General features: G+C 39.8%; 1 long non-coding RNA gene across 1 annotated transcript; it reads right to left on the bottom strand.

The window, feature by feature from the left end:
- Positions 1-15,302: 15,302 nt before the first annotated feature.
- On the bottom strand, positions 15,303-44,856 carry LOC131906024 (uncharacterized). Its single transcript, XR_009378099.1, has 3 exons — positions 44,685-44,856; positions 43,324-43,441; positions 15,303-15,403 (listed from the first exon to the last, which is right to left on the bottom strand). It is a non-coding gene; the product is annotated as an uncharacterized LOC131906024 (long non-coding RNA).
- Positions 44,857-72,089: the final 27,233 nt, after the last annotated feature.

The following is a 72,089-nucleotide window of genomic DNA, read 5'->3' as shown; positions in this document are numbered from 1 at the left end:
CAAAATATCTGACACAATCAAATTTAGGTGGGAAGAGTTTATTTCTGCTGCCAGTACAAGGGCACGGTCCATCATGATGGATGAAGCATAGCAGCAGGAGTTGGAGGCAGCCATTCACGTTGCATATATAGTCAGGAAACACAGTGGTACTTAGCTGGCTTTCTTCTTTTTATTCCACCTGCTGTGGTGCTGCCCTTTTTAGGGCATGTCTTCTTCCCTCAATTTACCCCATCTAGAAAATTCATCATAAACAGGAACAGAGGCTTGTCTCTCATGGTCTGGGGCGTTGACTGAACAAAAAAAAAGATTCAATATTGGTATTCTGATCTTCCCACTGCCTTCCTGGGTATGCAATTTGACAAGTCCCCTCATGCTCTTACCACTCCCCCTTCCCCACAAGGATACACACAATTATCAAGCAATAGTCCAAAATAAATGCTTCCTTCCCTAAGTTACTTTTCTCAGATATTTTGTCACATCAACTAGAAAATTAACACTACATGCCTTGCTTTCTTCTATACAACACACATACACACACCGTGTGTGTGTGTGTGTGTGTGTGTGTGTGTGTGTGTGTGTGTGTGATTTTAAAATATTATACAAACACTTGGGCTTTCTATGCCATGAGATGTTTTTTAATTGAGTCTGCCATCATTCAATACATCCTAAGAATAGTTTCCCCTCCCTCCACTCCTCCCAGCATCCCCTAGATCCACTCCTTCACCATTTCCCTTCAGAAAAGGGCAGGCCTCCAAGAGACAGCAACCAAAAGAAGACACAGTAAGACAAGGCAAAAGCCTTCACACCCAGGCTGGACACGGCAAGCCAACAAGAGGAAAAGAGTCTCAACTGGCTATTTTTAAAGATCTTGTACTCATCTGCTGTGGATATCGCTATATGTAAATAAACTCTGATTGGCCAATAGCCAGACAGGAAGTATAGGCGGGACTAACAGAGAAGAGAATTGAGGGAACAGGAAGGGAAGAGAGAGACTGCCTGGAGCCGCTGCCAGGAGAAGGAAGATGTAAGGTACCAGTAAGCCATGAGCCATGTGGCAAAGTAAAGATTAATAGAAATGGGCTAAATATAAGAGTAAGAGCTAGACAGTGACAGGCCTGAGCTAATGGCCAAGCAGTTTAAATAATGTAAGAGTTTGTGTGTTTATTTTATAAGTGGGCTCTGGGACTGGCGGGACTTGGTGGCAGGAGCTGGAGAGAAATTCTCCAGCTACAAATGGCGTCCAACGTGTTGGCAAGAGTTTCCACCTAAAACCTGAGTAAAAAGATTCTAAAACGGAGCTAAAAACAGCTCCTAGTTGTCTCTTTCAAGCTAGCGGCAGCCTGCGTGTTTGAGCTACTATGGCGGGTTCCTGGCGCACATGCTCAACCTGCCGTATGGCAGGAATGAGGCCTCTGCAAGTGGCACATTAAGCTGCGTGGTGGATTTAGCCTTTGCTAGTACAAAACAAAAACAGAGGTTTCTGGGCTGCATGCTGCTTGGATAAAAGCATTGACCCACGATAGCTCCCAGAGCTGGTAGTAAACACGCACCACCGCCATGTTGGGAAGCTGAAGTGGGCGGAGCCAACAGCCATAGCGCCAGCGCTGTTTCAGGCTTAAAAGGCTGCAGTTTAAAGCAATAGGCTCAAGATAATATAAAAAAATAAGCCACGTAAAGATGGCTACCACACAGAGAATCTGGATTATGTTCTCTTTGATATTCGTAACTGAAGAAAAACATTTGATTACAAAAGCTGTTGAGTTATGCCAAAATGTATATTTTAAAGGTACCTTGACTTCAAAATTTGGATGTAAGGATATGTTGCTTTGGAAAGGAGGCTCTGATTTTGTTTCCACAGAAAGCCAGAGGCTGTGGATTTGTTCAAGATTAAGATACATCAGGTTTGACCAGCCAAGACCCCCTGAAAGGTCTCCGATGACACCATGGCCCTGATGATCCAACATCCAGAATGGTTTCAAGGCAACTGGCTCAGACGATATACCCTCATGGACTATTCCATAATCCTAAAAATTTTCTTTGTATCCCCATAAGATACAGCGCCCCCCTCCAGCAGGAAGTAGTAAGAGAAGCTACGCCCAAATTCCCAAATATACCAAGCTGACTTTGGAGATGTATAAAGGTTAAAACCTTCTTTTTTAAGAAAAGAAAAGGGGAAGTGCTGTGGGATGGTCTGTATGTCAAATGTGTTGTTGATTGGTCAATAAATAAATCACTGATTGGTCAGTGGCCAGGCAGGAAGTATAGGCGGGACTAACAGAAAGGAGAATTGAGAGAACAGGAAGCTGGGTAGAGGAGACACTGCCAGCCGCCATCAGGACAAGGAAGATGTAAAGTACCGGTAAGCCACAAGCCACGTGGCAAGGTATAGATGAATAGAAATGGATTAATTTAAGCTGTAAGAACAGTTAGCAAGAAGCCTGCCACGGCCATACAGTTTGTAAGCAATATAAGTCTCTGTGTTTACTTGGTCGGGTCTGAGGCTGTGGGACTGGTGGGTGAGAGAGATTTGCCCTGACCGTGGGCCAGGCAGGAAAACTCTAGCTACACTCATCTTTTTATTACAAGATACCTTGCTTCCAGTATTTGGATAGGTGACTTTTTATCAGTCATCTTTTGATACTAGTGGCTGTAAAATAAGTTCTTTGAAGTAGAACTGCCAACTCACACTAGATAAACATTTTGATTCTGCAAGCTGTCACTCAGTTTTCAGCAACAACTCTCCCCCTTTTCATCCCTATGGGAACTTTAGGAGACTCTGTTCACACACTCATGATGGAATGTCGCTAGCCTGCTGTGTCCTTACTGAGTAACAAGACATAGTGAGGAGTCTATAGATTACATTTGCATTTTTTAAATGAATGAAGGTGACTTATAAAAATATGTTTAAATATCTCATTTTTAATATCTATGAAATCTCTTTTCACGTGTATTGACAATGTCTTCCACTGCCTTGTTAGCCTTGTGTTATCTTTTGACTCCACTCATTATTAATTTCCCGATATAGAGTATTATTATATTTATGTCAAATGAGGTTGGTAATTTTATTCTTCAACATTTTTAAAGACTCTATTTTTATGTTGAATTATGTGTATGTATGTGTGGGGGTGGGCCATGTGAATGCAGTGCCCGCGATGGCCACAGGGAGTTGTGGGATCCCCTGAAGCTGGAGTGACAAGTGGTTGTGAGCTATCTGACACTCAGGTCCTCTGGAAGAACAGTGTACACTCTTAACAGCTGAGCCATTTCTCCCGTCCATCCTTAAGATTTTAGTCTAGAACATGTTAGTGTCCTTTATATATTCCTTTTAACCTTATAGGAATTAACTGAATGACACAAGTATTATTCCTGGATATCCAGCTGTCCTCACTGACATATTGTGGCCCACTTTATCAGACACTAATGCTAGCTTACATGTATTTCTTAATCTAATTCTGGACCCTGTTTTCTGTTCTGTTGAGTTAAGACAGTTAAGTTTTGGCAGGGAGAGGAGGAGATTGGAAAAACCTAGCCAGATGGATTATCAGATGAAAGGGAGAATATTATTCACTAAAATGCTGAGAAATAAAATACGGTTAAATGAGGGTGAAAGAAGAGGAAAAGTCATCAAGATGGAGATTAAGATGGGTGGGGGTGGTCCACTTTAACAGCCCCCCACACACTATGGAGTTTTCAGTGAGATCATCTAAGCCCAAGCTCTCCTCTCCTTTTCCCTCTGTTCTTCTCTCTTCTTCCCCTATTCTCTTCTCCTCACTGCATCTTGAAGGTGTCACCAACTTCTTAAGTACGGCTACAGGCACTGTCTTAGCATTTTTCATTACTGTGATGAAATGCCATGACCAAAACAACTTGGGGAGAAAAGGTTTATTCTTTTCTATTGCTACTCTTGGCTTGCACTTTTCTATTGCTATTCATCACCAAAAGAAGTCAGGACAGGAACTCAAAGCCTGGAGGAAGAAGCTGATGCTGAGGCCATAGAAGGGTGCTGCTTGTTGGCTTCCTCCCCATGGCTTTCTCAGCCTGCTTTCTTAGGGAACCCAGCATCACCAGCTCAGGGGTGGCACCACCCACAGTGGGCTGGGACTCCGCCTTCAATTACTAATTAAGGAAATATTTTAGAAGCTTGCCTACAGCCCGATCTTTTGGAGGCATTTTCTTGACTGAGCTTCCCTCCTGTCAGAGGACTTCAGCCTGTGTCAAGTTGACATTAAACTAGCCAGAACAGCCACCAAAGTTGAATCTCTTGCTCTTTTGACAGGAGAGTTTCTAATTTCCCACATACTTCTTCTCTAGTCCCTTGTCTTTACCCACTTTGTGCTGTTATAAGAAGACACCTGATGATGGGTAATGTATGAGGAAAGAAGATTCATTTGGCTCATAATTGTGACAGCTAGAATGTCCAAATAGCATGTTAGTGGAGCCCGGCGGAAGTTATCCGTCTCTAAATAAGTTGAATGGCACCACATGGTTGGGGTATATTCTAGGCCAACAGTGAGCAATACATGTAATAGTCCTATGGAAGACAAGCATAAATGTTGGGACAGGAGGTTTGTGGGCCTTAACTGGTTCCTATAAAAACAAAAACTCATTTTATGAGAAAAGCATTAACTCAATCTCAATATCAAATTTCTAGCACATGAATATGTAGAAGAAAAACTATTTCCAAAACACAGCAGTCCTGTCTATGAAGACTCATGAAGGAGGGTCTTTAGGGCTGTCTACCAAACTCAGGGAATACACACATGTTGGCATGCCAGAAGCGCTGGCTGAATGCACACACTGGCAGGGTCTGTGGGATGGGTGAATGGAACGCTCTTGTCAGTAGCCACTTGCTTCATGAGCTGTGCCTGCTCAGGTAGTACAACATGACACCCCCTGAGTGTGTCATGTGATAGCCTTTTTCTCATACTTGCTTGCCCTTGAGCACGTTGTGCCTGAAGAATCTCGCTAACACTTCCTGAACACAAGGCTGTTCCTACTTGTTATCACCACTTCTAATGTCACTAGGAGCCGTGTGTGTGTAGTGTGTGTATGTGTGTGTGTGTGTGTGTGTTTTAAAGCAAACTCAAGAAAAATAAGACAAAAATTAAAAATACTTTGTTTATTCTAAAAGTCTTGAAAAACAAGGTTTTAAGTCTAACCTAGAGAAATGCAATGCATGCTTATGGTCCAGGTGGCCTTGGTTAAATAAAATTCCAGGCATGTGCAGACTCAGGGCTCAGCCAATCGGGCCAGAGCACATGAGAAATGTGACCGTGGCATTGGCTGTGAAGTCTTGTCTTTTACATTTGTCACAGCAGGAATAATCATTTTAAGCTTCTGTAATGTGACTCTGCCCTCAAGCACACAAAATCAATGATCTAGCTGTTGAGTGTCCAAACACTCATTTACATTTCCTCTTGACTGGGAATGCAATTTTAAATTGCCCAGCTTTCCTTCCTCAGAAATTGAATATATCAAGAATTTATTTTATTTTTAAATCACAAGTAATAGGGGCTCAATAAGAGACAGGATCACTACACTGTCTATGAAGTAGCAGTGCCTTCCTACTTCCAATATTTTATACTTCGAATGCAATGTAAGTGCTGGAGCTGAATTAGTAGGAAAGGCCATTTAGAATCTCATTTAAAAGAAGAAGACATTTTATTCCCTTTCTTTTTGCCATGAGACAAATAATCATAGAATAATTCACAAGCAATTCAGCAAGGAAAGACAACAAATAAGGACAAGATAAGAGCCTCAGAGACTCTTCTTCTATTTTTCTCATCTCTATATTCCATCCTCAACCCACACACTGCATTCACAGGCTTGTTTATTGAGGAGACTGGGGAAATGATAGAAAAATACCTTATCTGCCCAAACAAAGGAACTATAGAGAATAAATAAAGCGTTGAATTTCCAGAACAGTCAAGCGAGCTCTCTGGATGTTATTTATTTTGGCATCCCTGTAGCATTCCTCCTTCTGACTATAAATCTTTATATTACGTTACAGTTTTCTGTGTCTGGGGTATGTGTCCTGTCTCCTTAAGACATGAAAGAAATAAACAGCCCACCAGTCAAGAGCATGAATACCATTGTCCCACAGACAGGAAAGGAAAAGAATGATAAGGCACATGGGGACACAAAGTGAGCTCTTATCCACAGAAGGTCCAAAGAAAAGCAAGTGTTTTGAAAAACACTGAACAAAGATAGGTTTGTGATTAAAAAAAAAATTCTTGGTGTGTGTGTGTTTGTGTGTGTGTGTGTGTGTGTGTGTGTGTGTGTGTGTAAATGTATTTACATGTACATGCAAGTAGCTGCAGAGGCCAGAAGAGGTCAGTGGATCCCCTGGAGCTAGAGTTACAGGTGTTTGAGAGCCACCTGATAGGCGTACTGGGAGTCAAATTCTGGTCTTCTTTAAAGCATCAAGTGCTCAGATTTGTTGGAATTTTTGGGAAGAGACTCCTATTATTCCATGGATAATGGAGTTCTTTCAAAAGTAGACTCAGATAGAACCCGGAGCTCTGGGCTCCTGATATCACTCAGATCCAAGTGAGAGTCAGTACCAGAGCCTCAGAAAGTTAACATTTGTGGACTAAGGACTCTTCAACAGCCAGTGTCTTTTTATTAGTCTGCTGTGTCTTCCTCTCAGAGTTTTTGCTTTCCAAAGTCATCTGCCTCTAAATACTTTAGGAGCAGACCTTTCACACATATTTTATTATCATTTCTAGCCCTAGATCCCTCGGCCTTCGTTTAACTGTTTTCTGTTCTATACTTTTTCCATTTTCTAGATTCAGTTCTCTGAAGAGGGAAATACATTGTTTCCTGTGTCTCTCATGTCTTATCATAAACCAGACTAAAAGGAAGCTTGCTTTAGCTTTGGTCCAGTCCACTAGGAAAAAATGTAGAATAATTCAAAACAGGGTCTGTCTAGCAACTGGAGCTATGGTACATTCAAGAAGACAGCAAGCAAGCTGTATCTTTAAGAATATTACTGTCCCATCCACCTTACCCATACCTGATGCTCCTAAGAATTCCCTGCCTCCTGAATGCTGGAAATATAGTTATGCATTTTGTTCTATTCTATTGTTGCTGCAAGAAACAAATGAAAAGCACATCAACTTGGTGAGTCAGTGAAAACCATTTGATTCAAATTCCAAATTATACTATGATTGGAATAAGGTATTAATACATGGATACCCACCATCTTGATATACACTGGCTTCCAAAATGAGGGGTCATTATGCTTTCATTTACATGCAAATTAGTAAAACACATTAGTCTTTGATTGAGTCAAGATAAGTCCCCCTTGAGGCCTCAGCCTAGTGTTTCTACATGTATTTTCCTTTTTACATGTTTGACACTTATTCTCACCTTCAATGATTAATATGGTTTTGATCTAGATAAATAAGTGTGTTTAAATGTGTTCATAAGTACATTCTTAAATGCAAGCTCAAATTCTACCCAATTAATCTGTTTCTATAAAACATTTTTATCATCTTTCCTTTACTAAAACTGACAGAGAATCCTTCTATTCTTTCAATAGGTGTTTACAGAAATCTCATATTATTATTAACTATTTACATGAAGACTTTAGATGCCAAGAGTAAGTAGCCCACTAAACAACACTGGCACAGTTTCTCATTTATAAAGTATTGAAGAAGAGAAACAGTAAACATTTAATTTGGAATAGAACAATGTAAAAGCAAAACAATGTGGGTTTAATTCCTCAATATAAGAAACTGAAACCCAGTTCACTGCTAAAATATATAAAGCTCAATCTGGTTTATGGCCCTGAAGTCTTTGATCTCAGTGGTTTTGAAAAAATAAAGTTGGTAGTTTCTGCATTTGAATTGTGCTGTGTTCTTGGTCTGTGGTTATAACAGGAACACCATTGTCTATCTTGGTCTGTGTCTATAACAGGAATACCTTGATAGAAAGGCAGAAAATGGTCTCAGGAACTCTGAATGTACAAAATTACATGTTCTTACTCATAGACCATATCCAAGTCATCTCTGAATATTTTAGAGTTAATGATCTTGTACATATAATTCTAGTTTCTGGGTAAGGAATACTGGGGCTAGAAGAATAATAGCCCCAAATATGGCCACTTGACATGCCAAGGACTTTGAAATAAAAAGCAACCTCAGAAACAATGCTATCCTCTCTCTGAAGTCCAGGGAAGAGCTTTCCTTAAAGTTCTCCTTAACTTTCTAAGGGGTGCTCCTCTGGAAGAAATATGACTGTTGTGACTTTCTCTTCCCCAGTCCTGGACTCTGCATTAACTAGTGAAGGTTGCTCATGAGGACAGCACTAAAGGGCACCATGCTCAGGACACAGGAGCCAGATCAGTTCTCACCTGTTTTCTCAAGGACTACTATCTAAAGAGTTTTACTGCATAAAAAGACCACCCTTGATTGCAGCGCTGATTCTCCTCTGTCCAAACTACTGCCCTAGAAGGTCTTTGCTATTGCATTTCAAGAAACTCCACCAGAAGCCAATATCTTCTTCTGTTATGCTGAGGGACACTCAGATTCACTGTATTCAAGGACACAAGATCCACATACACTATGAGACCCAAATAAGAACCAGTGTGTTTAATCTTAAATAGCATTTTGAAAGGAAACAGATGAACTGAAATAAAGATAAATGAAAGTGAAAAGGGGTGATTAAATTTATATAAACAAAGAGACAAAGGAAGGTGCTTTGATTTGTTCTGTGTTTGCTATGAGGAGGGTTTCCAGATGAGGGCTGTGGAAAGTTGTAACATACCAAGATACCATTCATGAATGAAGCAAACACAATACCATTCATGGATGAAAGTACCAAGTGTGACTGATGAGCATAGACTATAGCTGGAAGATACTAATGTAGTGTTGAACTATAATATAAGGTCTTATTTTGTTTCTGCTGGGATCTTGGAAGAATTGGTCATCAGATTTTCACAAGATGCTGCTTGTGTTAAATTGAGGTATACCAGGACAGGCTTACTTGGCAAGAGAAATTTATTTTGAAATTGTTCTGGATATTAGAATTCCAAGATTAGAGTATGAGGGAACTGGGTTCTTCTGAGGACTGAGGTAAGAAAGCTCCTACCTGAAAGTCTTTCTTTGGTTTGCATGTGAACATCTCTGGGTCTTGTCATTCATTGTCTTGCCTTTTGTACTGCAGATGTGATTGTGCCTAATTCCCTTTTCCTGTATGGATGCCAATCATCTTGTAGTAAGAACCACTCATATAAACCTTAGGGGGTAGAATTTAAATATTTAGACAAAACCTTTCTCTTTCATGCATTCATATTCACTGCCATGCATGCATAAGTCTTGTCTTTCCTGAAACCATATGAGAATATGTCCCTCTGTGCTACCAGACCATGCATTATTGCATGCCCATTAGAATCAGACCCTAGTCTATCTTCTCACATCAACACCATAGCCTTCTTTGAATCTGAATAAATCGCCTATCTTGAAACAAGTATTCTTTCTCCAAGTTGAATCCACCTTTCAAAATCTTAAACAATATTCATGTTTACCTTGAACCCTTCTAGGCAGCTTCTTATAGAGGGAAAGATGATGGATGGTGGCCTTAAGATCTCAGACTCTTACCCTGGATTTGTCAGTCACTAGCACACTGGTTTTTGAAAAGATTGTCCACTCTGAGCCTAAATGTGGCAGCAACACAGAGCAAAGTAACACCCATCTCATGCAACTAATGCTAAAGATCAAAATTAAATCATTTAAGCTACCCACCAAACACAGTGTCAGATGATGTTTTCTGATTTCCCACACTGCTTCCTACACCTAAAGTTCTTAGGTATGTGGGTATACTCACATGTGAGTGCTAATCCTTAACATGTACTTTATAATGATCCGTGTGTAGTATACAGTGGTAGTCAATAAACATGACTGATGTTAGTAGTCATATTCACTTCTAAAGTCATACCCAACCAAGATTCTAGCACATGGAACACACAAAAAAATTCTATGGCAAATAGAGGAATTGGGGAAAAATAAAGGATATAGTATTTCATCTCTTTCCTGTTGTCTATCCCATCATATTCTCATTTTAACTGAGTGGTGAAAATATAAAATTCAATTAAGTATGTTTTAAAAAGACCTAGTTAATACTCTACATCTATCATTTATCTCTAGAAAAGTATACAACCAACCTATTTTATTACTTTCCTTGGCTGTATAGCAGTTTCTTCTGAGATTAAAATATTTCATATTGGAGGGAAACTTATTAAAACATATTTGCAGGGAGTTGAAACACAGGACGTTCTAGGAGGAGATGAAATATAGCAGGGAAGCTTCTTAAGACAGAAAGCAAACAACTCAAAATACCTTCAGAAGAATCCCTGAAACTGACTAGGTTCACAAGGCTCCTCCCTGCCAAAAAATAAAGAAACAGTGAAGACTGATGTAAAAGAGCTCCCAGACAAGCCTGCCTTCCTGAAATAAGCAAAGACTAGCCTAGAAGAAACAGAGACCAGCTGAACTGTCTGAAAGAGGCTCAAACCAACTGAGCCCCCTGGAAAGGACACTCTCAAACCTGGTGAGCTACCTGTATGCTGTACCGAGTGCTCCAGATTTCCAGCTTTCCTATGTTGTCACCCATGCTTGGGTTGGCTTTGATGATTCAGCTCTCCTTGACACATTTCTGCTCCTGTAAGCAACCCCTTATCCATAGTCCTATAGATACCCCCAATAAAACTCATTGGTAAGCCAATTGACTTTGGTGGCATCCATATTTTGATCCGTTGTAGGCTCCCTTTCTGGGATGAGTAGATGTGCTTTTGGTGTCTCCCAGGAAAGTCTTTTCATGCAATACCTTGATTGTTCTAAGTATAGAAAAATGGATAGATAACCAGATAATATTTCACCTTAATCACCAAGATTTCCTTGTTCTGTGCCTATTTCCTATGCCATCTATCACTCTACCAAAAAATAAGTCCATTCCATATACCCAGCTACCAGTTATCAACAAACCAATCATATAAATATACTATAATTATATATTAATTGTCAGGGATCTTTATAAACATTGTATAATTAGCTCATCAATAATACTTAAGGGCCTTTCTTTCCCCCAGCACACCTTATTTTGTGTTTTTTTTTTTTGATACACAGGATTTGGGCTGCCCGTGCCATGACCACATTAAGTCTACTAATGGTAGTCATAAGTCAGAGCAGGCAAAGGGATGAACTCAGTGCCCAGAAGCAATTAATAGAGCTCTTAAGTTTTTAGATGGATGACTACACCAGGAACAACATCTTAGTAAAATGGACTTGCAGGCATGTGATATAGGCTTTAGATTCAGCCAGAGGCTTAATTTCTTTTCAGTAGGGGCTGGAAGATGATCTTCAATTCAGCAATACCATATGCTAGAGGAAGAAGAACATATGGAAAGATTTTTAAGGGGAAAACATAACCATTGCTGCATTAAACTCGATATAGTTTGATTAAACTCAATAGAGTTAATTATTTCATTTAAGAGGTAACTTCTAGGCAAACTGACTATTTTGTTTTATTTCTCCTTGGCTAAGATTGAAATTAGACTCTTAGAAGAGCAGTCAAGTGTTTCTTTTAAAAAACAACCGAAACAAACAAAATAGAGGCAGCTTTGCAAAGTAGTTTAAATATTTTGGTCTGTAGTCAGCACAAGGGTCCAACTGTATCCCAATTACTAGGAGCTCTCCAACCTTAGACAGGTTACAAATGCCTTTAGTGCTCTGTTCTGCTATCTTTACACTAGGGACAAGATTTCCTATCCTATTCAATTGTCTTGTGTTCTGTTTGGTGATTTGGGATACCTGGATGATGCACGTATCCATTTAATAGCATAATTCCCAATACAGGAACCATTAAATGTTGGTCATACTGTTTCCAAATGATATTTTTCATAGCTTATCCAAGTTAGTCTTGATCATTCAGTATTAATGGGAGGCCAGGGACCAAAAACATTAAAAGCTCCAGTTGGAGGAGAAATGATTATTACAGACCCTTATAGAACCCTAAATCTTCAGGCTTGCCAGTTCAATTAGTAGTTCACAATTGTCCTTCACAATCTCATGTCCTTTTCTTTTATTATTAAGTTGAAATTTATAATAAGCAATCATTGAGCTTAATGGGTAAAGGACTTTTTCTCTTATTCTGTAGGTAAGCTGATGGGGCTTAGTTTTTATATCCCCAGAAATAAGAGTAAGTCAAGCTGTGAACAGGGCATCTACAGTAGTTGTCTTCAGTGTTTCCTCAAAAAATGACAAAAATAATGACAGTGTAGAGAGTTGGTCACCATGGTCAGAAGTGGTCCTACCAAGTATAAATCTTTTAATTACTGAATCAAAGACAGCTCCCAGCCAGACTCTCCAAGGCTTGAGGGCATCTCAGTGGAGCAAACTAGTGAGTTCATAGCAATGGATATTTACTATTCACCTGGGAAGTTTTGTGATGTTTCAGTGCAGCTGTGGTCCTTCTGCAGTATACAGGTAAGTACCAATCTGACAAGATTTCATGTATCTGTTTATGACCACCATATTTTGATTCACTGTCACCTCACTTTTCTCATCACATATTCAAAAGACAGATTAAAGTTGGTATGTTGGTATGAGATGGAACCCATCTTCAATACTGCTAGGGTTTCCAAGAACCTTAGAGAAGATAGGACAGGGACCTAAGATAAAACCAAATGCTACTGTTTTGCTAATGGAATTTAGCAATAAATTGACTCCTAATGGCATTCTGCTACACTCATAGATCTGTGCTTTGCTCAGCCATCATCAGAGAAGCTTCCTCCTGCAGAATGGGGAGGAAGAAGTGCACAGACCCACATCCAGATAATAGAGAGTGGGAGACAATGGAACATTAAGCCCTTAAATGGAGCTCCAGAGAATTGAAGTCATTCTTCTGGCCTCTGTGGGGACCTGCACAACTATGGCACACAAACACACAGACATGAACATACACACAAATAAAAATAAAAGATATCTTTTAAAAATCAGAGTTCTGGAATTAGTATAATTCACAGGTGAATGTTGTCTGCCGAACAGTCAGAATAAGGCTTTTATGAATCACCTATATTCCCCAAACTTACTCATAGAGTTGGGCATTTATTCAATGGTTATTTATTGAGTGAATAGAGAATAGTGAACATTATTGAGGTCTCTGACCTGCAACTTAACATTTATTTTAAGTTATTGTCATAACAAATTGAACTCAAGTGAAACAATCAATGAAAAAGCCAAGAAGCATGGCTACACCCAGAGAGTTCAAAGTGGATAAGGAAAGTGTGTGAGGTTGGAAACGTTAAGAGGTTATGTACATAAGATAAGCAGGGACTAGGCCATGCATACCCTCACAGCCACTGAACTTGACATTTCATTGCATAGCCAACTGAGGCAGATGGGAGGGAGTTATGTATCTGGATTTTTTTCATCTAAAACATGGGACTGTTGGAGGGCTGGCGGAAGATTAAGTGGAGTAATGAGTGAAAGTAGCACAGAAGGAGCTGAGGAGCATTCAAAGTCATTGAGGATAAGTAGATTACAAAGTCAGGGCTAGTATTGATCATCTAGGAAGCATTCTCACCTTTCCTATTTAAGGAGGAAGAGAACAAAAGGTTAATGGAAATATACTTTGCTAGAATGCAACCAAGTGTTGTGGACTCCCACACACAGAGAGACTTAACTTGCAGAGCTACTGACCGTAACTCAGGATGGAAATCATCTTGCTTCATGGAGCTGTGGCATGTGGGGACTGAGTTGTTCATGAACTTGAAGTATCAGATCAAAATCCTTCCCAGTGTTGTCTGATGCTAATGTGCTTTAGGGTAATCTCCTTGATTGGTATTTTAAAAAAAGAATCCCAAAGTCTGTTTTCTGAAAACCAGCCAGCACCATACAGTCAGCTCCATTAGCTCCAGCTAATACCTCTGGTGTCTTTGCATCATGAAGGGTTTCATGTTTACCTTTCCTGAAACAGGGGGATTTCAAGATTCATGTTTGCTTTCCTGTCTTTTTAATAAATGTTTTCTTTGGAAATGCACCGGGGATAAAGGGGAAGAAAAATCAAACCATTCACTCCTTTCCTGAGACCAAGCCTGCTGACAGTATCTGCTTCTGATGTATTAGCACTCATCATTCAGCAGACTATGTTTTGAAAAGGACTATCTCGCAGCTTAGATTTACATCATCTCTTATTGCTTCAAGAGGTAAGATGTTCCACAGCCTTTCTGCAGCCTCTTGAAATGCCTCTGTATGTGACAAAGCATTCACTTTCCCCCTGGGGTAATGAAAGAACAGAATTCAACACAACTGAGAGCGTCTCCTAGCGCTGTTAGTTGCCTTCTTGTCATTTTGGCATGTATTCAAACTGTCTAAAGCCCTCTGCCTCAAGACCTGATTCAGCCATTGTCTGACCAGAGGACAAAGCTCTTTCATATATCTATGAAGTACAAAAACATCTGTGCACAGACCCTGTAGGCTGGCAGCTAAGAAGGATCTGGTTTAGAGGGCCTGAACTGCTGTAATGTCAAGAGACAGAAATTGGATGTCCTGGTAGCTGCCAGAGCAGCCACTGACATGGCTCTCTTCTGGTTGCCATGGCCACAAGCTCCAGAAAGTAATTTTGTGTTAACCTTTCCAACTCAGTCCCTGAAGTGTCATTGAGACCTCTAAAAAGAAATAGAGAGTGATGAGAGCGTGTGTCTGGTATTGGTCTTCAGTGAGTGATGAAGTCTAAAAGTCAGTACCTGGGTCTAGCCTTCCACTTGGAGGTCTCAGAAGCAAGCTTTTGTCATTGCTCATGAGTAGGCATGCTAGCTGCAGTGTGGGAGACCAAATTAGAAAGTTACATGTTACTTTGTTAGCAATGGGAAGTACAGTTATGCTCCACTGAAATCTGTATATTTATATAACCATTGCATCCTCTTCCTATGATAGAAGATAGAAATCATAATCAGAAAAACTATCATAATCTGTTCATTCACTACAAAGATAAGAGGTTCCAAATCAGCAGCATGTCCTCCACCACTGGCTGTGAGCAACAGAAATAAACTATAACTGGCATACAGATTTATATATTTTTGTTTGTATACTTTTAGATGTATTGAATATATGCTAGGAAGCTCAGATGAAGGACACATAAAACAGTTGGACTTTGGGTTGACCAAATTACAAAGCAGCATTAGAAATCAGATTTTAAGCTAACAGTTGGTATTTGGGGCTACCAGTATGGATCAGTAGTAGCAACATTTCCATCCCCTATGACTCTTTCCATGATTCACCTTCTTGGGAGAGAAAATTTACCTTGATTTGGACCATGCACCTTTGCCTTGATTACAGTAGAGCAATGTCCGATGTTGATAGCGGGAGCAACGGAATTCTATGTTTACCAAAGCATGAATGCACTGAAATGGAAATATGAAGGTTGTTTGACCGACATGGAGTAAGAATTACACACACACACATACACATGCACACTTATACATCTGATTATATTTAAAGATACCGCCCCCAGTGTTAAATTACTTTCTACACATCACAAAATGACTTTCTACTAAGTATGTCTCCAATATGCATAATGTGGAACCCAGCCATCTTTACTGAGTTCTACACTTGGCCACTCTCCATCTGCCCTGATCACCCCAGGTCCAGGCACCAGACAATTAGAGAAAGTTTCTATCACAGCTACCAAAATTCTCCACACTAGCCATCCTCCACCTCCAACTGTTTCTTTTTTGTAGAAACCACAGTGAAATTCCTTATTCCTAGTTCACATTTGCCTCCCTCTGTCCTCAGTCTGCTGCTGACCACCTGTGGGACTTTCTGTGGTATTTCCTGCTTCCTGTTCCTAAGAAACTGAGCAAACTACTTTTACGGCAATGATCATGTCCACATCTGCATGGCTTATCATACTTAATCAAAACAAACTCTGCGTATTCTTAAAAGTGCACATTCCCACATAAAAATACATGTACCAAGTGCTTAAACATATGCCTACTTATTCCTCTGTTTCTGGGCTATTAGATCAGCTATTTATTTCAAAGCTAACTTGAACTATCTGTGAGATGATCAAGAGAGTCTCATTCCCATGAATTCTTCAAGAGCAAAGTTGACAGGGCACTCTCTGGACTTCCCCTGAGACTTGACAACTTGAGCCTGCCCTATCATAAGCCCTAACCCGACAATATCTAGATGTGTGACAGTATCTGCCAAGAACTGATTCCGTGACCTCAATTTATGGGAAAATCTGCAGATGCTCAAGTCTATGATGTCTAATGGTATAGGATTTGCATAGAAATTACACATATCCTTCATATCCTCACATAATTTAAATAATTTCTGACTTGCTTGTGATACTTAATACAAAGCAAATGCTCTGTAAATAATTGTGCTATATGGTGTAAGGAATAATGATAAGGGAAAATGTCAGTACATGTTCAGTACAAAAGCAATTAAAATTATTTTCCAATTGGGATTGCTTAAATCTGTGGACACAGAACCCACAAAGGACTGAGTGTCACTTTAAGATTTCAAGGTTTTCTTCTTGATTTCTCATTATTTGTAACTTCTAATCTAATCTAAAGTTGAAAACTTCCTTCAGTTCCGTGAGAAAAGGCCACTCTTGTAGAGAAATAATTTTAGAAAAAAAAAAAAAAGAAATGAACAAGCTGCTCAACTCCAATGCCATTGAGAACAGCACAAAAAGAGAGTTATGCATCCTCCTGACTTTTTTGAGTCTTGGTTCTACCTACAGGTACTGACATCCGATGAAGCCAACACAGCAGCATGGAGGTTAGTGTCCAGCTTCACCCGAAGGAATTAACACAATTTCAAAAACTCTCTTCTGGTTCCCAGGAAATACTTCTGAAACTAGCAGTCCCTAATGCATTTAAAGAGACAAGAGCTGAACATATATGTTTGTAAGGGCCACCTCTTATGAATTCTTCCACTTAAATAGTCCTCATTAAATATTTTAGGGGTGTGATCATGTTTGGTGCAGAATGAAACACGGCATAAAGGGATTCGTGAAAATCTGGGTGTTGTGAAGTTTGAGGAGTTTAAGTTCCTCCTGAGGGCTATTCTAAGACAGGGGAGAAAGTTAATTAAGACAAAAAGGACCTTGAATTCTGTGAAGGTGCTTTGTGTTGGGGAGTGGATAGGTTTGTGCTCTCTCTCTCTCTCTCCAAGTATCCAATTTGAGTTCTTTGCCACATATATCCAGATTGTGTGCATAACAAAAGGGTGAGAGGAGCAACAATAAGAGGCACTAAACTGACCAGAGTCCAGATTTTATGATACATAACATGACATGTCCATTCAGCAACAGCAATGCTCGTCTTCTGTGTCCTAGCACTGAGACACTTAGAAAAAAGAGTGAAAGCGCTTGGTACCTCTCAAAGGGTTATTTATTGCTCTAGGCATTTTCCATTTTCTCTTCAATAGTTGTGGCTTTCTGCAGAATTCCTTACCAGCTAAAATTGTAATGCAAAAGCTTTCTGAACACAACAGGTACTCAAGAAGGAAGTTGTCTGCTCCCCCTCCCCATGCTGAAGCTGTCATGATGGCCAGCAGCCCTCAAACCCAATGCTGTCATTTCCCAGAGGTCAGAGCATGTGGGCTGTTGGTAAATTGTTACATGTTGGCCACTTCCATTTGGCCATTGAGGCTTTGTCAAAATCTGTAATCATCTCATCAAGTTACAAAAGGAAATTAATATCTGTGATCAGGGCAGAATTCCATTTTTAAAAAAGAAGTTTTCTAGCCTGGGGTGGGGAGGGTAGAGAATGGGAAGCAGGAGTGCTATGCTTTGTAAAGAAAGCCACTTGTTCATTCATTCACTGAACAAACATTTATTGAGTAGATATAAAGGGTAGCAGCCATGACAGATTTCAGTCCTTGAATGAAAGTTTTAAATAATTTTGTTTGGCTCTTCATTTGGTCAGGAAATAAACCACATTTCCTTACCAGTTAGCTTTAGAGGTGCTAGAGCTAGAACCAGAACTGGAAGCTAAATGTATGAAGGTGTTCAGTAGACTCATGACCAAACGCTAACATAAGTTGCAGAAGGACCAGGGAGCATCCTTCTATGCTTTATTTCTGTTTATATCATCTTACGGTTTATCCCACACAAGAACACTGTGTATGGATTTGCTACCCCTACCTGCTTTAACTAAGCATTTTACATCCAAAGGTGTTAAGTGGTTTTCCAACATTCCATTTAATTATATGTATTGAATACCCATGTTAACACTCAAAAAACCTTCACCTCAGAGATTTTAAAAGTTTATTCTGGACCCAAATATGAGTGACCCTGGCCCAGGAATAAAAAGCTGAGGTTATCCTAATTTCCATGTTACCACATGGTAACAATTTCATAGAAACAGAACAAGGAAAATCATAAATCAGGACACGTTTTAAATACCTTGGGAGAAGTATCAGGTAGGTGAGTTAGAGCAAAGCAGGGACATCTTTGCTATAAACCTCCGATGCTATCTGGTGATATTCCTGGCTTTGGCTTTGGTGGAAGCTAGTGGCCTGTTAGGTTAATATATTCTAAAAAGTTTCACCTGGTAGATACAAGGATGTTATTCCAGACAAAGAGGTGAGCAAGGTATAGCTATTAAGGGGCCTAAAGATAGCTCAAGATAAATTGTAATGGGGCTCTAAACCCGTGATGTTCCACTCTCTACTCAATCATGCAATTCTAATCAGCCAGCCTTGCAGAAAGTTCAGTGTCAACAAAGTATATTTCCAGGAAACTTTCCTTCCACACACTCGATACTTCAACTATTTCCTTTCTTCTGGGAGATAGCTCTGAATGTGAGAGACCAGATCCATATGTCCTGAAACATACATTCTAAGAACAGATGGGGAATCAGACAATGAAATAGTAGTCAGTTCCAGAAACAAGAGCTATCGGTGTTCAAAAGTGGATAAAAGTGATAATTTCATCCTCGATTTTCCAGATCTGTTTGCCACATCGCTTAGAAACTTCTGAGCCCCCAAGGGCAGACGTCGTCCACCATAGAGGAGAATGTAACAGCAGGCATTAGACAAGATTGTTGGTGCCTTGTGTTTTGCTTGTGTTATCATTTCGAAGTGCTCTTGTGCTGTCAATTTCATTCCACACACATTGCAGCAGGGAGAATTCTAGACTGTGGATGTCATATGGGGCTTGCCCCAGGAAAAGCTGAATATTGGATTTCTGGAACTCTAACCTTTCATTATTTCCATAATTCTCTTTGAAGTCCTCAACTTACCTTATCTCTAATTTAACCCAGCACAAATTTCCTCCATTCTGCATATTCTTAAAAATGCATGGATACGTCATTGTTCAGAGATGAGGAGCTGTGAAGAGAGTTTCACTTTCTTTTCATGGTAGCTGATTGAATGTGAAAGTAGAACTGCAGTAGTATGCTACTACTAAAAAGAAAATGTGTCACCTTGAAGATGTTGGAAATGACAGAAAATATGTATGTTAGGCTATGCGCTAGATGAGAGCCCATCATCTTGAGTCTTAATGTTGTCATACCAGTTTTAGGATATTTTGAATATATTTTCTGAAAGTCTATTTTGGGAAGCTAACACTTCAAAGTATTAAAGAGTCCTTTATAAAAGTGTATTATGGTGTGAACTGCATCCTCAACCCAAATTCATATGCTAAATCCCTAACCCCAGTCTCAGAATGTGACTGTTCATTGACAGAGCATTTGAAGACACAATCAATGCAAAAGAAGCTCATTGGATGAATCTGCAATCAATATGACTGGAATGTTTACAAGAAGGGGAAATGAGGAAGCACATATTCATGTATTGGAGGAAAGAATGGAATTTCCTCTAGGAGGAGACAGGCCATTGTCCCTTCCCTTAAGAGTTAATCCAGCAGGACAAGTTAATCAAATGGCCAAGGAATCACCTCCCCCCCCCCCCCCCCCGAGGTAGCTGTGTCTACTTGAAGCTATGCTAAAGAGGTGGGAGGAATAATCATCCCTTGAGTGAGAGAATACACTTTTTCTTCTCAGAGCCTCATCCCCTAGTGCAGTCATTCCAGAACTACCACAGGAATCTGTTGGGCCAGCCTGCCTTTCTGAGTCAGGAAAGCATAACTTTGCTTTTTTGCTTCTCTATTTTTTTCTCTCCTCTCTTCTGTCTTTTTCTTTTGGATGCTGGCCAGAGCCCAGGTCTGCTTCTTCGGGTCCTGTAGCCTTTTTTCATCCTTTCTCTAAAATTCCCTTCCCACCATATATAGCAGTGTGTCCCTTGTGTATCTGACTTCAAAGCATGGCTTTCTATTTCTCTTCTCCATCTTCCTTCTCCAGGTGACTGGCAAAATGTACAGTGTTTCAGCCCTGGGGTTTTTCTTTTAAACTCCAGTAACGTTGTCCTCCAGCTTCCCTTTGAATGTATCCTTAAATTCTTTTATCAGTGAGACTAAGAAACCAGAAGGGGACCATGATTGCCCAATAGTAGATGAGGATGGGGAACGCAACGTGACCACAAAGAGGACAAGCCAAATAAAGGGACCTCAGAGGAAACCCTACTGTCTACACACTGCTCTCAGAATTTGAGTTTCCAGAATTGAGACTCAGCTGCCTGAATGATATTTTATGAGGCAGCTCTGACAAACTAAAGCAGAGGTTTGATGACTCTCACTAAAAGTGAAAATGAGCACATGTTGCAGCCCTTTCTATGGAAATTTCAGAAGGACAGGCACAGTTACAGACCATCAGGAGGGCTAAAGTGAATTTACAAATATATATCAAGTTGGCAATACCCACAGAGCAATAGTCAGCTCATCTGACTGGGTACAATTTGCATTTCTATGGATAAGAATTATTGGCCTTACTCCCAGTATAATGCAATTTATAGAGCCATAAAGTAGTTGAAAGACAATGAAAGGCAGAGCTAACCCAGGATTTGTGGGTAGGATAACTGGCAAAGTCTCACTGTCGATTTAAAATCTTATCCAGTTTTCACAGATAGAAACAGTCTAGGGACACACACAAAACTGAGGCTTGCTGCTTTTCCCCTCAAATGGGAAGGGCTATATAATTGTCTCTGCTCTGGGCTGCCTTGTGTTCATTTAGATTTCTATAGTCAGTCCAACTTTGGGATAAGGCTTGCTTATGGTATGTAGATGCTAGTCACAAAAGAGGGGGGCACTTTGTTGGGGTTCTATACCAGAATCTGACTTCTAATATCTCTTGCTGCTCTCGTGTCTGTGTTATAAGGTAGGAAAAAGTAAGAAAACTCCTACTTTCTCTCAGAACATGGGAAGCTGGCCTCAGGGCAGAGCCTTTTGAAGCACAGATTCCCTGTGCTTTTGAAATTCCAAAGTCAAGAATTTTTGCTTTAAATTTTCTATGCCCTTTTTACTTTGCCGTTCCTCCTGGAGGTACTGAAGACAAAATGCAGCAAGGGAGAGCAGATACACCGGATGATAGCGTGTTAATCTACTTCTATTGTGAATGTAACATATGCTAACTCTTTCCTAAGCAATTTCACATACCCCCCTCACTCAGTCCTCACAATGGTTGCTTATGTGGGGCCATCGTTAGTTTTATGATTCGAGGGGGAAACATTTTGTCTTACGGGAAATAACAATATCAACAACAGCAGAGATGAGGCATAACCCCATGCTGCTACCCAGAAGCCCAAAGAATTTCTTTATCTCCCAGGGACGTGGACCTAGGTCAAACCAGATTCTTGGCTTCTACACAGAAAAAAAAAAACTCAGGATGAGGCCAATATGAGGCAGAGCTGGAGCTTATTAGAAAATGTTTTCAATACAGATTTTTAAGCAGGAGGGTTAACAGAAAGAAAGATTTGCTTCATGAAAGAAGCAATACACACTAGAGTGTGTGCTTCTCTGAGGGTTGCTCAACAGTGACATATAGGATTTAGGTTCAGCTTGAAGGCATTATATACAAAGAGTTGCTAAAAGATCTAAATGAGATCACAGGAAGCTTCCTGAGGGCCCCTGACAGGACCACCATTGATAAAATTCCAGATTACTGTGGAAAGTCTTGTTTGATAGTTCTAGAAAATCTCGAAAAGGAATCAGGCCCTTACCCAAGGACATGTCCAGTCAGGCCACAAGCTTGGTTCTTCTGTTACAATACAAAGTACTTAGACGCCAAAGGAACATTGTCTGTATGTTCCTCTAGCATCCTTCCCAGCCAAGGTTGTTGATTACACTTGAGTTCTTGCTTTGCAGAAAGCAAGAACCTTTACCAGAATCCAGGATAAAGGTTCCTTTCCCTTCTGTGGCCCCACAATTTTCTTTGTCTTACTGTCCTGCCTTAATGACACCAGGTTCTGTGCCCAGTTTTGTATAACTTCTAAATTCAACATTTTAACCCTGTGTTATCCGGGGTGTCTCCTTCCTGCTGAGCAAAGAAAACCTGGGCATAAGTCAGCCACTGCCTTTTTCTCTTACTTTATTTTAACACAGAATAACTTTCCCAAAAATGGGGTTCTGTTTGGTCTCCATGGCCCCATTCAGTACATGACTCCTGAGTTTGATGATGAGAAAAGCATTTTGTGAGCCACTGCTTTGGTTTTCTATTGGTATATTAACCTTCCTCTAGATGTCATTTCCCAAGATTCTGTGGGTGGGCTGAGGGATTTATCTGAGAATCTTTTCAGTCACTTGTGCAGCTGTGTTCACCTGGGATAAAGGACCCAAGGAAACCTTGCCAATGTGCTTTGGACTTCTCACAGTTGCTTTGTAGAGTTCCCTACTAAAGATGCTCTCTACTAGTGCCTTTTTCTCCGGAGTCTTTCCATATGGGGAAGAGATTGTATGCACTGCTTTGTGCATGGAGGCAGAACTTTAAGAAAACTACAGAGACTTCCCAGCCACTCATGTAACAGCGCCTCTGCAGTTTCTTCAAAGACAGTCTCAAAACCATCACAGAGCCAAGGAAGAGCAAACAGACACCAGCTCTTGAAAGAAGGGATTTCTAGGTCATATTTGTACTCCACAAGCAAGAACACTTTCTTTGTTAGCCTCTCTGACTATGGCTGGATAAATCATTGTAAGAAGTCAGTGACATTAAACTATTCCTGTGATTAAAAGTCTGAGTGGTTCTCACTGCACAGATAAGCTCCTAACTGTATCTTCTGATTTAAAGTGTTTTGTGATAGGTCTCCACCACACAACTTCTTTGTCTTCTATCTTCTTCCTTCTGCCTAATTTCACTTGTCAAACTTCCTACGCATCCAAGCCTCATTCTTGATTCTGTAAACTAGGGAGAATGTTTAGGATGTTTTCCTAAAATACAGCACAAAACAATATGCCTTTCATTCTATCCCATAAAGACAATGATTGGACAGTGATGGCCACTAATTCAAAGGCGAAATCAAGTCCAATTATTAGAATTATGTCTGCAAATAGGTCGTTTAAACTTAACCTTTCTTGCTAGTTGTAAGTTGACTCATGTAGCAGTATAGATTACGATGGCTCTTTGCTAGATCTTGCTTATTTTAAAATGTGCTTAATTTTAAAGACAAGTAGGTAATCAATGGAAAAACCCTTACAAGTCACTGCAGCAGAATATTTCCAAACAGGTTTTTCTTTTATAATATAAAAGTTGATATAAATATTTATTGATGACTCTGGTCCCAGGTCATTTCAGTCAAAGTTATGAAGTGTGACATGTGCAGACATCAAATTTAAAATGGTATTGTCCAGCATTCGGATTTACATAACGAACTCCCTCAGAATTCACGATTCATGGATACAGCACCTGCAAAGCTGTTCAATGATCATAGGTTTCATTTAATAAATAAGTCAGTTTTGTCAAAATGATATATGTTGAACAGTATCCTCAAGAACATAAAAGAAAGGACAGAGGCTACTATATTTCACTCCTGATATTCTTGTGTCTACAGCCTTTGTGGTTTTAACAAGTTTTCCCAAAACACTCATAGAACTTCCAGAAAGGACCCTTGAAATTAGGCCATTCTTCTTGTAAACTGCGAGTGTTATCATTCATCATCTGTTTGGAATATTGAATACAGCATCATCTATCTGCCTCATTGCTCTCACATAGCAGCCGTCAAACATTGGCGGTGCCAATCAGGAAAGGGGTTACACTTTGTATTTATTACCAAGGACTCAAAATAATCTATTTTGCTCATTTGGGGCTATGTTCCCCTAATACAGAGTTCAAGAGCAAAACAACTCCTAATCCAGTTTGATCCGCCTCAAAAATAGTTTAACTTAGTGAACTCTGGTTTGATTTAATAAAATATTTCCATTTTTCCTTCTAAAAAGAGGAAAACCTCAAATATGTCAAAGGTTTTACTAAGAAACCATTTAGGATTAGAATGAGTAATAAGTGATATTGTAAGTATGTGTGTGCTTGGGGTGTATGTATAGTGCATGTGGGTATGTGTGTGGTGGCCATAAGAGAATGCAAGCTGTCTTTCCTTGTCAGTCTCCAGGGTGTGCCCTTGAGACAGGGTCCCTCACTGAACCAGGAGCAGGGCTGGTGGTCAGATAGACCCGACGATCTTCTGATCTTTGACCCCCCACAGACTTCTGCATTTGAACTTGATCCTCATTCTGTGCAGCATACACTTTCACCTACTGTAGCGTCTCCACAACTGGCATTTTAAAAACACTGACAGGTGAGAGCTCCATAGCTCAGGGGTTAGAGCACTGGTCTTGTAAAAAACACTGACATATGCTAAGGCATCAAAAGAAGCCAATCATGAATTTATGTGTGTACACATATTTTTATTCATTCAGCTTAACTCTTAGATGTGATTAAAACAACAATAAAACAGGTTTGGATTCCTAGACTTCCTTGGATCACAGACTACTTGGATATGCCCAGATAATGAGTGGAATGATTCGAATTATTTTAGTCCAAATACCTAAGATATGTGGGTCCTTAAAAGCCCTGCATCCTTGGGGCATTTATTTCAGAAATAAAATCTGTCTGACCTCTTTCCTGCCCATGTTTTCTCCTTCACTTTAAGCCGTATTTTGCAACCACATCACTCTTTCACCTTGTATTTATTTTGACTCCTCAGTCACACTAAACTCATTTTCTCCTCCGAGCCTTTTTCTACATGAAAATATTCTTTTCTCAGATCTTTAAACAACTGGCTTCTTACCCCTCAGAGCTTACCTCTAATGTATCCCACACTAAGAGTTCTGTATAATGCTTTGGTTTGAATGAGAACATCCTCCCATCCCTGCCCCCGCCGCCCGCGTGCGCGCGCGCGCACACACACACACACACACAGCCTCATGTATGTGACTACTTGGTCCCCACTTGGTAGAAATGTTTAGGAAGCATTAGAAGGTGTGACCCTGTTGGTAAAGGTGTGTCACTAAGTTCAGACTCTAGGATTTTTTTTTTCATTTTTTTTATTAAGAAATTTTCTACTCACCCTACATACCACCCACAGATCCCACCTTCTCCCTCCTCCCTCCTCCCACCCCCCAGCCTTCCCTCACAAGCCAACCCCCCTCCCCACATTCTCCAAATCAAGGTCTCCAATGGGGAGTCAGCAGAGCCTGGCACACTGAGCTGAGGCAGTTCCAACCCCCTCCCACCAAGGTGCCACACAGCAGGCACCAGGCTCCCCAAAGCCTGCCTATGCACCAGGGATGGATCCTGATCCTCCCGCCCGGGTGTCCCCCAAACAGTTTGGGCTAAACAACTGACTCCCGTATTCAAAGGGCCTAGTCCAGTCCCATGGGGGCTCCACAGCTAGTAATCCACAGTTCATGGGTCTCCACCAGTGTGGCCAGTCATCTCTGTAAGTCTTCCCATCATGATCTCGACGTCCCCCGCCCACAGAATCCCTCTTCTCTCCCATCAACTGGATTCCAGGAGCTTAGCCTGGCACCTGACTGCAGATCCCTGCATCTGCCTCCATCAGTCACTGGATAAAGGCTCTATGATGACAGTTAGGGTATTCACTAGACTGGTCACCAGAGTAGACCAGTCCAGGCACCCTCTCGATCACTGCCAGCAGTCCAAGGTGGGGTCATCCCTGTGGATTCCTGAGAGCCTCCCCAGCACCCTGTCTCTTCCTACTCCCATGATGTCTTCATCTATCATGATATCTCCTTCCCTGTTCTCCCACTCCATCACTGCTCCAGCTTGACCCTCCCATTTCCCTAGGTTCTTACCCTCTACTCCTTGCCCTCCACCACCACCACCCCCATCCCGCTCATGTAAATCCTATCCATTTCTACTTCACTGGGCGATCCCTGTGTCCCTCCCAGGATCCCTCCCTGTCAGCTAGCCTCTCTGGAGCCATGGGCTGCAGTCTGACCTTCCCTTGCCCTACATCTAGTATCCACTTAAGAATGAGTACATACCAAGCTTGTCCTTCTGAGTCATGCTCAACTATGTTCATAGCAGCATTATTCGTAATAGCCAGAACCTGGAAACAACCTAGATGCCCCTCAACTGAAGAATGGATAAAGAAAATGTGGCACATATACACAATGGAGTACTACTCAGCAGTAAAAAACAATATCATGAAATTTGCAGGCAGATGGATGGACCTAGAAAATATCATCCTGAGTGAGGTAATCCAGACTCAGAAAGACAGACTCTAGGATTTTAAAACACTCATGTCATGCCAGTGTGTTCTCTGCCTGTGGTCTGCCATGTGAGACCAGAGCTCTCAGCTGTTTCTGCTGTTAGGTCTCAAACCCAGGACAAATGGCTGAGGTGCTTACCTAACATACCAAAGTGGCAGACTTGGTTGCCAGGTTCTCTCAGCATCCTTCAGTCCTTACCCGTTACAGGGGCCTCCTGGCTGGCATACGCCGCCCCCCTACCCTAAACTTCTCCAGCCCAGCTAATGGGCTGGGCTTCCCTCCCAGTAGCTGCCCTTCCCTATATAATCCAACAATTTTGGTTACCTGGCCTTTTGACCTAACCCTTTACCTTCCTGCCCTCTTGGTCTGGCTCTCCCCTCTCCCCTCCCCCTCTCCTCACAAAGCTTGGTTCAGTCTGGTCAGGTTCACTCTGGACTCTAGGAGATAGATGTCCTGCCTCTGGCTATGCTCTCCCTTTTATCTATAATAGACTTTCTCCTCCACCATGCCTACGAGCAGTCATGTCTTTTTTTATTTCTTTTTTTTTTCTTTTTCATTCACCTGCTGCCCTGACTTCACTGCACCATCATAAACATTAACTTTCTGGAAGCATAAGTACAATTAAATGCTTCCCTTTATAAGTTTCCTTTGCCATTATATTTTATCCCAGCAGTAGAAAGGTAAACGATACAGATGCCAAATGCTCAGGGAGATGGCATTGGGAATATCTATAAGATTTAGTGTGATCTCCATTCACATTCATGCACATGCACATGCTTACACATGTTTGTATGTACATAAATGTGCACACACACAGAGTCTCATAGTCTATCCTATTAACTTCTGTGGATCTCTTCACAACCTTATTATTGTGAAATTGGGTACCAACTCTAGTTTGTTCACCCCTAGCTTGCTAATACCTGGTACCGAAAATGTACTCAATATGTATTTATAGTGTAAATGTATATGAACCAAAGTATGGATAAGGACACCAATAACAGATACCTTCCAGTTCAAACTGTATTTTTCATTCAATTAATGCATACCAATTTATGTTATTAAACATAATGTAGTATATGTAAACCTTCTGTCTAGTAAATTTTTACATGCAATTTTAATACCTTGCCTTGATGCAAGCTGAAGTTAAAGTATAACAAAAAAATTAAATAATCCAAACAGGTGTAATCCACAAAGAAATAAGATGTTGGAATATTTTTAAACTTAATTCCCCACCTACACACTCTAATTCTAGAAATCATTCACAGGTTTTTGGTATGATCAAAGAGACAGTGATTAAAAGAGAGACGTGTTATCAAAAGACAAAATGTACAGCGAGTTGCTTGGATTGAGGGATGGCAAAGACATGCTTTGTTGGAGAAATTGCTCCATGGTGATGAAATGAGTCTTTAGAGACTTTGGCAAGTAAGGTATACAAATAAATAACAAAAGCTTTCACTCCATACCCAGTGTTTTCCACGTGTCTTCCCCCTGACCCTGACCCTGACCCGCACTCAAGTTGGCAACTGGAAATTGTATGTGCTAGATACAAAATCAGTGATTAACATCCCATTATTAAAATTCCATGCTCTAAATTCAAGTGTTGTTTTACCAAATTGTCTGATCATGTTGAATTCTTATACACTTCCACATACTCTTCATTCTGGTAGTAACTGTCCCAAAATCTTACAATGTAGCTCTGATCTGTGTGTGCTGACTATTTTTTCTCCAAAGATTAACACTCTATAATGGTAACACACCCCAGGCAAAGCACATAGACATTTTCAGAGTCTAGAGTGCTCACCATTACACATTATAATGTGTAATTATACTACATAAATATTTTCAAAGCCTATGTTTGTATTTCCTCCAGGTCAACTGGCAATTCTTGAAGGGCCTACTTATACAGTACCTAGCAAAGTGCTGTGCAACTGACAGTGGACTGAGTTTATTTGGATCCCTGTGTTGATAAGGACACATTTATTTGCATGCTCATTCAACAGAGAACTAATTCACATTTTTTTCTTTTTTTTTTAAAGAAATTATTTGTTTGTTTATTTATTTTATGTGTATGAGTGTTTTGCCTGCATATATGTATGTGTATCACATGTGTGCCTGGTGCCTATGAGGGTCAGAAGAGGGTGTTGGGTTCCCTGGAACTGGAGTTACAGATGGTTGTGAGCAACAGCATAGGCTCTGTGAATGTAACCCCGAACTCCGGAATAACAAGTGATCTTAAATGCTAAGCCACCTCTCCAGCCCATATGTTGCTGTCTTCTGTGCAACCTTTTTTGACTCAGCCAATCATTTTTGAAATAATTTACTAAATGAGAATAGTGACCTTTTAAAAAAATTCCAAGATCATAATTCCTGATCATAATAACCAATTCTTCATTTATCCACATCTTGTTGTTTACCATTGGATTCCATAAGGGCTTGGATTATGACTGCTCAGTATGCTAAAGAGAGAGAGAGAGAGTAGCTAGCACAAAGAAGACCCTTGTCATCTGAGAAGAGGGAGCCTTACTTTAGAAAATGTCTCTATAAGATCCTCCCATGGGGAGACAAATGAAGTCTGGCATATCAAGTTGAGGCAGGACCAAGCCCCTCCCCCTGTGTGGATGAGGGAGGGGGTGGGGGGAGAGGTGGGAAGTGAGAGGGAGGAGGTGAGGGAGGAACTGTGGTTGGTATGTAAAATGAGAAAAAAGCCCCTTTGTTGTTGTTATTTGTTTTCCCTTTTTAAAATTTTATTTTTTAAAAAAGGGTTTTTTTTTTTTTCATTTTGCATACCAATTCCACTGGAATTCGGGGGAAAAAAACTTTCAAATTAAAAAAAAAATCCTGATGTATACAAGCCTGTAGGGCATTTTCTTAATTAGTGATTAATGTGGGAGGGCCCAGCTCGTTGTGGGTGGACACAATCCAGGGCTGGATTCCTGGGTTCTGTAAGAAAGTATGCCGAGCAAGCCACACTGAGCATGCCAGAAAGCAGCGCCCACGCCCTCATGGCCTCTCCATCAGCTCTTGTCTCCAAGTTCCTGCCAGGTTTAAGTTTCTGCCTTGGCTTCCCTTGGATTATGATTCAGGATAAGTAAACCAAAATAACCCCTTTCCTTCCCCAAGTTGCTTTTTGTCATGCCGTTTCTATCATAGCAACAGTAGTCCGAAATAAGACAAAAACTGGTACCAGGATAGTACGGTATTGCTGTGATAGACTTGACCATGTCATGTGGGGGAAAACTGTAGAAGGACTTTGGACCTTTGGGCTAGAAGAGCCGTTGAGAGTTCAAAGGTTGGTGAGCTGTTATATGGAAGCTGGAAAGAGAAGAGTGTTGAAAGAAATGCAGAGGATGGAGGCCTGGTTTGTGGAGTTCCACAGGGAAGTTTGAGAATGACTTTATATGAAGCCATAACCGATTTTGAGTTAAGAATCTGTGGTCCTGATCATCTGGGGCAAGAAAAAAAATTGCAATTTACAAGATACCAGAAACACTGAAGTTAATCCTTTGCTTTGCTGGGACAATGGATGCTGGTCAGCTGGAACTGAGAAATTAGTGATTAAGAGACGAGCATCATTAAGGTGAAATCTTCTGGGAAGTGTTTCCTCATGGTCAATGTGTGGAAGCTATGTTGCAGAGGTAGTCTAGGTTGTACCTCATGCAGGCAGCCAATTTGGTCATTTGTAAGAGTCTCCCAGGTGGCACAAGTTTTGAAGGCATTAACAGGTCATGGGAAGCAGCTAAGGTTTGTCACTGTGGGAGACTAGAATAGGCCATTAGTGAAGGTACAGCCTCAGTAACAGTTGAAATCTCAAGACTGAAGGGGTCGTGCAGAAACCTTGAGACTTGGCACCATCAAGAGAGCCCAGGGGGTCTATTAGTGAAAGGGCAGCACAACTGCAGCAGAAGATCCCAGCATTTGGGAGATGCTAGCGCCATGGGACAACCACCGGGGAAAGCAGTAGCCATGGAGTGGGCCCAGCCTGAGTCTTGGAGACAAGCTCTGTGTAATGCCAGAAAAGTAGCCTTAGTGATCTCTGGAGAATCCCTGAAGATGGTGAGTGGACCCCAGACATTGGACACTGAATTACTTCCACGGTTGGAGTTTGATTTTACTTTGTTCAGATGGTGACTGTGCCCTGGTTCTTCCCTCTTGAAGTAAGAAAGCATTTAATTTATTTTGATTTAATAGGAGCCCACACTTGAGAGATTTGGACCTTTTAGGAGACTAAGAATTTTTAGAAAGACTGAGTTTTTAAAGAGCCGAGACTTTTAAAGCGGCTAAATTTGTAAAGACTGTAGGACTTTTTAAGTCTGTAATATGTTTTATATTGTAACATCAAGATGAGATCTTGGAGACAACAAGAAAGGAAAGGTTATGCTTAATAAGGGATTTGTGTGTCAAGCTGACAAGGAATCAATTGTCCTGGCTAGCTTTTATGTAAACTTGACACAGCTAGAATCACCTGAGAGGAGAGAGCCTCGATAACATAAGATCAGGCTACAGGCAAGCCTGTGGGGCATTTTCTTAATTAGTGATTGATGGTGGGGGGAGGTCCATCCCATTATAGATGGTGCCATCCCTGGGCTGGTGGTCCTAGGTTCTATAAGAAAACAAGCTGAGCAAGCCATGGTGAGTGTAATCAGAGTCATTTCTCTGTCCTGCCCCAGCTCACAGCCATTCCCAAATAATCAATCAGAGGCTTATACTAATTATAAACCTTTGGCTCATGGCTCAGGCTTACTACTAACCAGCTCTTACATTTAACTTAACCCATTTCTATTCATCTTTTTATCACCACATAGCCCATGGCTTACTGTTGTTCTGGCAGTCTTGCTCCTTTGGTGGTTGCTGGCATCTGTCCCAACTCTCCCTTCTTAATCTCCATCTTCAGTTTGATAGTACTGCCTAACTTTATTCTGCATCATTATTGGCCAACAGCTGTATTTATCAACCAATGAGAGCAACACATAGTTATAGCATACAGGAAGACCATCCCACAGCATTCATACTTTCTGTCTAATCAAAAAGGAAGATTTTTAACTTTAACGTAGCAAAATTACATACAATAAAAACAGTTATCAAATAAGAATTGCACTTACAATATATAGTCTATTTGTATTTGGTAAAATTAAAGAAAATAGTCTCTCATCTATCCTATCTTTGTGAGTCTAAAGTTTTATATCTAATTACCTTTTATCATAACCAAGGAAAACTATAACTATCCAGTCTTCAACTCCATCAAAGACAGAATATGCAATTGCAAGCAACTTCTGAAACTCTAGAAATGAGTGAGACATCTTGCTGCCTGGACAATCACCCAAAGTTCTGTAACATTGGGGCATCCATTTTGAGCCTATAGGCCTAGAGTATCTAGCAAACTTCTTAGTGAAGCGGGAAATTTGAAGGACTGTCCCGCCTATATTAGCAAAGTTCATCAGTCACTTTTCCTCTGTGTCCTTCAGAATGTCTGGAAGTTTATTCTGTGAACTTGAAGGACCATTCTGTCTTGTCTTGGCAAGTCATCTCTCCAGTCCCTAGAATGTATTTCTTACTTATAAATTATTCTTGGTGTATGCAGTCATTTTTGTTAAGGTTATTGCCTTTTCTTTCTTGTGGATAGTACTTGATAATATTCTTATTGTATATGGTTTTATTATGTTAGAGTTAGAACCATTCCTTCTTAATTAGACAAAAAAGGGAAAATATTATTGGAATCCTGTCACCAGTCAGCTAACCAATTGAAAGGAGCATTTTGGTTCAAGGGCAGAGCTTTCATGGAAAATGGACATGACCCAAAGATAAGGCAAGGTGGAGAGATGCATGGGCCTCTTGAAAGGAGAAATAAGTGGCAAGCAGGCAGCAGGAACAGCTGGCAACTCAGTTCAGACTCCCCATCCTGTATTGTGATATTTGTGCACAAATTTTACTGATAGTAAATGGTAAAGTAATCACTTGACTTCCTTTATCAGATGAGCAAGCCAGTAAGCAGCACCCTTCCATAGGCTCTGCATTAGCTCCTATTTCCAGGTTCCTGCCAGGTTTGAGTTCTTGCCTTGGCTTCCCTCAGTTAGTCATGGTGTTTAATCATAGCAATAGTACCCTTAAGACAACTATCAATATAAATTAGTATGATAAATGAATGGAAAAGAGAATTGTGCAATTTTTATTCTTTCAGTCATACATACATGCAGTCTTTTACTGAACCAAGCCTACATCCTGCTCCAACACAAATAACTTATTTTTCTGGTGGAAGAAGCAAACATACCAACTGACCATTATAATATGATCTGATAGGGGCTGCATTAAAAATATAAGCCAAATGATGAAGGGCAGACACAAAGTCTGTAAAATATGTAGCTGGATAATCAGTTTGTGACTGACCAGGGTAGACAGCCTAGGGGATCTGGATTTGATCATCTTGTTAGAGAAGGTAAGAGGTATTTAAACAGAGTGCTTGGTAAACCTTGGTGTGGTATGCTGTCTGTGTAACTTGTTCAGCTCTCCAGGCGGTAGCCCAGTCCTAGGGGTGACAGCTTTGAAGCTAGGTAAAAATACAGCTTTTGGTGTAGTTTTGGACTCTGAAAGTCCATGGCAGCATACTCACATTTATTATTGCCAATCCAAAAGCACCTCCAAGTAAGAGCCTGTTGTTGACAGTGTCATTAAAGTAAAATACATACAGAGGAGCTGGCCAATACTGAAAATATAAGGTGTCTATTATTCACCATTTGGCTTTTCACTATGTTAATTTAGCATATTTGTAAAAGATTTTTCCCAGAATTCACTCCTCTGTATTGGAAGCCTCAGAATTAACTACAGAGTAATTTCTGCAATGTTTGGACTGAAAAGGTAAAACAGCTGCCACATGTGCATAACTGAATAACAAAATAGACCTGCCAGAGAAGCCTACTAGTTGCCATGAGCTTTGTCCACATTGCTGCTGACACATAACTGGGGAAACACCTGTGCCACCACTCCCCTCCCACCTTTCAAGTTTCTAGACCAAAAGTCTATGTAGCTATTTCCAGAGGAACTCAGCTTGTTCACCTACTGAGAGTCAGGTCACCTACCATGTAAAGATGGAGACATGTCCTCCTGAGTTCCATGGCATTCTTCCCATCTTTCACATCCATTTCTCCTTTCCGACCTAATGATGCATGTTCAATACTAGATAGAGACAACAACCTAAAATAGATTTCTTCTCCAGCTCCCAAAATGTGCCATGGCTGACCATGGGATAAATTGCTCAAATATAGTAATCCCAGCAGCTGTGCCTCTCTGACCAAATCATGGCTCATCCACGACTCTTTGTTTTTATATTGATACTAGTCCCAGGCATTTGCTAAGTATGCTCTAAATAAGAATCTTTGTATCATACAACACCTCAAATTCAAGAGCTTATTCAATCTTCATAATTATTTATGAGACATTGGTACTGCTATAATTCTCAGTATATAGATAAAAGCATTGAATATAATCAATAAGTCAACAAAGACATCATTTTTCAGAAGTTGCTATAGTTTCAATATAGTCTCAATGTCCTTCCATTGTAATTGGAAGCTCAATCATCATGGTACCAGTGTTGAAAGATGCCCAAGAAACCTTTAAAATGTGATGTCGAGGCAAAGTTATTAGTCACTGGGGCATACTTGTGAAAAGTAATTCTCTTGAAACATCTATAGTTCTTACGAGATGATGATTATTAAAGTAGCAAGCTGACCTCCCCCAACTCTTTGCTTCCTAGTTTCAGATACCACCTTCTTGCTTAAACAGACACTCCTGCCATGGCTGTTTCCCTACAGATGACCCAGCCAAAGACAAACTCATCAAAGACCCTGCGCTACCACTGTTTCATTTGGATTTTAAACCTCCAGACCTATAAGGTAAATAATCCTCTCTCCTTCATAAATATCTGTGCCATGTACGTCACCCTTTCAGAAGCATTATGTTGGAAATGTGGTAGATTTATTGTAACTAACACAAATAAATGACTGAGTAGCAAATCTAAGATATGACAACTAAGCCTGATAATTTCCAGTCACTACCTATGCCTTGCAGCTCCAAAAGGACTGGGAAAATGTGGTACCAGATTCTTGGGGTCCAATCCAATGGGACCACTTCTTGGAGATGACTTTGGGCTACTTATCCATCTCCTTCAATGCCCTCATAAGAAACATGAACATTAATATTTCTACAGTATAGGTTTGTTTAGGAGCTAAATGAGTTGACTTACAAAAGCCTGATAAAAACAAATATCATTTTTGTTTGCCCTTCCAGATTCCTCATTCACCTGCTAACATCTCCAGATCTTCTGGTTGCTTGGCTGTGGGTCTGCTATTTCATTACTTGGTATCATGCAGTAACTTAGTTTGATATATTAGCTCCCTATAACCTAACTATCTTATTTTATGTTACATTTCCTGGGCTTCCTGTTTTCTTCATATAATCCAACAAGACTAAAAAATTAAATTAGTTAGCCATTGTTTACATACTATCTTAATTGTCAAGAAGCCTAATACCTTAATTTTTAACCAAGTAGATATCAAGAAGTCCATTTGAAGAGCACCAAGAATTGTAAATAGGGATGTATACTGACATGGTTTTGTTTCTTCTCTTCCTGTTTTTTTCTTTTTTTTTTTTTTACCCTTTTTAATTGTAGTGTTGGGCACCAAGCCCAGGACCTTCGGTATGTAAACTAGTACTCTACCACTTAACCACATCCCATCCCACTTATTTCACGTGCGTTTGTCAGTTGAGACATCTGTCTGTGGTGATCAGCTCCTTAGTCCATGGTACTGTCTAACTGAAATGACTTATCAAGAGTGACTAAGAACTGTATAAGCACTGTGAGCCTAGTTAAATGCAATGGAATTTCTTCTATAAAGCTTTCCTTGCTGCTTTTGTTGTAAGTATTTACTTCTCCTTTCTTGTTCTTTGTGTTTCAATAGATGAGTGTCTTAGTTACTTTTCTCATGCTAAGACAGCATGAGCAAAGGCAACTTATAGAAGACAGAGTTTAATTTGGTGCTTATAGCTTCACATGTTTAGACTCCATGGCTGTCATGGCAGGGAGCATGGCAGCAGGCAGGCAGGTAGGGAACTGAAACAGTAACTGAGAGCTTATGTTCTGAGACACAACCACAAGACAGAGAAAGGGACACTGGAGCGGGGGAGAGTCATTTGAAATCTCAAAGTGATACATCTCTTCCAATAAGGCCACACATCCTATTCTTTCCCAAACAGTCCACCAACTAGGAACCAAGCATTCCAACATATGAACCTATGGGGGCCATTCTCATTAAACCACTACAGTGTGCTTTCACTCATTTCTCTGGTTGCAATTATATTTTATGTGTATTTTTTGGCCTTTTAATATCAATTTTCAGTTTGAGTTGTACAGCTTATTATTATGTAAGACCTATCAATCTTGAGCCAGAGGACAGACTGCATTCTTTCTCATGCTGCAGACAAAGATCAATAGTCATTATTCTCATATTTTAGACATGAGGAACTTGGAAAGATATCATCTGTCAAAATTTCAGCTTATTTTTCATGTTCCAAATCAGCATTGACATTAATAAGCCAGCATAAGTGAGGAGACATAAATGCATGTACAGGTATATACATATATATATGTATGTATGTATGTATGCATGTATGTATACCTCTATTTACACTAAATGACTTTTGTATAACAATTACTTTCCATACATTGACCTTGTACTATAATTATGAAAAACAAGTCTCATAAAACTGAAGGGAAATATGCTTTTCACAAGAAAGAGAAGTAGAGAATTGTATTGAAAATAGAGAAAATTAGAGAGTAAATGCAGTTGTTTCATTGTCTTCCAAAGTGCAAAGATGTCAAACGAGAATGTAAGCTGTGCCTCTCTGTAGATGGAAAGGTACTGAGCCTCTTTCTACACCTTCCCCCATGTGATTGTAAGGGGGTGCAATGCTGAGTTTCTCCCTACAGTCCTCTTTGTCACCTCACTACTCTCACAACTAGGGAAATATAAGAATTAACTTCCTCGTTTTCAACAGCTATTTTCTCAAATCCAGTACAAATGCGTTTAAGAATATAGGGAGGAAATACCTTTTAATTTTCATTAAAAACAGGTGTTTTTCAAGGTCGTTAACTGTTGAGGTTTCACTTTCTACGCAATCAAATCAAGTGTCTTCAAGAATAATGAGGTGATATGGAACGGGCATGCTTTTCCCATTTTTGTGCAATTGGTCTCACAGTTTCAGAAAAGGCAGTAAATTGCATGCCTACATTCACTGAATGCTATAAAAAGTTAAGTGTAATCACTGGAAGAAATTGTCAGAAGATATTGTAAAAAGTGTTGACCTAACACACCTTTTGAGATTCAAGATATACACTTGTTACTCCCTCCTTCAAGAAGTATTCCTTGTTTGCACAATGCCTGTCCAACCATCTGTTCCCCAATGTTCCCTGTGGTTGCATACAGTGTGAAGGGTGCACCTATCCTGTGTTTTTCTGTTTTGCTCATGTTATGTCATTTCCAAGAAAATATCTGAATTGATTTTAGAACCCTGAGCACGTGTCTAACACATAGTTGGAATTTACCAAACAGTAAACTGAATGAAATAATGACAGTGATTGACAGTTCAAAGACTCAAAAATGGGGCTGGGAAAACAGAGAAGTATGTTTGGTGCCTACTGTGCAAGCATAAACACTTGGGTTCAGACCCCCAACACAAATGTAAAAAGATAGGTATAGCAGAACAGCTTTTAAATCTAATATTGGGGCTGAGACAGGTCATCCCTAGGGCTTGCTGGCCAGCCACTCCAGCTGAAACTAAGAGAGCTGTAGCTTAAGTGAGACACCTTACCTCAAAACACAAAGTGGGTTGTGGTAGAGGAGGGTACCTGAAGCAAACCTCTGCCCTCCAAGCCTACAAACACATGGAAGTATGCATGTACTTATGCATACACATATGCATACACAGAGAGAATCACATACATGAGCACATACATGCAGTCACTCACACACAACTCTAAATAAAAATAAGTAAAAACTATATCTCTTCACTCACCAATCAAAAGGGTGTTAATATAGAGAGAGAATGGAGAGTCTAAATTTCCAGTTTAAGGTTAACCTTTTATAATCTAGGTCAACTTTCCAATGTTTACGTCTGTATTATTTTTCTATTGCTTCAAGACAAATTACTGTGGTGAAGAGGCTCACGACACCTCCTAATTGTGGCCTCAGAGCTCCACCCATCATGCAGCCTGGGGTACACACTTGACTCTCTGCTTAGAGTTCGTGAGACAGAAGTCAAAGCATTGTTTAAGTTGTGCTTTTACCTGGCTAATGCGGGAAGAATCTGATAACAAACTCCTTTGGGTCATGGCAGAACCCACATTTGGGAGTGAATATCTCTCATTTTATTTAATAGGAAAGATGCACAGAGGTCATTATGAGCTACTCTTTCTTATTTGCCTTGGCTTCCATTTGAAATAATCCAATGTCATATAGACTATAAATGCTGAGAAATGAAGTCGTGAAATGAATAACAGTAGAAGCCCTTTCGTACAATATAGTTGTATGAGGGTAACTGGCCAAAATGTTGAGAATAAGTGCTTAAAGAGCATTCAGTTCCAGATGTGATATCCTTATCAACCCTACCCACAGCAACGCTCAGGGAACATCATCAAAAAGAGGAAGGAAAAATGTAGGATCCAGGAAATAGAGAAGAATGCTGTGAAATACTATCTTCATGACATGGCCACTGCACTTTGAACTCAACAGCAGTTGTAGTTACCTGCAGACGAACTGCTCAAGATCAAGCTGGACAATGTTCCAGCATAGATGGGAAGAAACTCATGAGGACCCACCCTTAACAGAGGAGCTATTGGCAATTGATAGCCTTTGTAGGAAGGAGAGAGAATGATTCTTTTTGGGGGTATGACTCCTGATGCTCCAGTGCATGGCCCCATACTCATGTACACAGAGATGGCCCTAATTAGACTTTGTGAGTTATTAGAGAAGAATACATGAATTGAGGAAGGGAGATGAGTTTGGGGGAATCAAGGCAGAGTTGGAAGGTGAAAAGAGGTATATGATCATATTTCACTGTATACATGTATGGAATTCTTAAAGGCTAAATTAAATATAATTGAAGTTGTACTTGGTGAAGGAAACCCCCAACTGTCAGACATGGTTATATATTTTGGTCAGGATGCTATGTAGATACAGATTAGCTTCCTATTTCATTTTGAGGGTGTTAATGCTTAGTATTTAGAACCTGATTAGTAAAAATATTTGAAAGTATTTAGAAATATGCATATATGTATTATAGTATACTAATACTGAAAATATACATAAAACTTCATGATGTTCAGTTTCCCATGCCTTCCCATACATCCTGTTAAGCATTCAAGAAAACAGAAACCTTTTTCTTGACAGTGGACATTTAGGTACTAACTGAGGTTAATAATGTGCAAAAGCCATTTTTAGCCTTGAAACTTCCCCATCTTGGTGATACTTAAGTTAGATTTGGGTGAGAGATTTCAATTTAGGGCAATTATTCTACCAATTGATTTAGAAAACCACCTTTGCTGAGTTTAAATGGTGGTGTCAAATTTAGTCAAGATTCCTCCTAACCCTCTACTCACACCAACATAAAGCAGGTGCTGTGAAAACAGCTGCTTCTTTTCATGAGTGATGTGCCAGCTCCAAGAGTGGTCCTGTTCACAGATGTAGCTAGATGTTAATCTGCAATATGTAGTTTGTGTTCAGGAACAGGAAAGACAGTGACTGCCCATGGGATGAGTAATGGTCTTAAATATCACAGTCTCCTGTGGGCACTTAACTCCAACACAAACCCTTTGGCCTCAGTAACCACATAGCTCCAAAACATGTGTGAGACTGGGATTTTCCCTCCTATAGTGACTTAGCATACCCCAGCTAGTTGGTTTTATCACCTATGTCCCTTTTTCTCTTTCTATTCAATACATAATGTGGAGAGCTTGATGAGTTAAATCTACAAAGAGAAGATGATTGTATTTCAAGCATAATAACAAGGACCTTGACCTTGTATGATCAAAACAGGGCAGGTAGCTAGACCAGAGGAACTCACAAATCAATGTTAAGCCTGTTTGTTCTCTGTCTTTGTAATCTTATAGCTATATCAAGCAAGGGTTAAGAAATGTAAAGGTCTTTGGGCAGGTTACTACTGAAGATGCTGATGCTGGAATTATAGACATAAATTAAACAAAGAGCTGACTTTAAAGAACATATATTTGAGCAAAGAAAATGTATTTTTTAAAAGGCTGCATTTTGACATCTCAAATCATAAAGTGCTTTGGCAAAGAGGTACAGAATGCTATAAAATATATGGTAAGAATTCTAACACAGTTTGAGGGAATTAAGCAGACACTCAGTTTGGCAGTGATCAAAATGAATCCAGAAAGGGAAGAACAGCACTTGAGGTAGAGGTAATTTGCAACTTTGGGACAAAATGTGTGTAGTTCTCAAGTCTAGAAAGGCTAGAAAAAAATCACTGTAACTAAAGAAAAAGGAAGGTAGAAGTGGCCACCAGAGAATCCCAGAGAGAGAGAGAGAGAGAGAGAGAGAGAGAGAGATACAGGCGGAAAGAGAGAGAGACAGAGATAGAGGAGAGAGAGGTTGCATCACACAGATTCTACTGGTAGATGATGGGAGTCTGTCTTTTCTTTTCAGAAAAGGAATGAGTCTAAGAAGGCTAGAAGATGTTGCAGTAGCAAAATAAGCCCCTAATCTGCTCCACACAGTTATTCAGGCACTTAGAAATTAGAGGCTGTGCTGTTCTTTAGCTGTAACATCTGAACTGTGATCATCCTCAAAAAAAGAGAGAACTCAGAATTGTGCAGAAGAATTGCACACTTTGAGCCAGGAAGGTGCATGTCACTTCCATTCATGCCTCTGTCTGAACTAGATACATGGCCATAACTAACTAGGGCAGATCTCCAAACTCTAGAGGAAACAGTGGCAAATTTCATGGGCATTATTCTTTCTGACAGATAAACTACCAAGTTGTTGTAGATAAAAGATGTTGCCTGATTTTCTAAATGGTTGGTAAGTAAACTCCAGATTTGACCTGTATAATCGCATTTTTCGTTAGGAGTCAGGTAATAACTTCCTAATCCATCACACAATGCTATGGATGGTATACATCTAGAGGAGAGCAAAGATGCTTTAATATAATTCCTCAAAATTATGCTCAGAGTCTGCAAGGCAATATAGGCTTCAGTGTATAATCTGTGTTGAAACAGGTTTGAGTCATTTTACTGAATTAGATTTTGTTTAAGCATGGGCATCAAAATGAACATATATCATGAGGCTATTTTTAGTTTTGAGACTCACACACAAACATACACACACATATAATGTATGTATGTGTGTATGTATGTATATATTTGCATTTAATTATATGTGTGTGTGTGTGTGTGTGTGTGTGTGTGTGTGTGTACATATGTGTGTGAGACAGTGGATCAAAGGACAACTTTCAGAAGTCCATTCTCTCCTTCCTCCATGTGGGTCGCAGGGATTAAATTTAGATCCTAAGATTGGCAGTAAGTGACTTTGCAGACTGAGTCACCTCATGGGCCCATGAAATGCTCAGTGTTTTCAGTCAAGAGTTTGAATGAAGTCTGAGAAACTATGTCCTTGAATTTTTCAAATCAATCTAGGAAAGTAGCAATACCAAAAGGTCATGATGCAATGAGGAAAGACGTGGAGAGCAGAGGTATTTCAGCAGGGGAACACTGCAATAAGGTCTTGTTTCAGGGTCAGGGGCTGGTTTATCATACAAAGGTAAAATCAGATGTGACATATTTGCAGAGTAGCAGAGTGTGCAAACTGTAGGAAGTATGTTACCTTCAGTGCACTATGAATAATAACTGGTTTATTAATATGTGAAGATGAAGACAATTGGGGTCAGATTCCCATGCCCACTCTTCACACTGGTCAAACCAGAGCCAAGCTTTTATAGTAAATGAAAAAAATAACAAAATAAAACAAGCAAACAGAAAAAACATTTACAACTAAGCTGTATAGGAATCAGGATGGCAAGACAGAATGCACATGTTGTAAACCTGAACATGTAGAAATAACAGTGTATTGATTTAGAGTGGAAAATGGGCAAAGAGAGAAGGTGGAAAGGAGTGTAACAGTGATTTAAGATAGATGTAAGGTAAATAGGAGCAAGGTCAAAGGAGAAAACTAGAGAGGTGAGGGAAAGGAAAACAGAGTGAAATGAGGCATGGCTGAGGGAGCAGACAGACTGGAGAGGGATACAGTAGTGATTACCTCTAATCACTGAAAAGCTTTCAAGTGGGAGATGGATGGAATCTATTTGACCTTTAAGGTATAGAACCAGGGGCAGTAAATGCAAATTAAAAGGGGGTGGATGGTTTCAGTATTATAACAGTCAGACCTGCCCAAAGGAGCAATGAGCGGCCACAAAAGAAAATAAATTTCCCTGTTGCTGGAAAAGATCGAACAGAGAACAGAAATGACACCCAACAATAACACAGGACTGTGAAAATGCCCACGAAGCTCGCACTCGGGCCTCACTTACATTAAGACAAGCAATGTTCACAAATAAGCCGTTATCCCGCCCATTTCATTGCTAAGGAAGCTGAGGCTAAGAAAGGCTCGGTGATCCCACTTCAGGAAGCTGATGTGGTACTCACCCCCCTGGAAGTTTTCTTCCTCCAAAGAACTACTTTTTTTTTTTTTTTCCCCGAGACAGCGTTTCTCTGTGTAGTTTTGGTGCCTATCCTGGATCTCACTCTGTAGACCAGGCTGGCCTCAAACTCACAGAGATCCACCTGGCTCTGCCTCCCGAATACTGGGATTAAAGGATTAAAGGCGTGCACCACCACTGCCCAGCCCCAAAGAACTGTCTTGAGGTCTGAGGATCAGAAGTACAGGCGTGGGCAAAAGTTTCCTTGGTTTGGAGACTTCACCTTAATAGGACAAGCACTGGTGTTTAAAAATGCAAAGAGAGAAAAGTAATGTGAATTTATATAAAACAAGCCATTAAACAATATTCCATAGCACATTATTTCCTGAAATTAAATAGACCCAAGAAAATTTTGTCCATGGCCTGCGATATTTCCTTATGAATTTTGAGATTTTGGTTAAAACAATATCTGGCATGGATGCCTGGCCACTGATTTCTTCCTTGTCCATCAAGTGACCCCTTAGGTCATTGTCAGAACAGGCTCACTCCTGCCCTCTGTTCCTACACTGGCTATGCCAGTTGCCTTTACTATTATCCTCAAGTTACCTCTCAAGACTGTCTAAAGACTAAGTTCTTGTTCAAGGTTATCTTTGTGGTGTGTCCTCTATGCTATGTAAGATTGCATACCACTTCTTTCTCCAACTGATCTCCATACATGCCCCTAACCCCTCCACACTGTCTCCTAATGTAGCATTTCTAATACATGTGGCTTACTTACTTTATATTGGTTATTGTCTTGTCTCACACTGTACATTTTCAAGGGGTAGGATTTTTTTCAGTGATGATCACAGATGCTTTGAAGGCAACAGACACACAGTAGGATGACAAATATCTTTATGTAATAGACGCAAAATTTACTGAGCAAATTACATCAGGGCCTGCTAAAGCATCTCTGGGATGTTTGAGTAATACTTTATTTTAACATCCCATTCACCTCTTTGGCAGACTGTAATGATGAATCTTAGTTGTCAACCTGAGTGCACAGAGACATACCTGGATCACTGAAGCATACCTCTGGATCTGCCGGTGAAGGCATTTCTGGTGATCTTAATTAGGGAACGATAACTCATAATGATGGGTAATGGTGCCATCCAGTAGGAGAGGGGCCTTCCTATAAAAAAAGAGAAAGAGTAAAGATGTGTGCTGGCATAGGAATACTCATGGCCTACTTCCCAGCTGCTATGAGGTGCATAGCTTTCCTCTCCCATGAGGCAAATAGCTTTCCTGTGCTATGCAGCAAGTAGTATTCTTGTGCCACGAGGTGAAGAACTTTCCCCTGCCATGAGATGACATGTCTCTGCTCTGACACGCAGTGAATAACTTCATGTCCCATGAGTAAGTAACTTTCCTCTGTCATAAGGTGGACAGCTCTCCTCTGCCATCAAGTAAGAGCTTAACTCCTGCCATGAGGTAAGCGTCTCCCTGAGGTGAATAGTTTCTCTATGCTCTGTTCTTCTCTATGGTATTTCCCCTTTTCTACCAGTCAAGAAGCAAGGAGCCAGCAAGCCATTAACCAACACCTCTGAAACCATGTCCCCATATAAATCTTTTCCATTCAGTTGTTTCTCTCAGGCATTTGTCATAGCAATGAAAAGATCTGGCTAGTGTGTCTGTCTTGATCAGCTCCAAAAACAGTCATGAGTGTCATTGACCACTTTCAACCCTATTCATGATCTAGAGCCAAGGAAACAAATCTTTTAATGAAGGGCCAGATGGAAAATGGTTTAAGCTTTATAGCTTTATACACCTACTCAACATTGCCGCTGTGACATGAAACAGCTACATTGAATATATAAGATGATATGAATGCTTTAATAAAACTTTATATAAACAAGCATTGGACCAGATGTGGTCCAAACAGCTTAGCTTGCCAACTCCTATTCCATAGTGTCCCAAATTGAAAGCTAGGTTGATATGGACATAAATATAACTTCAAACTAATTAAATCAAGGAATTTTTATTTTAAGCCTCCTCTGTTTTTTCTTGAGAAACAAGCCATGAAACACACATACACACACACACACACACACACACACACACACACACACACACACACACTATACTTTCCCCCACAGTCTATCATAAGGAGGAAAAAGATATGTGTTCAATTTATTAGACAGATGAAATACACCCAGATGGAAACCATTTCTCTTATTCTTTTGCATACTGTCATTTCAGGTTATCTCACAAAGTAATTAACACAAAGTAAAGAAAGGGTCCTGTTCCCAGGAAGACATAATTTGAACAAGAGTTACATATCAAAACAAAACAGATCTGGGCTGGGGAGACATAGCACACAAATATGAGGACCTGAGTTCAGATCCCTAGCAACACATAAAAGCTGGATACAGTACCACATGTCTCTCATCCTGGCTCTGGTGGAGATTAGAGACAGGTAGATTCCTGGAGCACATTTGATAGCCAGCTAGTATTCCAAGTTCAATGACACCATGTATTCACTAGCTCATGGCAAAGAGGAGAGCTGGCTAACAAATCCTACAGATTTGTCCTCTCTGAAATGGTCATGTGTGCTGGTAAGAAGAATGCAGCTTGTGCTTAGACTCTATTGCTTTCTCTATTATGACATCCTTGGTGATACTAGCTGCATCATTTCACCTTTCTGGAGTTAGAATGTCACCCATAATTGAAGAGTTGGGCTTCAACCATAACTGAGGTGGGAAAGATTAACCAGAAGAGGGTTTGTGCTGGGACTGTGCCTCAGAATTCTACTTGACCTCAGATTTCAGATGGTGAGGTCCCTGCAAGCTGACCTCAGGAAGAAATAAATTTGAAGTTTGTTGGCAAAGTAATCACTGAGACCCATTTGATTACTGAAACTATCTCTGAGAATCCAAGTTCATCTCTGGAAACTCAAAGCAAAATGCAACTAAGGAAGAACAGGACACACCGAATGAGCAAAGAAAACTTTACAAGCACAGCCCAGGAAAATGCCTTTTGTGTAAATATTCTCATCAAGGCAAGATGACCCAAAAGTTATCTAGTGGTATCTTATTTGTCAGGTGAGGAAGGCAAACACCTGACGTTAAGTGTGGAAAGAGGTTTAATCATTTAGAAGCTGCTCTAGAAGATACTAAAAGAAATTGCATTTACGTCAAAGGAAATAGTGACCACCGAAGAAAGAATGAGAGAGTGAACTGGAATAAGAGAACCTGTTTACGAAATGATTGATACACAACTAAAATCCAGCTGCTGGCATTTTCCTTCTTGTCTATTCAAAAAGCCCCGTGAGCTGCCTGTATTTCTTTCTAGCAGATATGAGTCACCAGCCCCAAAGGACTCTTTTGGCAAGCCATCCAGCTCTCACAGACAAAATCAGGCTGTTTACCACACACCATTATGCTCCCAGAGAAACAAATAGATCAAGTTTAAGGGTTGTCTGTAAAGTTGGAGGCCTTTTGAGATGATCAACACAAAGGGGACAAACAAAATCACTTTTGTACCCCAACATGGTCTAAATCAGCTTTATCAGGAACTTCTGTGGATACAGAGGAACTTCTCTGTGTTTGAACTTCATGTGTCTTTCAGCCAGTGAAGCTGTTTTTCTACAATGCTGTAAGATCAACTGGTCCATGGCTGGGAGTGATAGCCTTAACTGCCAGATCATCACTCACACATAGTCCAGGAATAGGGATAATTATCGTATTTTCTCTTTAGTTAACCATTTGCTCTCATATAACAGTCAGGTTAAGGACCTTAGAAGAAGAAACTCATGTCTTTTTTAATAGAAGGTTTGGGGCTCATGTTCAATGCTCTGGCCTCTGCTTTAGAATAATGACACCATTTCATTATGTCAGTGTTGTGAGTCATCTTTAACCCAGTAGAGGCTGAGCATTCAATAAATGGGACCTCATTTCATTATTTCCAAAATGTAAAATAGACTTGATTCTTTTCTCCTGTATTTACAAAATAGAATCCTTTTGGTTTCTCCTAATTTTAATTAAAATGGGGAGAGAGCTTTGCTACTCTGAGGTCCCTAGAAGCCTGGCTTGCATTAATAAAGTTTTGCATGCAATCCAGATCTCTTTCAACTCAGGGTTAGTTATTGTTATTGACTCTTGTTATAGATGATTCATAATAGAAGCTCAACCCCATTTTCACAGATAAAGGAAGAAAAACCATTAATTTCCCCCATGATTCTAGTATTAACATTATGGCCCTTTATTTCATAACCTTGGAGAAGTCACAGCATTTCCATGAGCACTGATTAATCTGCTATGACTTGAGTATTATAGTGAGGATCCAAAGTGGTTTAATGCAACATATCCATGATCTAATATTGTTATTCTACACTCCAGTGGTAATGTCCTCCTCACTACATCCTCTAGAATGGACTTCCTAAGCTCACACTGATCCCAGTCTTCCCCTATCTAATTCCATAACTGGATCCCTTCATGAAGAACTCCATTCCTACATGATAGACACTCCTGATTGACTGTGACCCAGACCTCATTATTCAATCTAGAATAGCACCCACACCTTATCATGTCTGGCCACAGGCTTCTCTTCAACATAGCTTGTGTTTTCTTCACTTGGTAAATGTTATAATGTGGAAATTATGTTATTATTAAGACTCCCAACAGAAGGGAAACTCAGCTTAGCAAATCAAAATTCAACAATTTGTCCCTGAGTTGCTTGGCCATATAACATTGAAGTATAAAATCAACCAACCAAACAAACAAACAAAAAACTTTAAAATCTTTTCTAAAAACTTACTTTATTTTCAAAGTTAGCACACAAAGTTTAAGAAATCATGCCATTTTCAAACGAAGTCCATGTTGGTAGATTCCATTCCTGCTTATCTCCACCTCCCTTCTCTCTCTAGGCCTTGTAAACCCCCTCCCCCTGACCCCCACATTCTGCTTTCCATTCTCAGGTCACATGTGTTCTTTTGTCTTCTTCCTACATTCCTTAACACATGTTTTACCACCTCTTGGTCTTCTTTCTCCTGTTTCAATCTTTACACACATTTTCACTCATTTATACATGTATATATACATATATACATGTATATATTGAAAGCTGGGGTTTATATGTGAGGGAGAACATTATCATTTTGGGTAACCTTGGTGAATATAAACACTTTCTTGATCAATCCATTTGTCTGTAAATTACATTTTCTTTATAGCTAAATAAAATTCTATTGCATATATGTACCACATTTTCATTATCCTGTTATATAATAGTTTTTTTTATGCAAGCAGGAAATTACCTTCTTGTGTATTTAGTAATACTTTCCCTATACAATATTACATTTAGGAATGTAAGGTCTTAAATGCATATTCATTTTTGAAGGCAGGACACATTTCATTAAAGTGATAAATCCACAGGAGTCTGTTTAAGAAGTATTAGGGAAATTTATTAAGGTAAATTGAGGAAATACACTCACAAATACAGAACGGAGTAGACAGCTGAAGTCATCCTCTGATCTGACCTGGAGAAAATCAACCTCACAGGCAGGAGCAGGGAGAAGATGCATGTGACCTCTCCCTCTCCTTTTTTTTTCTTTCTTTTTTTTATTAAGAAATTTTTTTATTCATTTTACATAACAATCACAGATTCCCCCTCTTCCCTCCTCCCGCCTCCCCAGCCTTCCCCCCACAAACCTCCTCTCCTTTTAAGAGGTCACATACAACAGCAGGAAGTACCCCCTCGTCTGGCCCTATAGCCCAAGGTAATGGGCAGAGCAACTACCACTACATTTCATCTTGCCAATTAAGCTGAACATTTGCTCTCTGCACACTATCAATGTGATTCTTGATTGAGAGAAATTATGTATTGCTATATAATTTACAGAGTTAAAAATAAGCAGAATTTCCAATTCCAATTCTGTAAGTGAGGAGAGCAGCAAGATTTGCATATAGCTAAAATTAAGGAGTTTGGAAGCTTCATTCTTCCTCATGGTAAGAGTCATTTCTTTGTTCAGGCAGGTTGTTGACAGAATTCAATTTCTTGCAGTAATGAGACAGAGATCTCTGTTTCTTTATTGTCTGTCAGCTAACGATTGCTCCAACCTCTTTGAAGACACCCTGCCACGCTAGCTCATATGTGACTTTCTGTATCATCCAAACTAAATTGATCCATAGGCTCCAAATCTCTGCAGCATCTTCCTTCATTCTTTCTTCTGGACACACCCTTCAGCCTCCTCCTTCTACTTCCAAGGGCCCTTGCAGATGCTTTGGACATTGCTGAGGAATGCAAGATAGACTCTCCTGATAAAAGTCAGCTGATCAGCGACCTTATGTCTGTCTGAAAGTTTAATTTCTTTTTGTTATATAAATAACATATCCCTAGTTTATAAGAAAAAGTATGATGTCTTGTGGTGAGGAAATGAGGAGGCATTAATCTACTAACCACATCTAATGATTATCCCTTAACAACATCAAACAAAAATACTCTGAAGATCTACTTTAACCAGAGTGAGCTCAGTTGATTCTTGGTGGAAATGCTCACAGATGTCATAAGACAGATATCTTAATTATTATTTCTGCAGGTTTCACTTCACAATGAAACACATTGGACATCTTCAGTGAATAAGAGTGTAAAGATCATTGCATTTATTTATTTTTAAAGACTTAATTTTTAAATGGAGTGTGTGTGTGTGTGTGTGTATGCATGCATGCATGTGTGTATTTGTGTGTGCCAGTTCACTGCCCACAAAGACCAGAAGTGTCGGATCTCCCCTAGAGCTACATATGTGTACTGGGACCTGTATTTGGATTCTCTGCAAGACCAGCACCCACTCTTAAGTGCTGAACCATCTCTCTAGCTCCATCAAGATCACTCTAATGTCTACCAGCAATTGGAAAGCTTCACTTTAAATCTACAAAATAAAAGCAAACTCTCCTTGGGTTATACAAATGAGTATTTGTGGATTCGCATAAAGTATCCAGAGACAACACATTCATGGATTTCAAAACTCTTGAATAACTTTGAGGAAAATGAAGATGTCAGAAGACTGCTTGAGAGAACTTAAGAAAGTAGCTTCAGGGGATAAGAAAGACACTAGAATATACTCATTTTATGAAATCTGACAGTATAAAAGCAACCATTCTGAACTAAAATATGGTGTTATAGAAGTAAAAAGAACTTAAGTCCATATATTTAAATCTAATTTAGATATTTTGTCTTTTTTAACATTTGTTTGATTGATTTTTTTTTTAATAAAAGTACTGTATTTGAATCACTTCTACCACACACTTACCTACTCCAAATCATCCTGTGCTCCCTCCCACTGTTTCTCAATTTCAGGACCTCTTCTTTAATTATTACTATTTTACACACACACACACACACACACACACACACACACACACACACACCTCTTCAGTCCATTTAGTGTTGCTCACATGCATATGAGTTTAGGGATAAACACTTGTGATTGGATACGGTATCAAGGTACTTACCCTGACAGTGTCTCACTTAGCTCAAATTGACCTTGAACTTACTGAGAATGAGTTCGGTCAGTGGGCCGCTCAGAATCTTGTGGAACCAGATCCTCCTGCTCCCACCTTCCATACTCAGACACAGCTCCAAATTTACATTCATTTTTTTATTTATTTAAAAAAATTCACTTTACATAACAACCACAATTTCCCCTCCCATCCCTCCTCCTGCTCCCCACCTCATCTCCTCTGCCTCCCACCGACCTACCACCCATCCACTCCTCCAAAAGAGTAAGGCCTCCCATGAGGAGTCACGAAAGCGTAGTGCATTCAGCTGAGGCAGGACCAAGTCCCTCCCCCTTGCATCAAGGCTGAGCAAGGTGTCCCACCATAAGCAATGGGCTCCAAAAAGCCAGTTCATGCACAAGGGATAGGTTCTGATCACACTGGCAGGGGCCCCTCAAACAGACCAAGCTACACAACTGTCACCGACAGGCAGAGGGCCTAGTTTGGTCCCAGGCAGGTTCCATAGCTAATGGTCTAGAGTACATGAGTTCCCTTGAGCTTGGATCAGTTGTCTCTGTAGATTTCCCCCATTGTGATCTTGACACCCCCAACCCCCCCCCACCCCACCCCACCCCATCCCCCCGCTGCTCATATCATCCCTCTTCCCTCTCTTCAACTGGATTTCTAGAGCTTGGCCTGGTGCTTGGCTGTGGATCTCTACATCTGCTTCCATCAGTTACTGCATGAAGGCTCTATGATGACAGGGTATTCACCAATCTGATTAGCCAGTTCAGACACCCTCTCCACTATTGCTAGTAGTCTAATCTGGGGTCGTCCTGTGGATTCCTGGGAATTTCCCTAGTACCAGATTTCTCCCTAACCTCATAATGTCTCCCTCTATCAAGATATCTCTTTCATTGCTCTCCCCCTCCGCCCCTCCCCCAGCTCAACCCTCTTGTTCCCTCATGTTCTCATCTCTCATCCCCCCACCCTTTATTGCTCCCCCCAGTCCCCAGTTTACCCAGGAGATCTCATTTATTTCTCCTTCCCAGGGAAATCCATGTGTCCCTCTTAGGGTCCTCCTATTTACCTAGCTTCATTGGAGCTGTGAGTTGTAGTCTGGTTATCCTTTGCTTTATATCGAGTATCTATTTATGAGTTGAGTACATACCATGTTTGTCTTTCTGAGTCTGGGTTACCTCACTCAGGATGATATTTTCTAGTTCCATCCATTTGTCTGCAAATTTCATGATATCATTGTACAGCTGAGTTATATATACAACATTGTGTACGTGTACCACATTTTCTTTATCCATTCTTCAGTTGAGGAGCATCTGGGTTGTTTCCAGGTTCTGGCTATTATGAATAATGCTGCAATGAACGTAGTTGAGCAAGTGTCCTTGTGGTATGATTGAGCATTCCTTGGGTATATGCCCAAGAGTGGTGTATCTATGTCTTGAGGTAGATTGATTCCCATTTTACTGAGAAGTTGCCATACTGGTTTCCAAAGTGGCTGTATAAGTTTGTACTCCTACCAGCAGTGAAGGAATGCTCCACTTATTCCGCATCCTCTCCAACATAAGCTGTCTTCAGTGTTTTTGATCTTAGCCATTCTGACAGGTATAAGATGGTGTCTCAGAGTTGTTTTGTATTTCCCTGATGACTAAGGAGGTTGAGCAATTCCTTAAATGTCTTTCAGCCAATTGAGATTATTCTGTTGAGAATTCTCTATTTTTAAATCTGTGCCCCATTTTTTAATTGGATTATTTGGTCTTTTGATGTCTAGTTTCTTGAGTTCTTTATGTTTGGGAGGCCAGCCCTCTGTCAGATGTGGGGTTGGTGAAGATCTTTTCCCATTCTGTAGGCTGCCATTTTGTCTTATTGGCCATGTCCATTGCTCTCAGTGTCTGTGCTACTGGTGTTATATTTAGGAAGTAGTCTCCTATGCCAATGAGTTCAAGGCTACTTTCCACTTTCTTTTCTATCAGGTTCAGTGTAACTAGATTTATATTGAGATCTTTGATCCACTTGGATTTGAGTTTTGTGCATGGTGATAGATACAGTGTAACTAGATTTATATTGAGGTCTTTGATCCACTTGGATTTGAGTTTTGTGCATGGTGATAGATATGGATCTATTTGCAATCTTTTACATGTTGACATCCAGTTATGCCAGTATCATTTGTTGAAGATGCTTTCTTTTTTACACTGTACAATTTTTCTCAAAGAACCAACCCTTTGTTTCATTGATTCTTTGTATTGTTCTCTTTGTTTCTATTTTATTGATTTCAGCCCTCAATTTGATTATTTCCTGGCATCTATTTCTCCTAGGTGAGTTTGCTTCTTTTTCTTCTAGAGCTTTCAGGTGTGCTGTTAAGTTGCTAATGTGAGATTTTTTTTCCAACTTCTTTATGTAGGCATTTAGTGCTATGAATTTTCCTCTTAGTACTGCTTAGTGTGCCATAAGTTTGAGTATGTTTTACATTCACTTTTACTGAATTCTAAAACATCTTTAATTTCTTTCTTTATTTCTTCCTTGACACAGTGCTGATTCAGTTGAGCATTATTCAGTTTCTGTGAGATTGTAGGCTTTCTGTAATTTGTGATATTGTCTAATTCTAACTTTAAGCCATGGTGATCTGATAAGATACAGGACGTTATTCCAATTTTTTTGTATCTATTGAGATTTGCTTTGTGACCAAGTATGTAGTAAATTTTATAGAAGGTTCCATGAGGTGCTGAGAAGAAGGTATATTCTCTTGTGTTTGGATTGAATGTTTTATATATATATATATATATATATATATATATTTGTCTATTAAGCCCATTTGAGTCATAACATCTGTTAGCTCCCTTATTTCTCTGTTAAGTTTCTGTCTGACAGACCTGTCCATTGGTGAAAGTGGGGTGTTGAAGTTTCCCACTATTAGTGTGTGTGGTTTGATATGTGATTTAATCTTTACTAATGTTTCTTTTACATACGTGGATGCCCTTGTATTTGGGTCATAAACATTTAGAATTTACACTTCATCTTGATGGATTTTTCTGGTGATGAATATTAAATATCCTTCTCCATCTCTTTTGATTAATCTTAGTTTGAAGCCTATTTTCTTAGATATTAGGATAGCTACACCAGCTTTCTTCTTAAGTCCATTTGATTGGAAAGCCTTTTTGCAACCCTTTAATCTGAGGTAGTGTCTGTTTTTGAAGTTGAGGTGTGTTTCTTGTATGTAACAGAAGAATTAATTCTGTTAGCCTGTGTCTTCTTATAGGCAATTGAGGGATTGTGTTGTTGTCTAATTCTAACTTTAAGCCATGGTGATCTGATGATCACTCTTGAGTCCATTGAGGGATATTAATGATCAGCAATTGTTAATTCCCATTATTTTTTGGTGATAGTGTGTGTGTGTGTTTCTTTTCTTTAGAATTTTCTGGTATGGTATTATCTATTGGCTGTGTTTTTGTGGGTGTACCTAACTTCCTTGGATTGGAGTTTTCCTTTTAGGGTTTTCTATAGGGCTGGTTTGTGGATAAGTATTGTTTAAATCTGGTTTTCTCATGGAATATCTTGTTTACTCTGTCTACGGTGATTGAAAGTTTTGCTGGGTATGGTAGTCTGGACTGGCATCCATGGTCTCTTAGTGTCTGTATAATATCTGTCCAGGACCTTCTGGCTTTCAGAGTCTCCATTGAGAAGTTGGTTATTATTCTGATGGGTCTGCCTTTATATGTTACTTTGCCTTTTTCCTTTGCAACTCTTAATATTCTTTCTTTATTCTCTATGTTTAGTGGTTTGATTATTATATGGTGAAGGAACTTTTTTGGGGGGTCCAGTCTATTTGGTGTTCTATAAGCTTCTTGTGTCTCCATAGGCATTTACTTCTTTAGGTTGGGGAAGTTTTCTTCTATGATTTTCTTGAATATATTATCTGTGCCTTTGAGCTGGTGTTCTCCTTCTTCTATCCCTATTATTCTTAGGTTTGGTGTTTTCATGGAGTCCCAGATTTCCTGGATGTTTTGGGTTATGGCTTTGTTGGCTTTTATATTTTCTTTGACCAACGAATCTATTTCCCCTATCATATCTTCAATGACAGAGATTCCCCCTTCCATCTCTTGCATTCTGTTGCTTATGCTTGCATCTGTAGTTCTTGTTTACCCAGATTTTCCATTTCCAGAATTCTATCAATTTGTGTTTTCTTTATTACATCTATTTCAGTTTTCAAGTCTTGAATTGTTTCCTTCGCCTGTTTGATTGCTTTTCCTTGGCTTTCTTTAAGGGATTTATTGATTTCTTCCATTTTTTGTTTGTTTTTTTCCTCTATTTCTTTAAGGGAATTTTTCATTTCTTCTTTAAAGACCTGTATCATCTTCATAAAGTCATTTTTAAGACTGTTTTCTTCTGCTTCTACATTGAAATGTTTAGGTCTTGATGTTGTAGAACCACTAGGTTCTGGTGGTGTCATGTTGCTCTTTGTGTTGCTGAATATATTCTTGTACTGGCGTCTACCCATCTCTTCCTCCAATCAGTGCAGGTGGTGTCAGTGTCTCCAGGGGCCACTCTTCATGCAATTGGTGCAGATGGTGTCTCTGTCTCAGGGAGCCACTCTTGATATAATTGGTGCTGGCAGTGTCTATGTCCCAGGGAGCTGCTGAAGTTGCAGGGGATGGGTGGATTTGCGAGGCAGAGTGGGACTTGTAGATTGCAGAGTCCGATGGGGGATGGTCATGGAAAGGCCTACCTGCAGGATTCTTGCCTGCTAGCTGGCTATTGGGACTGTGGTAGATGGGAGTGGTCGGGAGAGATACGGAGTGTGGCCTGGGGCCTAGGGCCTAGAGATTGAGCTGTCCAGCTTGGAGAACAGTCACTCACCTCTTGGTCCAATCAGTGCTGACAACAGTGTCTGTGTCCAAATTTACATTCATTTTAAACTTCTAAGACAAAATAAATAAATGACTGATACAAATAATTTAAAAGTTATTATAAGTCAAAAAATCCAGAACTTTAAAAACATGGATACATCATTGGAGTATAAGACTTTACACTGATGAGGACCAGAGTATCTAGCTGTCACAGAGTGAAATGAATGAAGTAATCTCAAATACTTCCGTGTGTGTGTGTGTGTGTGTGTGTGTGTGTGTGTGTGTGTGTTGCCAATGCTCATGTACAAACCTTTAATGGACAGAAGAAAGTGTCCAGTGTCATCTTTCTCTGTCACTTCTCAACTAACTGCCTTAAGACAATGTCTCTCACTGAACCAGAAGCTTGTCATTTTTTCTATGCTATCTGACCAGAAAGTTCCTAGGATCTGTCCACCTCTGCCTCCCAGTCCTGGGATTACAGGCACATGCAGTCATGCCTGGAATCCAAATTTAAGTTCTCATAATTTCAAAGCAAACATTCTTACATCCTCAGCTATCTCCCTAGCCAGAATTTGTTTTGCAAAGTACCTTTTAGGTCTTTAAAATAGTAAACATAGTAAAATTCTCTCTCTCTCTCTCTCTCTCTCTCTCTCTCTCTCTCTCTCTCTCTCACACACACACACACACACACACACACACACACACACACACACACAAATTCCAACTCCAAGTTCCATGCAGAGCATACATTGTAAATAAAATGACACAAACAGAAAATCCAAGCTAGATCACTATATAACTTATATCACATTATTTTAAAGTCAACATCTATCTAATGGTTAATATGCAAAGACACCAGGAGATACCCTGGCTATTAACATCTGAAATTAGAATTTCTTTTCCTCACATGACTGAACCATTTTTTTTAACCCAAATATACTATTTTTATAATCCCTTTTTTTTTCTAAAGGCATGAACTCACAAAAAGAGTGCTTTGTAGAAGTTGGGTAACATTGTATTTATGGGTGATCTTTAATGGTATAACCATATGAGAGTAAAAGAAAAACTCATAGTTCTAAAATTTCTGTGATTTAATTAAAATAATCCAAAAGGTCTTATTGGACAACAAACTGATTTTCAGGTTCACTATATAATACATTTATGTCAATGATTATTACATTTTGTAGATGATTGGAGCTTAATTCTTTAAATAAAGAAGTAAAGTTGAATGATAGAGCAAAAGAGGAGAGGAGAGAAATTACTTGAATTGTGGAGAAATTCAAACTCTCATCCATCTATGGATTTTCACGAAAAAGAGTCTGGGCCTGGGAATGTAGCTTGGCAGTTTGTAGGGTACTTGCCTTATTGTGTAGACTTCTAGGAAATTCCAAGCACCACACACATACAGATAAGCAATAATAAAAGAATAGAGTCTTCAGTTTGAGAAATTCCCTCCTCTTCTCTACTATGATTTTAGTACAGGCAATAATCTGTGTATAATGTTGTACATGCAATCAAAGTTCTTGAGAAAATATGAAGAGATAGCTGTGTGTTGTCCAACAGGGAGCTAAGTCAATACACATTGGTAAGGGGAGCATAGGATCCACTCAGAAGTCAACAGTTAGAAATACAAAACTCTCATCATTTAACATAACTCATGACTGTCTGTGAACCAACAATACCTCCCAATAATTCATCATTTCTTAGTACTTTATTTAAAATGCTAGTATTTCAAGAGGTAGAGAAAGTATAAAAAGATATCTCATTCCACTTGCCAGGTTTGCCGATTGTCTTAGTTAGGCTTTCTATCACTGTAATAAAACACTGTGACCAAAAGCAACTTGAGGGGAAGGGTTTAATTCATCTTACAACTCCCAGGTCACACATTATCACTGAGAAAAGTAAGGGCAGGAACTGAAGCAGAGACTATGAAAGAACACTGCTCATTGGCCTGCTCCCCAAGTCTTACTTAGGAACACCTTTCCAGGGTGACATCATCTTCAATGAACTAGACCCTCATACGTCAATCATCAATCAAGAAAATGCCCCCACAAACTTGCCTAGAAGCAAATCAAATGGAAGAATTGTTTCAACTGCAATTCCTCTTCCCAGATAACGCTATCTTGCATCAATTTGTCAAAAAACCAACCTGGACATCCATTCTCTGCAGACCCCATCATTTGTAAACTTAGTACTAAGTACGTTTCCCCATTGGGTCTGGAGCTACCTCGTGGGTGAGGTTTTAGATGTCAAGTACTGTACTGCTACTTTCTTGTTAGAAATGACAAGGCTGCTATAAGAATAGTGATAACACTGAGTAATTGTACTTTATTATACAAGATGTAAAAATTAAATAGGTTCATTAAAAAATGAAGCTATTGCAAGCAGATCTCTGTGGAACCACTAAAAATGGGGAGCAGGGTGTGATCAAAAGCAACAAATTAAATTCAAGCAATCAGCCCTGTGGCTTACCCTCTGTGGATTTTCTAATCTAACGCTGCCTAATTGCATTCGTTGTAGGGCATATTATTTTTGTTTTCCCAATAGTATTTTCTTTTTCTTTTTAAGTTTGGGGAATACATAATATAATCGCTATCTCTTTGTGTTATAAAATGTCATGATTTTGAAAAGGAAAATTTCATGGACTATGTAATGTCAATCATCTCTGTTTATGACAGTGTTTGTCATTCATTTGGTTTCAAACAGAAAATTTGGGAGGAAATATCTTTTATTCTGAGGGTATTGGTTTTAAAGCCATGTAGCTACCTAATTTGCATGAGTGTGTAGTTAATAGATGTTGGCACCTTTAAGAATAGAACTGTACTCTCTACAAATGTGGGTACTTCACTGTCCAGTCATATCCTCCCAAGTAGATAACGCATGTTATATAGGAAGCACTGCTCACATTCCAAACACACATGAATCCTCTCATTTAAGCCCTTGAGGGCATGATTAGACTTTACCCCACTCACTGGAGAAGCCTCTCTGCTTCTCCAATTCAATAATTAACATTCATTGGACATTTACTTAGAGTCTTATATTTGTAATTCATGAAATGGTCTGACAGATCTGATGACCTCATCTAAAATACAAGTGAGAAAATAAAAAGCAAAGGAATATGTTCTCCTGGAATAGAATCACAAATCTGTTTATTCAGTGCTCCTGTTAAAAAGACTTTATGACAGGTTTTTATGTTGTTACTAACTCCAAACTGACAGTAGACTAATGGCAGAATTTATGAAAACAGTAATAATACTTGAGCCATTCTGTGTAAGCCCTAAATGGAAGATGCATTTGGCACATGTATGATATCTATAAACTCCTTTTATTTACATGTTTCATCATAAGAGGAACATGCACAAAGCCTTAACCTTTCCTGTTAGACCATAAGAATCTTGCTCACTTGAATTCCCATAAATCCTTCCACACTGTAATATGAGCCCTGGTTTCCTTTTCTTTGTAATATGGAACCATCCACATCTCATTCCAGAAAACCTTCTTATTATCTACCTGGAGACAATGCTTCCTAGCTAGCTGGACAGCCAAAATTAAGGCTGGTAGTCCATAGACAGGCTTTATGTTCTTCCATAATGGCTTTTGGACTTTGAAAGAAAATGTCTTAGAGGTGTGAGAGACTGGCATATTCCACACAAAGGATGAAACATTATTGAGCAGCCACTGTAGCAGTTTAGAGAAGCAGATGCAGAAAGATTAGTACCCTACAAGAAGGACACAGATTTGCAGATGCAAAACTATCCCAGTCTCCAGTCCTACCAAGAAGAGAAAAGTTAGTCACTGAAGACAATTTCATTCTCTTATCTGACATACTTTACCTACTTCCCTTTACCTTCCTCACGCTTCCCACTCTAAGAACTCAAAGTTAGTTTGCTTCTTCATGTCATTCTGGAAAAATATACTATTCTCTGCTGATAGCATTCTATAAGCTGCAGCCCCAAACCACCTCTTTGAGAACTACTCATTTCCTGGGTGTCTTCTATGACTGTATAGCATATTCATGTTCATAAACTTCTACTAAATTTTTATCACTGTTCTACCTTTTGTTATACTTAAGAGACTACAAAAGTTGAAGGAAAATTATTTTCCCCTAAAATGAAATAAAATGATCTCCTGCAATCATTCTCTTTGCAGTAGATTAGACCATTGCTTTGATTCTATTTGCTACTTGTCTAATAAACTCCATAGGTACAATGATCGATTGACCCTTTGACTTGACTGGCCAATTGGCCAGTGTTAATGAGTGGAGTGTTAGCAGATATGGCAGGGCAGAAGCTTAAAATGCCCTTTTATGGTTGGGCTACAGGCAGAGTTCCATGTCTGAGGGCAGGATAAAATGGATGATCCAGATCAGTTAGGGAGAGAGAGAGAGAGAGAGAGAGAGAGAGAGAGAGAGAGAGAGAGAGAGAGAGAGAGAGAGATTAGATTATGAGAATGAATATGAATGATGTATTGGATGATACCCACTGGTGAGGTACAGATATTTACTGAATCTACTCACTAAAATGCTACTGTCTTCCAGAACCATCCCAATAAACATCACTAAAACTAATGTTTTACAAGTTATCTGGGCATTTATTTACCTAGTCAAGTGATAAATAGAAGCAATAATTATACACATCTTTCAGATATTTCATAAATCACATCAGTGTCTCACTGTTCAGTGCTTTTGTCAGTGTTTGTGAAATCATGAATCTATCAGAATAATGTAAGAAATTATGTGAATCTTCAGATTACACACCCCACCCTATGTCTTTATGTTTTACCAGTCTTCCACTAACCATATCTATGTTAAGAAGTATTGGTCTTCTTTAGAGTCAAGTTGTGGGTATTAAAATGTCAACTAACTCATGTATCCACATGGGCAGAATGCTCACATATTCCAAATGAATGCTATATCCATGCCTCCTATGTCAAAGTGTTTAATCCCTTATCTCTACTCACAAATACTATTGAAATTATCTGAAAACTTATTATGAACCACTTCTAAGTATTCAATCCCATATCTCTACTCACAAATACTATTGATATTATCTGAAAACTTAGTATGAACCAAATATTGAGCTAAGATTTTTTATTGGTAGTGTTTATAGATTATTATTATTATTATTTATTCATTTATTTACTTTCAAGATAAATATTTTTCCTTTCTCTTTCTTCCCTCCAAACCATCTTATAAAACCCTTACCATTCTCCTTCAAATCAAGGACCTCTTCTTTCATTGTTATTGTATTCACATATGTATATACATATATATTCTGGAATGTAACCTGCTCAGTCTGTATAATGTTACTTGTATGTATGTTTTCTGGGCTGGACAACCAATTACTGTACTCTTCTCTGGGGGGAAAACCTGTCCTGAGACCAGCTTTCCTCGGGTGCCTATAGTTCTTTGCCTGAGATTGAGGCCTTGTAGGCTTTTCCCCTTCCACTTCGGCATGTTCGTTGGTGTAGTCCGTGTTCAGTTCGTGTTTAGGCAGCCATGCTGGTGAGATTTTATTGGATATTGTTTCTAGTATTATTAGGAGATACAATCTTCTGGCAAACTCCCTAGTCCTCTGGATCTTACTGTCTTTCTTACCCCTCTTCTGCAGTGTTTCCTGGGCCTTAAATATGGAATTATTTTGTAGATGTACAATGTGGACTTTACTCCGAAACTCTGCATTTTTACTGGTTGTAGTTTTCTGTAGTGGTCTCCGTCTGTTAGTATTATTTTGCACTGTTTCAGACAGCTGTGGTGTTATATTGTGTATCAAATAAAGCTTGCTGAAGATCAAAGGATAGAACAAGCCACTAGATTAAATATAGAAGCCAGACAGTGGTGGCACACATCTTTAATCCGAGCACTCAGGAGGCAGATCTGTCTGGATCTCTGTGAGTTCAAAGCCACACTCGACTACATGAGATTGACTCAGCCTAGGAAAGAAACAAAGCCAGTGGTGGCACACGCCTTTAATCCCAGTACTTGGGAACAATACGCCCTTAATCCCAGCATTTGAGATCTCATGCCTTTGTTTGGGAAGCACAAACGCCTTTAATCCCAGGAAGTGCTGGCTGGGTGAAGAAAGGTTTATAAGGTGTGAGGAGACAGGAACTAGAGACTTTTCAGGCTGAGGAGTCCTAGAAATAAGATGTGTTAGTGGCTTGTTCCTTTGTCTCTCTGATCTCAGCATTTGCCCCAATTTCTGGCTCCATTTTTTTTTAATTACAAGATTTTTAGAATTTGTGTTACAGACAGCATCTATTTTTTTAAGTACAGGCTGACCTTGAACTTGGGATCTTCCTGACTGAGCTCCCAGAGTACTGGGGTAGTAGGCATTTCCTACCATGTCCAGCAGTTGAAGCATTCTGTATTATATCATTTCTTTCATAGCAACCTCACAATGCATTATTTCTTTGTTTTTACAAGGCACAGAAAAACAAAATTCACTTCCCCCATGTCAAGGTATTAGAAAGAGATCATTCTGGAACACTCTCCAGACTTACTTCTTCCATGAGCCCAAATTATAACTTCAATTATTACACCGCATTGAACTAATATGTATGTGTGTGCTTTGAAAATTATAAAGTATCTTGAAGATAAGAGGTTACTATTTTGTACAAATGGAATTGGATTTTTATCTTGTAGCAAATGACCAATCTTCATTCTCATACTGCAGAATTGAAAATGTACACAAATATGTATCAATTTACCTGGCATGAGCATCTGCCTGCAGGTTCCAATTGTCAAGGAGCAAAGATAAAGTCATAAAGACAAAGGATAGAGAATGTAGGTGAAAAATGGGAGAAACAGACAATCAGCGTGAGAAGCTACTGACACAAACTTGAAACATGCAAGACCCAGTCATATGATGGCTGTAGTGAAAATACATTGGATCAAGTTTTATTAAACAGTTCTGGAATATTGAACTGCTTTGAACACAGTGACATCTGGGGCTCAGCATTAATTAAAGTGTGTTAAATATAGCAAGTCTTATTTAGTAGGAAAATGCAATGCAGAAGTTATGTCAACAGCTATTTATGAGCCCTGAGACCTTTCCCTTGACACCCAATCAGGAAGCTGCATGTTTTTAAAGGCTTGGAAGATAGATGATTGATCCATATTTGAGATCACAAAAGTGCTCAGACAAACAAATGATTATTTTGCTATTTTACAAGAGGATGAACTGATTACTGTTTCTGACTATTGACTCTGGGTTCCTAACAAACAAGCCAAGTGCTTTTGGAGAGATAGGTTTTCCAGATGTGTGTCAATGGGCAGAGGTTGCACAAGTGTAGCATTAACTTGAAGATGCTCTGGAAGATCTGGAGTGCATATTAGCATAGTAAACTTGGAAGTCATGTGATTGGGCTTATGCTTACATAGGTACTTACGGGATGCTTTGCATAGGTATAAGACATGTTTCATGGAAAAATTGAATGAGGCAGTAGTAATTGCATCAAAAACCATTTTCTAATAATGAGAAAAATCAATGCAATGGCTGAGGGGACAGACAGGTCAGATGTTTGAAGCATTGTTCACAGACTGTGTCTGTAGAAAACAAGGGCTGGAGAGCAATGGAATGGAGATTATTATAAACAGGAAGATATCACCTAAGTGAAATGCTGAAATAGTTAATATACTCAGGCCCTGATCTAAATTGTAGGGAAATTATAGGTAATGCCAGAGATGGCTCACCATGAAGGAGTAGCTAATAGAAACTCAGAAGGTTCCTCCTAATCCAATAATCGCCTGCTTATCTATTCTTAATGTTCTTTCCTTTTCAATCCTGAAAAAAATTCTAATCTTCCAAATAAGCACTTTATATAGCAAAGATAAAGTTAAGAAATATTTATTGTGATTCATAAAGCCAATCTGTGTCATTGTCAAATATTTTAAACATGATTTTTTGGAAATAAGTGAAAGCCATCCAAATTAGACTAAAGAAAAATGCATTTGCTCTAAGTAAGGAGGAGATTAACTCCTCCCCCTTGATTGTGCCAGGACTGCAGCGGCAGGCAGAAGAAAGGGACAGCTATATGGTAGAGAAGAAGAGAGAGCATTAGTTGTGCGTGGTTGGAGGCTTTGGGCTGAGGAAGCTACATGCAGGTAGAAATGTTATCCCTGGCTGCTGATAAAGCAGGCCATAAGGAGGACTCATCTGGGGGACCTACTAGGGCTGTGCTGCAAGAGCCAGGTCAGAGGAATCTGTTTGATTGGCGTCTGAGTGACTGAGGTGGCCAGATACAACTGCGGTCTGGGCATTGTTTTTGAAAACACTACCTTTAGGATCTCCAGATATTCTAGAATCAGGTTTGAAAAGAGAGACGAAAAGGAAAAGACGGCTGTATTTTTTTAGTCTGGAAACCAGAGTGCCGGACGGTAGATCTGGGAAAGGTTGTGTGGATGCAATGGTGTTGGAGAGGAAAAGCTGATGGGTTCCATGTGGGACATATTTAGGTTTGAAAGGTCAAATTCCCAGTGTAGAGGTCAGGACAGCTGCTGCATTTGGAGAGCGAAGTTCAAGAGTGGGGTCAGACCCAGACGGTAAAAGACAGGGCTGGTGAAGTCTGAAGGAACAAGACCCTCTCCCCTCCCTGTCAACCAGGTGTGGATGACTCATCAGCAGTGCTCCAGTCTTCTGTGAGGTCAGCCATGTTGGTTCTGCAGACTGGCCAAGGACAAAGAGGCCAAAAACTCTTGAGAACACACAACTTGCAAGTGTCTGAGTTCAGAGTTCTCACTCTCTCTGCTCAGACTGGCATAACAAACAGCACAGGCTAGGTGGCTTAAAGCCCAGATATTCCTTTTTCATGGTTCCAGAGGCTGGAAGACTCACAGGTACGGTGCACAAGATGGTGTCCTGGGGCCACTCTCCTTGTCTCATAGTCAACTGTTCCCCACTGTCTGCTTACACGTCCACGCTGCCTCTTTTCCTTATTGTCAGACTGTACTAGAGCTCTACATTAAGGGCTTTTTCCATATGTCATTTTTGTAAAGGCGCAACGTCAAAATAGAGTCACACTCTAAGAATCTGAAGGTCAGGATTTCAACATGTAAGTCTGAGGACAGAATTCACTCCCTAAGAACTGAACCCAGATGTTTCAATTCCGTGTTCATTACTATTTCAACTCTTCTATGAAAACATCAAGTCTTACTCATTCACTATGTTTCGTGCTCAGTGGCCTTCCCTGCTTGCCTTGTTTAAATCCGCGGTTGTGCATTTCCTTTGGGCACTTACCATTCCTTCCACTGACATCACTTCTTTTTCACAGCTGTCGTTTCCTTAATGTCAAATATATTTTCATTTGTTTTACATGTTGTCTCATTCCCCCATCAATACGTAATCTATGAAGGTGGGGATTTTTCCATTTTATTTACTGCTGTATCTTTTGCACACTGAGTCTCCCACATTGCAGGTGTTCAGTAAATATTTTCTGATTGCAGGTGGAGAGGTGTAGCTGTGATGATGAATAAATAAATCTAAGTAAAGCATCAAAGCCCACTTGAGTGCTGGGCGGAGATAAGCATGCACTTAGCAAGCCTAAAGTAGAGTTATGCAGATCCTAAAAATGGGGCCTCCATCTGCCTTGTCATATAAATAATCCACATGAGAGAATAAGCTCGGCACTGTCTCAGAACAATGGTGCTTTTGTTCTCTTGCTGCTATTTTCCTGCCTCTGGTACTTGGGCTTTCCAGAGTAGAACCTTCCAGCCTAGAATTTATGCTTGTTGTATCTCTACAGGGCAGCCATCAAATGTGTGATATTGCCAAACAGAAACCCTCCAGAAATAGTAGCTAAGTTAGCAAGAGCTGATCAAATTCTGAGCCCTGCTCCAGGGCCCAGCTGCAAAATATGCCTTGAGAATGACAATCTTTGATTGTGTGTGGAAATGCTCATACTTATATATGCTACTTTCTATTGGAATTGTCTTGTGTTAAAAAGAAAATTTAAACACACACACACACACACACACACACACACACACACACACACAATAATGAAATCACTTCAATCTTCTGGCAACCCATCATGTAGTACATTATGTGCTATAAAAAAAAATGTAAAAAAAGAAAAAAGAGATCAAATAAATACAGGAAAAGCAAAAAAAATAAATAAATCAAACAAAAGTGAGTAAGGTGCATGTCACAACACTTGCTGTTCACCCAGGAACAGGTGACAGAATTATTGTAGCTCCACTTCCTATTTCCTGTTTCTTTTCTGCAATAGTTACCTACGGTTGCCATAACAAAGTGCCACATATTGGTTGGCTTAAGCAACAAAAAGGTACCATTTTACAAAATTGGAGGCTGGAAATCTGAACTCCAGCTATCATCGGAGCTATACTGCCTGCAGCCTGTAAGGGAATTTGTCTTACCTTCTCCTAGCTTTGGGAGGAATAGTGACATTGCTTGATATTCCTTGCCTAACAGCTCATTGTTCCAATCTCTGCTTTGGTCATGAGAGGACTAGGCTGTGTATCTCTGTCTTTCTATGTCTAAATTTTCATAAAGGCAGCATAGTAGGAACCAACCTACTCCCCATGGCCTCATCTGAAGCAATTATTGCTGCAGCAGACCTAACTCCATATAAGGTCACACCCTAAATTATTGAAGACTTGGATTTCAGCTGATCTTTTTGCCTTTCTGGCTCTTTTTGTCTTTCTGGGATGGTCATAATCTAACCAATAATACATTCCTAGTTTACAGAAGGTAGAGAGAACCTTAGAAGACAATTAACTAATTAAATGGTTTTTAAGTTCCTTATATGGAAATGGAACCAGTCCTGATAGCTAAGGATGTGTAGAGATCTTGGGACAGAGAATTACTGATAAAGAGAAAAGTGAAGTCATAACATGTCAGAGATGGTCTTTTTCATCACCCTTCAGTCACTATGACACACACTTGAGATAATCATCTTACAGAGTCAGAATTTAACTTGGCTTGTGGTTTTAGAAGTTCTGATCCATGCTTGCATGAGTTCATTCCATGAGGTCTCTGGGGGGTGTTGGATATCAGAGGAAGAGTATACAATGAAAATAAATGCCCCTCCTATGGCCAGGAAACAGGAGAACAAAGTGGAGGCCAGGGTCTCATGATCCCCTTTAAGTATGTGTCTCTCAATGGCATAAAGACTTCTCACTAGTTAATGACTCCACCATCTCCTGCAATGGGCACCAAATCTTTAATGTGTGAATGTCTAGAGTATACACAGGCATACACTAACTCAGACTATATGGTAAAAATATGACAGGAATGAGAAAATATATGACTGCTGCTATAGATCCAATAACTAAAGAAAACAACAATCAAAACAGACTAAAGTTGAACTATCAAATATGAAAGTTGAGGTTGAGAAAACTGAGGGAGGAGGACTCTGTTTTGCTTCCCTCTGCTCTTCTCTACAGGTCTCAACATGATCTCATAGAATTTTGTTAAGCCCAATTCTCTCATTCAATATGTGAGAGAACATAAACTCAGAAAAATAACATCTAGCCCAAAGTCCCTGAGGAGTTGATGGATATTTTCTCAAAACCTTTCTTACACAGCATCCCTGAGCACTGGCACAGAGTGGAAAACCAGAAACAACTTCCAGGGTGGATCTAAAGTTACTAACTTGGGTGATGGGAAGGAAGCTCCTCTTATGTCTACATGGTTCAGCTCAGTGACCCTTTCGAAGTCTCTTATGGGAAGCAGAATTAAATTTAATTAATTGAGGTCATTTCAATCATCTTACTGTCTAAGCCCCAATTCCCTGGCTTGTACCTTTATTTGAGAGTGGGAACTATGACATGCCAACAAATGAAGTCAGGACATGGTCACATACCTGTGCTGATTTGGGCCGAAGCATCCACATGAGTGTGTTGGTTTGAATGAGATGTCCCCCACAGTTTCAGGCATTTGAATATTTTATCTCCAATTGGCAACACTGTTTGGGAGGTTGAGGAAGTGTGGCCTTGCTGCTAGAAATATGTCATTGGCTGTGGACCTTAGGTTTGCAAACCTCATACAATTCTAAGTGTCCTCTCTCTCTCTCTCTCTCTCTCTCTCTCTCTCTCTCTCTCTCTCTCTCTCTCTCTCTCTCTCCTTCTTGGTTGCTTTTCAACACATGAGCTCCCAGCTTCCTGCTCTTCTCACTATGCCTTCATTCTGTCATCATGGACTCTCACCCTCTGGAACCATGAGTCCAAATAAACTCTTACTTTTACAAGTTGCCTTGGTCATGGTGTTGGGGTTTTTTGTTTGTTTGTTTTGTTCCATTTTGATTTTTCGAGATAGGGTTTCTCTCTGTAATAGCCCTTGTTGTCCTGGAACTAGCTCTGTAGACCAGGCTGGCCTCTAACTCACAGAGATCCACCTGCCTCTGCCTCCCAAGTGCTGGGATTAAAGGCATGCACCACCGTTGCCTGGCTGGTCATGATGTTTTATCAGAGCAATAGGAAGTAACTAATACAGAGGTCTTATTTCATGACTGCCCTTCCTTTTCCCACAGACTCTGGTCAATTCACTACTGTCATGGCACTCATAAATGAGGGAAACGTTCACCTTCTTGATCCAGGTAAAACTTGAAACAGGTTCCTGACGATGGCTAGTACCTATCCCTTTTAATGACTCCTGTGGCCAACTCCACTCCCAACTCCCAAAAGAAACTGTGAGATCATTCAAAGCCCTAAGACAATGTGGTATTCTTTAGAGAAGAGCAGGGATAAGGCATATATAGTACTTCTAAAGTGTTACATCCTTCAAAACTCACCTGAGGTTTCCGTTGTTTCATCCTTGGAGATCAAGGGCGAGGCCAGTTCTGTGGGTCAGGTGGAAAGATACTGCTTGTCTAGAGTAGAAAGGACACAACCTATCATCACTGTTCCCCCACATATGTTGATTGTGTCACCAGCTCTGCAGGGCTTTGGAACTCTAAGGTCCCGTTCTCTGCTTCCCCACTGCACTAGCCTTTCTATGAAGTAGTAGACACTTCCCAGTCTTACTTGCTCAGAAAACACCAGAGGATAATAGGAAGTAACTGGGAATGAAAAACACATTGGTGGGTGCAGTAAAATATTACCTGGCAACATGAACACCACACTAATAACTAACATCTGAAAGCCATAATGTAACTTCCGAATTGCATGCGGCATGAGAAGCCATTTTAAAGGAATGTGATGTTTTCAGGAAGCAGACTTCTCTGCCTGTACCCAAATTAATTGAGATGGTGTGCATGAAGCCTGCGGCCCAGTGCCTAGCATATTATAAGACTTGAAAGAAGTCCACAGTCGTCATAAAACTGTTATTATTTCCCATGCACTAGGCACCGGCAGTTGTGTTACTTATAATTCTCCTGAACAGCCCCACACAGGGCATCTCTGAACTTCTCCTCCTTCCCTATATGAAAGGTGACATCCCCTGAATTCTAAAATCTTTTGAAGTCATCCTTTTTTATCTTTGTCAAGGAATATGCCTCCAAGATAACTGAAAAACAGATACTACCCATACAGAATGCTTGCTTTATTGTTGGCAGAGAGAGAGAGAGAGAGAGAGAGAGAGAGAGAGAGAGAGAGAGAGAGACTGAAAAAGTCTGACTATAATAAAGTACTTGAAAGAAAATTACAGTAATGAGCTAAAAATCAACTCTCAGTGTTAACACTGAGAAAGCCCTGGGACAATACAAGCAAGTGACTTTATGCCCCTTCAGACAAGTTGGGAGGTAAAGATGTTTTTTATTTATTTTGTCATTTAATTTCCCTTCCATCTCCTGGCCTCAAGCCACCAAAGCTTCAAGCCTCTTGGCAGGACAATCAGAATTCTCTTTCTTTGCTCATTATTTTTTTTTTCCATTGGCAGTACTCCCATTCAAGCAGCCCGATAAAAGTTATGCTTCTCCAGTGGCTCCTTACTGCCTCTGAGAAGTCTCCAGAGGAGTGTGGGCAGCTTCTATCAAAGGAGAGATCTAGGTGAAAGTTCAGCTGGGTTTTGGAAATCAGACTTGGGTGGTTCCTCCTTAATTGTGTATGCATGCTCTCAGGAACCACGCTTCAAAGTTGGGTCTCTTCAAAGATTTCATCACAGTGCTAGAGGGTGTTCGCCAAGGCTGAGGGTCCCTGCTGAGATCCCACTTCTGAAAGGTCACAGCATTAGAAAGCTTGTTTCCTTTCAAGATGCCACCCCAGGGAGAGCTTTTTATCACATTAGACTAGTTCCTACCGTTAAGGGGATACTGAGGAGACCTACTTGAAAAAGATACTTCTCTTTTGCATGCCATTTGGGGAAATCCTCCACTTCTTTGCTCCCACCCCACTCTCATCATACAAATGAGGGGCAATAATGCCATGCAGCTGCCTTGTTTGATAATCATCTATTCAGATATCTGCTATCCATTAGAATGACTGACATCATGTTGTCAGAAGGAACAAACGAACAGGAAGTTCTACAGTAGATTCTGCTTCATTGCAGGTTTGCTTTAGGCTTTTCCATCTACCCAGGGTCACCTATGGTCCAGAAATACTCAATGGCAAATTCAAGAAGTAGTTGATATGTTGTAAATTGTGCACTCTTCTGAGTAGTGTGTCAAAATCTTTCACCACTCTGCTCTGTCCCTTTGTTCAGTGTATCCCCACTGTAATAGTACTCTCCTGTGAACTTCTCCATAGCCAACTTGGTTTTTAGATTTCTCGTCTAAATTTAACACACTGTTCTGGTGGTCAGGTAATCCTTACTCTTTTTTATCATGGCCCCAAATCCTAAGAGTAGTGATCAGAGTAAGTCATCCAGGCTCAAGAGAAGTCATCAGGAAAGAAGGCAAAGTTCAAGTAAAGTGATATAAGTTCTTGACTTGCCGGGCGGTAGCGCACGCCTTTAATCCCAGCACTCGGGAGGCAGAGGCAGGCAGAGCTCTGTGAGTTCGAGGCCAGCCTGGGCTACCAAGTGAGTTCCAGGGAAAAAAAAAGTCCTTGACTTAACAAGAGCAAAACATCATACTCTGAAATCTCAAAGGCCTATGGTAAAGGACATATACTATATGTATAGCCCTGTTACAACCAGGGTTTCAGACATCCACTGAGTAGGACTCTTGGGAAGTGTCCACATGGATAGGCTTCAGCATTACGTTTTATTTTCATTTCAATCCATGTAGGGTTCGTTCTACTCCTGGTAACATTAGCATGCTCCCAGTTAGTGCCTACTATTTGCTCATTTGTTCAAACACTAAAGAAGTACCATTAAGTGTCTTCTGTGTGCCAAACACTATACTAGGCCTTGAGGCTGAACAGCTGGCACTAATTCAACAAAGGGCACATCTGAATAACACCCACACTAAGCATTGGTTTTCTTAGACTCACTTCTTGTTAGTAGTCTAATTCACTGTTCTTAACTCCTACAGAGATGATGCCTCCCTATGAATTATGTATTCCTATGTTTTCCCAGCCAGGATCTGTTTTCCTCAATGTTTCCTGTGATGACAGTGTTATCAAAACAGCAGCTCTTACTGTGACATAGAAGTAGGCTTCCATAACCACAGAAACAGAAGAGGAGCCTTATTTATTCACTTCCTCTAATCTCTTCCTCACCAAGGGTTTATGTCTGAACAGGGACAGGGATCCTGGAGTGGTTCATGGTACTTTTATCAACTTTGATTCGCCAGCTAGGAAATGAATCACATTGAGTGGACACAGAAGGAATGAAGCCAGGATGCTCTGTGTGAAGCAACCAGATACCTCAGCAGGGTGGGTGTGACAGTGAGAACTACAGGCTTTGCCAGAGCTACTAAGAAAATCACCAATGTACTAGAAAGACAAGAAACAGAACTTGCAGACCAGAATACTGGCCTGTTGCAAAGTAATAAGAGGCTGTTATACCTATCCTGCACCTGTTGGGAGTTTATGGGAGATTTGGTGCAGACAAAAGGGAAGGTTGTTTATAATTTGTAAGGTGGTAATAATTATGTAGAAATCAATAATGTAGGAGTCTATGTCCATGTCTGCATTAAAACCTCAATTTAGCTAAACTTTAGGAAAATGCTTTACTCCAAGGCTCAGATCTCTCTCCTATAATATGTTGATGATAATTCTAGTAAATAGAGATACTCGTGAAGAAGATAGGAAAGTTCCCAGCACACTACTGAATGGCAGTCATGGCTGCTGGAATAATTCAGCAAATATTTCCAGCTTTTCACCTTTTGAGCAAAATCCAGTGGGATTTCCTGCTCTCCTGCAGTTGATAAAGATTATGTGATGACTTTATGTCCCAGCTATAGCAGAAAAAAGAGAACTAATTGCAGAGAGACTCTTCAGAATTCTTTTTCCCTCTGTGGGATGTTTATTTAGTTTCACTTCATTTGATTCATAAGCTTCATTTAGGCATCCCAGAATGGAGGTGACAGGACAACAAGCTAGTGTTATGCATGTATGCAAAACCTAGTCTTTATTGTTTTGAGCAGGTGAGATTGGAGGGGTGTATGGTAGCATAAATAAAGCACCCCAACTTATTAAGCTCCAGTCACAATCCTCTATTGCAAAGACAGAGACAAATCAAACTTCATTGTGACTGTATCAACATACAATTTTACTTACTATTTTAAAGGTGGTTTTACTGAGTGTAATTCACATGCTATAATATTCATCTATTCATTTATTTTTAATTTTTTATTACATTTACTTAGTACGTGGAGGGCACATATGCATGGTGTATGTTTGTAAAGGTCAGAGGACAACCTGCAGAAATAGGGTCTCTCCCACCAACATGTGGGTCCCAGAGATCAAACTCAAGTCATTGGGCTCAGCAGCAAATGACTTTACTCACTAAACCATATCTTCAGGCACAATCTAACAATTTAAACTCAATGATTTTTAGTATAATTACAGATATTGGCAGCCAACACTATAGTCATTTTTTAGGACTTGTTCATCTCCTTGAAATGGACTTCCACATGCCTAAGCAATCACTTCCTAAAACCCTGTGCTCAGTAACCATTCATCTGTTTCATATCTCTATAGAGTCCCATGTTCTTGTGGTTTTGCATAGTTTAAACCATAATATGTGGTTTCTTGTGATTGAATACTTCCAAGATTTACCCATATTTTAGCACATGTCAATACATTGCTTTCTATGGTTGAATGGTATCTATTAGGGTATACCATAGTTCACTTGTTCATTGATGGGTTTTTGCAAGTTCATGCTTGAGCTGCTCGTGAGATATGTATGTGTATATATATATATATATATTCATGTACAGATTGTTGACATTTCACTTGTGTAATTAGGAAAGGAAATGTTGAGTCAGAGGTCAACTCAACTTTAAAACCACAGTTCTTCAGTTGGGGAATGGTCAGATGGTATTCAAAAGTTTACATTTACAACTTCTTTTCATAATTCTATGAAAATGTTGTTTGGTGATATTTTGTTTGTGCTCTAACAAATAAAGTTTGCCTGGAGATCAGAGTATTGAACTAGCCACTAGAAGCCCAGCAGTGGTGGCATACACCTCTAATCCCAGCACTTGGGAG

Source organism: Peromyscus eremicus, chromosome 3 (assembly GCF_949786415.1).
Source record: "Peromyscus eremicus chromosome 3, PerEre_H2_v1, whole genome shotgun sequence".
In the NCBI taxonomy this organism is placed as follows: domain Eukaryota; kingdom Metazoa; phylum Chordata; class Mammalia; order Rodentia; family Cricetidae; genus Peromyscus; species Peromyscus eremicus.
This window is presented reverse-complemented; position numbering and strand designations above follow the sequence as displayed.